At 43.6% G+C, this 72089-nt stretch overlaps 1 protein-coding gene across 4 annotated transcripts; it reads left to right on the top strand.

Annotated features, from left to right (window-relative positions):
* The first annotated feature begins 24284 nt into the window (after nt 1-24284).
* On the top strand, nt 24285-69295 carry LOC147633519 (BRCA1-A complex subunit BRE-like protein). Of its 4 annotated transcripts, none has more exons than XR_015267136.1 (14): nt 24285-24412; nt 24546-24633; nt 24827-25016; nt 25488-25578; nt 25722-25757; nt 25885-25974; nt 26058-26191; nt 26442-26490; nt 26652-26741; nt 44064-44117; nt 59985-60050; nt 60173-60267; nt 68221-68390; nt 69002-69133. XR_015267136.1 is itself a non-coding variant. In XM_086806608.1 (14 exons), the coding sequence occupies exons 1-13, from the start codon at nt 24320-24322 to the stop codon at nt 68288-68290; spliced, it is 1146 nt and encodes a 381-aa protein (XP_086662734.1). In that variant the 5' UTR covers nt 24285-24319; the 3' UTR covers nt 69002-69295. The 4 variants fall into 4 exon arrangements, 3 of the variants coding, with proteins under 3 accessions (XP_086662734.1, XP_086662733.1, XP_086662735.1); XM_086806608.1 differs by having other exon boundaries at nt 68221-68290; nt 69002-69295; XM_086806607.1 differs by having other exon boundaries at nt 68221-68295.
* Nucleotides 69296-72089: the final 2794 nt, after the last annotated feature.

The raw sequence follows: 72089 nt of genomic DNA, 5'->3' as shown, positions 1-72089 counted from the left end.
AGACCAATGATCTCCTCAATGAGCTAATTCCATTCATAAAGATGGATTATGAAGAGGATTAGAATTCATGAATGTGGTTTTGGTAGAAGCAGGGTGGTTTTACTTCAAGAAAAGTGGTTTTATGCATATAAAGGTGGCTTTAAACCTCAATCCTTGATCCGATAGGCCAAAAAATTTCCATAAACCATTGAATCTTTGCCCAAATGTCTCTTTGTTTTTGCCTCCTTTGCCCTTTGGATTTTTGAATGAATCTTGTCTTTGTCCAGAGACAGGATTTTTGAATGCCCTTTGGATTTTTGAATGAATCTTGTCTTTGTCCAAATCCCATGTACCCTTGCAGGCTTTTGGAGATTCTCCTCTTCCCATGCAAGAATTTTTAATTCGTAGAAAAAGCCTTCAAAATTGCTCCAAGCCAATAACCTTTGAGAAAATTTGATTTCTTGATTTTTCTTCAAGTCTCCACGACCCAAATTCAATACTTGAATTTTTCATGCTCTAATACCACTGTTTACAAAACCTTTGGTACATGGAGATTTGAGTATACCACAAATTGATAAATAAAGAAAATAAACCATAGACACCATAGCATAACTCAAGAGAGCATAAAAATCAAAGAACACAAGATTGGGTGCAATCCTCCCCCCCGATGTGTGTGGATCCTCTCCCACACGTGATATTTAAATCATATTTCATAAATCTAGGCCTTAGAGCCATAAATAGCATAGCTTTTCCAAAATTGTGCTTTTTACAAAATTGAACCATAGTCCAATGCTTTTAAAGTATCTTGTCGAAAATAAACCTTACCCAACATATGTGCAATGGGCCAAACCATACAGAATTAATTATTTTGCACACATGTGCATAGCTAGATAATTCCATCCAATGTCCACCTTCGTTGTCCCAAACTTATGATCTATACTCAAAGACAATCCTTAATGTTAGATCACAATTACTTTGGAATCACTCACAAAAATAATACTGACAAGTGGAAATCATTATGTAGATGCACGTACTACCATGCAATACATATAATTAATCAGATTCACTCCCACATTGGATTCACTCACAATGTCTTCACACTATGTGAAACATAATTAATTGGATTCACTCACAATGTCTTCACACGCATCACACGTGTTCACAGAGTTGATCGAATTCACTCACAATCAACTTAGCCCAAGATATTCTTTTCACTAGTTGGGTCACCCAATGATTAATAAATCAATTACCGTAACACTTATAAAGCTAGAGTTGGTCTAGTTGTTGTGCTGATCTGTTGGTACTTTTATTGCAGCGCCATATCTACACATGGATATATCATGGTTCTCCAAGCATCTATAATGTGTAAATAGAGTAGTGGTGTGAGTCACAGATGAGGGCACTCCATGCTCGTGTGGTTTCATCTACATATCGAACACAAGACTAGCTCTCTTCTTAGGTAAAGGTGTGCATTGTTTGGAGATTCCTTACCTCCTTTAACTTGACCTCGAGGATGTCCAAGGTTAATTTGTATTTTTACCTACCTTTCCCTAGTGTCTAGGTCATGCCGACTTTACACCCAAGATGGTGCATCCAAATATGAAGTCTTATTCTCTTCAGGTTGGGGTAATTCTAACATGCTAGCTTCAAATTCCATGGCCATCTTGTAGCATACATCCAATGTAGTTGGTCTTGTTAGCACATAGTCATGCATGCTTAGATCTTGTACTCCCTTTTCAGAAGCATGGTAATTGTTCGTCGAGAGTGAACCTCTTGATCCGTATCTCCATTGCAATTCGAATAACCCTTTGACAATGTTTAAAAGACCACCATCGGATACTGTGGGGGAGCTTGCAACCCTCTCATCAATCATTTGACCTTCCTCAATGGATTCTTTACTATTGGTTTCGCTTGAATTTAAACCTTTCAAGGAAAACACACTTTGGTGTGTACTAAAGGACTAGATCCACTAGTAGTAGATAGTTAGGAAGATCCTTGGTAGTTAGGAAGATCCTTGGTAGTTAGATACACTATCCTCTAGATAAATTTTATCTCCCATAATCTTTATAAATCTCAAGTGCATGTAAGAATGTTTCAAAGCAAGCCAAATCTCAATGTATGGTTCCAAATTTTATTTGCTTATGAGCCTCTGGTTATTTACCCAAGGGCAGAGTTATTCACGGTTTGGTTTTTCATGCCTAAATAGTTCACTCACCCTTGAAATTCAAGGTGATAACATGGACTAGTATTTTCCCACGGTTGATTAGACTAAGCACCATCTATAATTAAGCTAATCCAAAAGATATTCACGGCGTGAATATCTAGAAAATAATCACGCATGAATAACTCAAGATAGTCATGGGACCATGCAAAACTCTGGTTTTTCATGCCATAATTTTTTCAAGATAAGAGGATAAGAATTTCTATTTTTGGCAAAACAATCCCTCAATTCACGATGTGATTTTTGTTGAGACTTTTTTGTAGCATGAATTTCTCTAATTTTTCACAGCATTAAAAACTCTCAGGCATGAAAAACTAGTTTTTATCTTTGATTTGAGCTTTCAAGTTCCAAAACCTATTTTTACCTACTCAAAAAGGTGTAGTTTGGACCTACTTACATTACAACCTTTTTAATCAACACAATCCGGAAAAGGTTACTAGACCTTTTCAATTCCCCTTTGGCCCATAAGAATTTGAGAACTAGTTTAGATAGGGAGAAATGCTTGTTTGTGCAAAGGAGAAGCATGAGAAAAGGAGGCCAAAGGTGGAGGGAAGCCAAACAAGAGGACAAAAGGAATGGGGGAACTTGAGTTGCAAGAAATAGGGAACGAGGAATTCTAGAATGACCACTAAGAAATGCTAGAACGACCATTAGGAAATGAGGTGTGTGGGATCGTGCTACACAAGTAACCTTCTTGAGACTTGTTTTATTAGGGAGAAGAATAATTTAAGACCATGATTCTTAGATCAATCATCAAATTTGAGGTAACACATAAATGAAGTTAAATTTTAGTACCATAATGGTTGTGCAAGAACGACCTCTTGTAAAGTGAGTGGTATAATGATTAAGCAAGAATCACCCCCTTGTAGGGACCCATATGAGTGGTATCTTCATGATCTCTCTCTCTCTCTCTCTCTCTCTCTCTCTCTCTCTCCAAAATATTGCTTTATAAATGGCCACATGGCCACCATGTGATGTACTAGCTTTCCCTCACTAATTACTCCAAACCACAAGTGGAGCTCGCAGTACCCTCATCCAATATATAGCCATGTCATTCTCCACCAAATCAGCTGACCGTAAGGAAGAGACTTGCCACAATAGTAGCCCTTTTATACAACCTATGTGAGAGAACCTATGTGAGATGTAATAACAACTTTTGCATCAAATATGAAGGCATTCCTAGTTAACCAGATATGCCACAAACCTATCCACTAAAAAAATGAAAGAAAAGTGAATGCTCTGGGTTATCTAGCCCATTCGGAATCTTGCCAAAAATCCAATCTTTAACATTTGCGGGCCTATATGTGAACAGAGTCTATATGTGAGAAAGGAAATCCCACACCTTCTTTGCTACTGGACATGAAATGAAAAGATGCAGGCATGTTTCCAAGCATCATAGTACAAAACACACAATTACTAGAAGCAATCCGTCGCTTTCACAAACTGATCTCCCAATGGTAGGCCTCCAACTAGTATACACCATAGGAACACCTTCCCTTAATATGGAATCTTAGACCACCAGCCCTGTGAGATTACTTCCATCCACCAAGCCCTACTCTTCTTTATGTTCCATACCCTATTAGCCTTCTTAGTGATCCAGTGCTTATCTTCCATCATCATATGGTACACTTGATTTATTGTACACTAGATAATGTCTTGAGGCGTTCTAAATGCCCAATCTAACCAAGGTTGCTAGTCCTCCAACTGAGGAATATCACCAAACGGTGTTAGTGCTACCCTCACCTTCTCCCATAACTGTAGATATTCACGTGGAACCCAAAAATATTGACGAATTTTCCGAAAAGATAATAAGCGACCTCTGTGTGGCAACAAAGCATCCAAAATTCTCTCTCTCTCTCTCTCTCTCTCTCTCTCTCTCTCTCTCTCTCTCTCTCTCTCTCTCTCTCTCTCTCTCTCTCTCTCTCTCTCTCTCTCTCTCCCCCCCACAGGACTCCATAGCTAGGGGTTGCATCGGTCACTGCTAGGGGCAAGACTATGTAAGGTTGTGGCATTACCCAGCCCAGTTAGGCCAGAAAACATTGCTCAAGTAGGTCAGAAACTCAAATCTCTACAAGCCATATCTATTCAACAAGAGATGAAGATATGCTAAGGGAAGCTTTGAGCATTCAAATGATTGAAAGACCCATAACCCATGCTATTGTCACCATTTGAGGGGTCTTAAAAGCACGTGGCCAAAAGGCCAAAAGGGCATCTATTCACTGAGAGAAGCTCGTGATAGTCCTTTTTAGCAAGACATGGGAAGCATACTATAATCGTGAAGTTGATCATAGCTATCGTCCCACAACAAGCAAGAAGCCACACTGACATCAAACAAAGTTCATGTGGGGATTATGTACCATGATGTACCAGACACTCTCGGCTAGGGCAACCTTGTCAAGCTCCAATTATTCCATTGGAATGCTTCCAAGAGAAAACAATGAGCTTTTCTACTTGTCCCTTTTTTTTCACTTGGAATCTCATAACTTTTTTAAGTTTTAATGCTTTTACAGATCATATATGCATGGTAATATTAAGCTCACCCAAAAAAATGAAGAATGGTATATGAACTTACACATAAGAACATTTCAAAGTTGCGTTTTGTATAATTAACTTTTTCCTAACCTCATAACTAGGAAAAAAAAGGTATAAAATATATAAGTTTGATATACTATATGGACTAAATATAACCATACTTGGATTAGTTTTGAGAAAGTTAAGTTTATTTTTGGATTTTTCAATATGAAGACTACACGATTTATAATCTAATAGAGTATTTTATGAAATAAATTAAAATTAAAAGTGTAAAAGTTTACAAGTTTAACATGCTAGATAGACTCGTTGGACATATTCCAATCAATTTGAGTATAAGCAGAATCATATTTATGTTTTTTTTGATGTGAGGTAAATGTTTCAATAATAAGAAGAGTAATGATCCAAATACTAAGACTAAAGAGAATACTTCTAAGCGAAGACGACCAAAAGCGGCCAATCAAATGCTTCAAGTGCAATAAGGAAGGCTAAATTTCTTCCAATTAGCCATAGAGGGCATCTTCTATTATCAACACTACTATGGTTGAGTGGTGGTTGAAGGCGAGAGTAATGCTGGTTAGGTGGTGGGGTGGTTTGCTGTGGTCGACACTAGCAACCAAGCTAAGCAAGCTTTGCCAAGCTTACCAAATGTGGCAACAACCTATGTTGAAGTTAAGGCAATTAGACTATGTAGAGTGGCAAGGTGGTAGCATTTGGTGCAGTTCATGATGTAGACAGGTGGGTAATAAGCTGGTCATGTTAGGTGGAGGAGTTGGTGTGAGTAATGCTGAGTAGCAAAGAGGCATCAGCTTTGATACCATGTTGAAGTTCATGGTAAAGCTACAGTTAGGGTTTGCAGGTACAGGGCTCAACATCATGTCATAGGAGTGTGTGTGCAAAAGGATAGAGAGAGAAAAAAGAGGATAAAGCTTTTAGAGAGAGAGTGGAGTACATGAACGTTTGATGTGATAGTTTCTTGACTGATTCAATGAAGTACAAGTACCTTTATAGGCTACAAAGGTTATCTTCTTGACATCATTACTTATATCATATCATACATAAATATCTAGATATTATTGATACTCCTCTAAGAGGTGCTTCACACACAAACACTACCACACTCATAAGAGTGGGTTCACACATAGGTAAGTCGTTGATTCCCTATATGATTAGTGAAGGGAAGAGTTAGTAAATGTGGAGAGTGTATATTTGGCACAGTTAGAAATGCCAAAATTAACAAGTTGGTAAAACATGCATAATTATAATTATTGATGCTTATTTTTAGTATCTTCAAATTCAACAAAAATAATTTTCATGCATGGTAAACACAAATTATGCTTACTTGATGAAAAAGAATTTGAGCATAATTGTGGCCGTGTGACTGAGAAAAAATCCAATAAGAAGCAGAGAGAATCCATCAATGGGAAGTTCAAAATAATAAAGCATTGTTAATTATAGAACTTGGATTATTAGATTAGTTCATTGCATTAACTTCTCCAACCCTACTAACAATTTCAAAGCGCATTTGGACAAAGTATTTGGCACAAAGGTAGTTAATTGAAAATTTATTTTGAAGTACTATTTGTTTGGGTTAAAAATGAAGCCAAGTGATAGCATGAAAACCCTGATATCACTACCTACTAAACTCTTATATATAACAATTGGGCTCTTTGGTTAAGGTGGTCGATGATAAGCAAGCCATAATTTTAATAAGCTTACATGAACTTGAAGACTACTCCTATGTTATAAGTGCATTAAAGACCAGGCTCATGTAAAGCTTTGTAGCCAATGAAATCACATATTTTACGATATGCATTTAAGCCACTGGGCTAAATGTCGCATCATATTCAAGCCTATGAGATTGTGTATAACACTTACTGACCAAACTTGCTTTATATCTTTCCATGGATCCATCTGACTCACCTTTGACCTTGTAAACCCATTTATAACCAATCACATTCTTGCCATTTGGTAGCTCAACCAAATCCCATGTGTCATTATGTACCAATGCATCTATCTCTTCATCCATAGCTTTGTTTCAAGCTTCTTTGCTAATAGCCTCATCAAAACATGTAGGCTCCACATGCTTCTCACCACCATAGATGTAATATATGCATATAGCACATAGCACATAGCATGTCCTCTATATGTCAATCTTTGAATTTGATATCTCACCCTTTGTGACCCCTCCTCAATGGTTGTGGGTCACTATGAGCTCCATGAGCTCTATCATGTGGTGGTACATCCTTAGTATGCTTTACACCTAGAGCCTTCACTAAAACAAAGAAGTTTCAAAAGTATGAGAATTTATAGTTTTGACATGCTAAATAGACTCATTGGGCGTGTTTCGACTGATTTGAGTATAAACACGACCATATTGTCATGAGTTTTAAGCAAGTTATGTCCATTTTAAGTTTGGGCCTAGGCCCAATTAAAAGTTATTTCTAGTTTAAGTTTTGGGCTTGGCTTGCTTGGGGCCCAGACAAGCAAGTGCCACCAAGCCCAGAAAAAAGCTAGTGTCAGCCTTGACACACTAAAATATCAAAATTGATTGGAATAGGCCTAATGAATTAGCATCGCGCAAAACTATAAAATTCTACACTTTTGAGAAAAACAAGTATTTTCTTTATAAGGTTTTTTTATATAAAGTTTCTACTTCATAATGCTATTACATGTGAGTTGATATAGCATTACTACTTTAAGTTTTTAGTGAGCTTAACAAAATTTTACCATACATATATGATGAATATAAGCATTAAAATAGTGAGCTTTCAAACACGTTTCCGTTGGGGGGGTGGGGGGAGGAAAACTAGAGAAGCTCACCATTTTGCCTTGGAAGGGGGAGGAAAACTAGAGAACCTCACCATTTTGCCTTGGAAGCTCGGTTGTAAAAGCTCACAAAAAATTATTCCGCTTTCTGCTCACACTAGCAAGAGCAGTCCACATGATGTCTAGAATCTATCCATGTGCAATGATAATGAAGCCGTAGAGGTGGACAAGAATTGGAGGTGTGCTTTCAGAAAAGGATAGTCAAGGGTAGCTTACATGAAGGGAGGATGGCCATTTCACGAGCGAGAGGGAACGAGCGAGAGCGCGTTTCAAGCGGTGGGGCAATGATTTGTAATGAACATGAAGACACCTGTTGTATTTTTTGTGTGAATATATCACCGTTGAATCGTCCAACCACAAACTTATTTTTTATATAGGGAAAAAAATATCGACCATGACAGGAAACCTCAAACGATGAATCTTAACTTCTATTGAAGAAAAAAATCTTGACAACAACCAGAAATCTTAAACCATGAAACCCAAAAAACATAACTCCAACAGTTAATGCTACACATATTATCCTCCGAAGACAAAAAAACAGGCAACCAATAACCTTTACCATGCGTTTGTAGTTAGCACCCCAAAATTTGTCAATACATATTCGAACATCCCCAAAAATGCCCTGTGGCTCTACAACATTTGCATGGTAGCGACGACCAGACAATGTTTAAAATAGCTCCACTTTTGTCAAAGCCTCCTAGTGCATGCTAACCCAATTCTAGGGTTAACAAGATCTACCACCATTATCTTACATCAAGGAGTCATGATGGATACACTAAAGGGTCGTATATTCAAGATATGAAGCAATAGTGTCCAAAGCTACAACTTAGACGAGCGCGCGTAATGGTGTGACGGAGTATTTATGGTGATTCCCACTTCAAGAGTGTGTGGTAGCAAGTTAGGATGAAGTCCTAAGTGATGTACTTCATGGATATATTATGAGAGTTGTCATTGTAATAGCATTAGGCCTCTTATGAGCCTAAAGTGCTCGGTCGGCCATAGTTTAAGTGAGTGTGAACACTTATGGCCATGTATATAAGTGTATCTCTCATAATACAACACACTCTCCCATTGTGCAATTGAATTTTGCTCTTGCTAATCCTCTTACTAATCTCTTCCTAATGCATGCTAGTGAGTGTGTGTGAGTGAAGTGAGGTGAGAGGAGGGACAAGTACTCGTAGTGCAATGCGGCGGTGTGACAACGCTCGGGAGGAATTACTTCTTAAGGAGTTGTAGAGCTTGGAGACCTTAAGGGTTACGAGCTCGGCCATTGGAAAGATTCTCATGACAGTTGCTGTTCACCAGGTAATCTCTTTTTGGATGTGTTTCAATGAGGATTAGGGTGAGGCATAACATTTTTGGCACAGTTGTCGGGGAGCCATCCCTTGGTTTTTTCCCTTTAATCTACGCATTATCCATTTCCCATTATCTTAATTAATGGTTTCCCATCAAAAAGATGTAGATTTGATGGTGATTTGTGTGTGATTTGGTGTAAAATAGCTCTCTTTTTTGTTTTTGAAAAAAATACTTTTTACTTAATTTTTAGCCTAATTTGTTGGTTTTATTGTTATTATTGTGGTTTTTCATATTCTTAGGGATTGTACATAGTTTATATTAGGCTTAGTTTGTATCCATTACATCAAACAATGCAATAGAATGCAACTTTTAGTGAATGTTAGCTCTCTTTAGTGTTAAACATAGAACTAAAATCATTAATTTTAGCTTAATTGTATGTTATTGTTGAAATTATTTGTATTAGAGTGTTAACAAGCATTAGGAGTAGCTTAATCTTTCAAAAAAATTCTTAAAACCGTAAAAAAACCTTTGAATTTGACTAATTTCTCTTAATGAACTGGTTTTTGACATTAAGGGTGATTAATCTTGTTCAAGAGGCAAAAAAACTTAGAAAATGTGTTAATTGGGGTCTAAATTGATCATATGAGTAGTCGAAATTAGTATTTTTAAGTGTTTTGAAAGCATCTAGATGCATCAAAACACCTAATTACATCATTTCTTCATTAATTGGAAAAATTTGACTCTCTTTGCTTAGTTTTGCCTTAAAAGAGGAGACCACAATTAAGAGTCTAATTAATCTCTTATTTTAGATTAATTTACACATTTGTTGATGTATAAAGATTAGCATTCCCTTGCGCTATCCAATGATGTGCTCAATTGTGTGAATTAATTAGAGATTAGTTAGAGTCCTTGATTAGTGTAAAAAAGGAAAAGATTAGTGAAAATATTAATCTTGGATTAATTCTTAATCATTTTTTTACATAACCCATTAAGGATAATGAGCATTCAATGAGTAGATGCTCATGAGTTGTCAAATTGTCCATTTTGGGGGTCATTTATGAAGGGTGTAAGGGGTGTCATAAAAAGGTTGACTTTTTTGATTCCCACTTACCTTTTTGGAAAAATGCCCATATCTCCTTAATTTGAAATTCAAAAAATATCCCCCCCCCAAAAAAAAAAATTCGTATTTCCTATTAGACTCTTTTAAAAAAATCAAAAAAATGGTTCACGCCGTAAACCATTCTACAACTTCACAGCCTAAGGTTTCACACCCTAGAAGTTTGCGGTGGGAAAAAAAATCAAAAAATGGTTCACGCCGTGAACCATTTCTACTTCACGGCCTAAGGTTTCATGCCCTAGGAGTCCGTGCCAAATAAATTTTGAAAAATGGTTCACGTCGTGAACCATTTCTACAACTTCATGGACTAAGGTTTCACGCCCTAGGAGTCCGCCGTCGTCAAAAAAAAAATCAAAAAATGGTTCACGTCGTGAGCCATTTTTGCAACTTCACGGACTAAGGTTTCACGCCCTAGTAGTGCGCCGAAAAAAAATTAAATTTAACTTTTTCATAAAGTCCGATTCACGACGTGAAACACTAAGGATTTACAGCGTGAATACCTTTGTTCATGCGACCGAAAAAAAAATCAAATTTAACTTTTTCGTGAAGTCCAGTTCATGGCGTGAAATGCTAAGGATTCATTCACGGCATGAAACCCTTCGTTCATGGGGTCAAAAAATAAAAAATAAAAAAATCAAATTTGACTTTTTCGTGAAGTCCAGTTCACAGCATGAAACCCTTCGTTCACGCGGCCAAATTTTTTTTTATAAAATTCATAAAGTCCGCTTCATGCCATGAAATGTACCCTGCTAGTTCACAACGTGAAAGGGGATCTGTCGACCCAAATAAAAAAACTATGAAAAACACCCCTATTTGGCGGCCCGTATCTCCTAAACCATACATCCGATAAAGGCGCTCTAGGATTCATCAAAAATTTGACATCGAGCTCTTCAACTTTGGACTTGGCTGTCCGAAGTCAAATTGATCGTTTTGGCCTCCGACCAGCAGCCTTAAAATTCGACCCGAAAATCAAGGCAAAACACAGTCCAAAAACCACAAAAATCGCCAAAAACAGCACAAAAACAACGACGAATCATATTCGGGCTACTTTTTGAGGATCTAAACAACAAAATCACAGATGACTCAGGGAAACAAAGTTGTAGAACTCCAAAAATACTATCTCTCTCATATCGAGTTTTTCAAAATTCCTTTTGGAACACCCTCAAAAATGTGTTGTGAAACAGGGAAAAAATTCTTGATTTTTTTTCATCTTGGGAACAGTGATGGAAAATGGATTTTAGGACCTCCTCTTTCATCTGGGAAGTTACTAGCATACACTTTTTCTAGAAAATTATCTCTAAGAGGTCGTTCACGTCCGTATAGCATCTAAGCTATTTAGGACAAACGCACACTCTTTTGACCCAACGATGAGTACGCCAAGCCTCTTGAGGCTTGTAATATAAAAAGCAAAAAAAAAACCCTATATTTGCTCATTAAGGAGCATTTAAGCAATCCGACATGGCAACAATAGAGGGATTGCCAAGGATCACACACGGACTAAACCCAATGGCTCACATCTTCGAGCCATTAAGATCTTGGCCCCAAATGCACCTCCCAATACCATTGGCCATGCCTATAACAAGCGTGTCATCAGGTTTTACACCCCCTGTCACTTTGATTCCACCGGGCTTTGGTTCCGTACCTAACATTTCCACCAATCTTATAGGTACCGACCCTTTTTCCCATGGATGCCCACACCTTAGATATGCTGACTAGTCTAGGAAGGGGGGTTGCCCAAGGACTCAATGAGTCTCTCCCAAACAAGAGCACTCACATACGGCCTCAGTGACTCATACAAAAATATGGCCGTACAAATTTCCAAAATCATGGGCAAATACGACAAACAACAGACCATGTTCAATTCATTCAAATGTTTGAACAGAGATGTGAAGCCTTTGGAAATCCCAATTGCCCCACCAAGGTACATGCGTTGAACTTATGCTTAGAGGGCAAGGCTAGTTGATGGTTCATCACATTGATGCTGGCAATCAAGACCAAATTCAGAACCTTGAAAGTAGCCTTCATCCATGGCTTTTCCAGACAAAGTGATCGATGGAGTGCAGTAAAAGAACTCTATATTCAATTGAGCGTAAACCAAATAAATCCATTAGAGACTTTATCCTACGGATAAAACTCTTGGACTCACGATGTGAGTCATGGAAAAAATTAAACGATATTCAATTGAAGAGATGTTTAATGATGGGCTTAAAGAATAACAACTTACACAACTTGATCATTGTATCCAATCCGGAAACATTCGATCAATGTTGTAAAAAAGAAGCAATACGTTTAGATGACAACATGCTGGAAGATGATCATGCTACGTGATGTTCCTCATCTAAAACAAGTGAAGCAATGGCAAAAGAAAGATTGATCTCGGAATTGTCATTCCCTGAATTCTATGCAGGCTTGCTTAAAAGCTTACAACCAACATCTCTCTAAGAGAGGATGAGATCCTTCAAAATCAACTATCCTTACAAGTGAGGAGTGAAATGCCTTGTGTTCAGTGCAATCACTATAACCATCCTAATCCCCATTGTGCATACAAGGCACCTATTTTTCTATACTACATATATTGTAAATCCTTTGATCATGATACTAAAAAGTATCCCAATTCATCAACAATTGACTCAAAACCTCCACCTCCCGTGCACCAAGCACAAACAATCCAAAGGGCAGAAATTCCTCTGAAAGCAATTAATCGAACACTTCAGTGTTTCTATTGTCCTCCTAGACCTCACAAAATGGCAAACTGCATAGTTTGGAATACTTCCATGCCCATAGTCACTGACACCTTGCAACCCATGTGTGAACGATGTAGCATTGATCACATGTTCCAAGATTGCCCAAAACGAGTTGCTTCAATGCAACTTGTCTCACAAAATACAACTCTCAACATCTTAAGTGTACAAAATGGGCAATTGTCCATGGTACCCTTGAAGCCAAGGCATGAGAAACAATAAAAAAGAACGCAAAAGATAATACCTCAACGTGGGTAGAAAAACATGCTTTAAAGCATAACCCAAAAGAAAAAGCAAAACCCTCTAAACCCAAGAAAAACAAGGGACAACAAACTCTCAAAACCCATACTCTCTATAGAAGAGTCATTTGAGACAAATTGCACAAATTATATGCTTAAGAAAGCATGTGAGGAATTTGATAATTCCCATACAAAATTAAAACAGTCTCTCAAAACCTCATTTGGAGGAATGCTCTTATCTCATGGGGTGAAGCCATCATAACATCAGCACTTGCACCTTTAAGGACACAACATGAGTTATACCAAGACATAAAGAACTCCATAGAACAGGACTGTGAGGATTCGTAAGTTTCCAAACAGACCTCGTTAAGAATTGTCAGAGGGCCAAGTGTGCGAGTGTACACATTGGGTACTCTTAAAAAGCTAAGAGCCAGTGTACACATTGGGGGTACTCTTGAAAAAGCTAAAAGCCAAACAGAGGATGAAAGTGAATGAGAATATGAAACTGAAACAAGATTTGAAGCTAAAACAAAGATTGAAACATCCAGGGTTCCTCTTGAAGATTCTATCATGATATGGTTAGATTTCCCTACACAGGCAATGATGTTAAGCGCAAACGCGCATTGAGATTAACCCTCGAGCTAGTCATAACATCATAACAATAGACACTTGAGTGTCATTGGGACAACCCAAAATCATCCCTATAGACAATGTTCTTGCAAAAGGAGCCAATGGATAAAACATTCAAGTCCCTAGTTCTTTTAGCTATGCTACTCAAACAATCGGTGGTGATGTGGAATTTACATTCCATGTTACCCTGAGTATGATGTCATCCTTGGTGGAACTTGGATACGTGACTCTTTGTATTCCATAGATGAATCCATGCAAATAGTCACCTTGAACACTTCTGCATGCAATTTATAATTGCTATTATGGGAGGAAGAAACCTTGGAGGAGCTGTAACTTCCAACATATCTTACTGTGAAAAGATCCCTAGGATTCTGGTGGGATTGAAAATTTCAAATAAAATCACCACAGCTTTATCCAACATGAGAACACAATCTCATGACCCTCGAGTTATGGGATTTATTAGGTCAACCACACTCACGGCACATCCTAGAAAGAATTCCCTTTACAGACTTGAACATGCCATGTTTGGGGTACTTTGAACATAAAATGTATGTTGAAACTAACCCCCTTACTTGCAAGTTTTTTATGGTTGAGTATGTGTTAGAACAGATTTGATCTCGGGGCATAAATGGACTATTGTTGCCCAAGCACCACTATGCTTTGCTATAGCAATAGAGTCATCATGAGACAGTCAATGACAAAAAGTTGACAATACCATATTGCAAAGGAAGAGGATCCAACTTTAATGGATTTCTATGATGCTAGACATAAAAGGTTACAAGACTCTTTCACAGAAGCCCCTCTACACAATGATCTACCATATGTGTCAGCAACCAACTCCGTTAGAGCATCTACTCCTTCAACTCCATCCTCACCTATACGAAGTTCGATGCCAAAACCTCACAATCAACAGCTATTCTTGAAGAAGTTTCCACAGCTCAATCATCTTTCTCTAACAAGGAACTCAAAGAAAAGGCCCCGAAGCGTATGCATCTTCATCGACAAACCTCACCAAAGGAGACAACCACATTCTCGAAGGCCTCTTCATCGACAGCCACATTCTCGAAGGCCTCTTCATCGACAACCACTCCACAACAAGAGACTCTAGCCTCATCATCATCAAAAATGCCCATGCGTCTTAAATCTATAGCCTCAGCGCTAACCAAAGTCAAGGAGGGCCCCAAACCTTTCACATCAACCCAAAAGAAAACTCCACCAAGACAACCACAATCAAGGTATCTTAAAAGTATTAAGATGTGGGTGGAGAAGCATCTACTTTTAGCTCAAGGCTACTATGAAGGTACCAATTAAATTTGGGTGCCTCCATAGTCATAGCCTCTTCCTCAACGCAGCACTCAGAGGCCAAGCAAAAATAAAAGTACTCCACAACACCATCCACAAAAAGCCTATGCGAGTTCCTTATAACGAACTCCACCAAGTCAACAAGTATGGGTGCCAAAAAGATTACTGTAAGCACAAGGGTACTACCAAGATAACACCAAAGCTTGGATTCCCAAGCGCATCACAAAGTCCCCTAAGCTTGCACAAAGAAGAAAGCCTCGGCATCAAAAGCATCAACCACAAACTTATAATGTTCAAAGATGGGTGCCTATGCATATGCTTCAACACAACAAAGATACTATGATGGAAATCCCATCATATAGTTGCCAAAATTGAATAACGTGATGAAAGTCTCACCACCAACTTCAACACCAACAGCTTCACCTAAAGTTCGACAAGCATGGAGGCCCAAACAACACTAAGCAAGTCACTTAACCACTCTCGTGCATTCAGCACCTACACAAGAGCTTGTGTGTTCAAGCAACCAAAATGGTAACCAACCAGCAGTCTTATCTACCGCCTCGACAACAATTAGGCCAAAAATTCAAGAATCAATTCCCACATCTGAAACTGAGACTTATGAGCGCATCAAAGACAAACTCACAATTCTCTTTTCACCCCTCTAGATGTGAAGTGTAAGTGCAAAAGCTACGTGGCAAACATAAGAACCTATTCTCTCAAAAAGGAGAATAGCCACAAGAACCTGTTGCTCGCAAGGTGGTAACAAAAAAAACACACACACACACACACACACAAATACAAGGGAGTCACACATATGGCCTATTGAACAACTCCCAAAAATCTTAAATACCCATTCCATTTTCGTTAAGCTTATAGCTTAATATTCTTTTGGCTATGTTAATGAAGCAGCTGCTCCATGAGTACATATCGATACTCGTGCATAGGAGAACATTTGCACCTAAGCCTCACATCGATAACTTCCAGTTACATCTCTGGATGGGGGGGGCCATGGTGGGCGAAAGCCTGGTCAATGGTATAACCTATCGCCTGGAATTTTCCTTCAAATTACAAACCTCTCCAAACAACTCTACCATCTTCACAAGTCAACGATCTTCAATCCTTAGTGAAATATTAGCCTCGCAAGTCAACATAATTCTTTCAATCCTCATTTACAAGTGGCTACTTCAACACAGAGCAGTTCAATAACAGTCTATATGACTCAATTCTTGTACTTCATGTATATCTGCTTCATAAGAGCACTTAAATATAAATAAAAAGATAAAAAGCACATGGGTAGAAGAATGCAAGAATAGGTCCTACTCAACAACATTTGACAAGAATCCTGCCACACAAAGAAACATCATCAAAGACCAATTTCTTCAAATGATAAATGTCGCTTCAATGATTTAAATGAGGAATTGAGAATCACCATCTTGTTCCGATGATTAAGTCTACCTTCCTCCGGATCCTTTCCTCTCTTCTCTCTCATTATTAACATCTCTTAGAATCCCCACTAGCACAAATCACATGTAACATTGCTTTATGATTGCCAAAAACAAAGTGAGCAAAAAGCCCCCCAAAAAAAAAACATGCTCACACAAATATAAAAATACAATCATTCGCAAAAAACCCCACCTCGTTAGGAATTCCCAATAAACCACTAACCTTTTCATTCACTAACTAGCTTTTCTTATTCCTTTCGGAGGGACAAAGATCATTGAGCGTCAATCAACATCAAAGCCATCGACAAAACTTGTCCATTCTCCCCACACCTTTGGTCTTCAAACGCGATCATGAGGACGCGATCGCCATCAAGAAGGGAGGGATGTCAACTCAATTCTAGGGTTAACAAGATCTACCACCATTATCTTACATCAAGGAGTCATAATGGATACACCAAATGGTCATACATTCAAGATATGAAGCAATAGTGTCCAAAGCTACAACTTGGACATGCACCCGTAATGGTGTGACAGAGTATTTATGGTGATTCCCACTTCAAGAGTGTATGGTAGTAAGTTAGGATGAAGTCCTAAGTGTTGTACTTCATGGGTATATTACGAGAGTAGTCATTATAATAGCATTAGGCCTCTTATGAGCCTAAAATGCCCGACTGGCCATAGTTTAAGTGAGTGAACACTTATGGCCATGTATATAAGATAATATCTCTCATAATACAACACACTCTCCCATTGTGCAATTGAGTCTTGCTCTTGCTAATCTCTCTCCCTAATGTATGCTAGTCAGTGTGTGTGAGTGAAGTGAGGTGAGAGGAGGGATGAGTACCCGTAGTGCAACGCGGCTATCATTCTCTAGCAGCACAACACTTAGAGATGCCAAGATAGGTCTTTTACGTCGCACAGATTTCTGCTCTTGGTCCACTTTTGGGCAATCCAGATTAGCCTCTGCCATTGCATTATGGGTCAAGTCAATTAGTCTTTTGCTCGTTAATGCCCCACCATTCCTTGAAAGAAAGCGCTCCTTGATTTCTTGCAGTCCCGGTCCGAGTCCTAGTATAACCACCCACCAAGTATGCATTACTATGTGCACTCTGTAACACAGCCATTGAAAGGTCAATAGCAGTAGTCTCATACAAAGACCATTTCTTCTTATAACCAACAGCTGCTCTCATGCTAGAGAGCTTGTTTTCAGAAAGTTTTGTGGTTGGCAAGAAAGGACCATCTTTGTCTTGTGTCAAAAACCAAGAAGTCCAATGCATTGCACACACCTCCCACCATGCAAGCCACGTTTCCATCGACGGTAACTCACCCTCCACAACATCCACCACTGTTTTGTAAAGCTTGTTTACAATTTGCCGCTGCAACATCTGACTTGCATTCTTCCACTTTCTACACAAGACCTTGTGCTCCTCTCATGGAAAGGTGGTCTAATACACTTTTTTGTATGATTCACCATGCTCTACTCCCAATGAAAAGCACATGATCGTTCTTTTTTTGGGTTACGCTTCCCACAAAAATAAACATAGTACACTGCAATCCAATTTGCATCAGCCAACCATAAAACCCCTTAAACTCAGGTTTAGCATAACCACATTCTTGCACAACAACATTTAACATTTTTCAAAACTCTTTCTGAGCATATCTATCCTCACCCTTAAATTCATATGTAGCAATGGTTAGAAGTTCCTTGAGGAAAGGATCGTAAAAAAAAGCCCCCATTGTAGACCAACCATGAACACAATGCACGTGATCAAACTGCACCCATATCTCCTGCAAGTTACCACCCGATCTCATTCTGTTTACCAAATCTACTCCACTGCCAGGACTGAGAGTTGACATTTTGAAAACATGTGGTTGCATGTTTGAACACCAAACTACCCTAGGAAAAGAACGCTATGCAAAAATGGATAACCAATCTTGCTTTTCAAAAGAATGGCTTCAAGTCCTTTTGGGCCACACACACTGCTCCCTTTAGCTTCTTGAATACATCTCTGAATTCTCTTCTTATCCGATAGCGGAGTGACAACCTTAAGTATGTCCTACTATGAGGAAGTGAAGATAGAAGCAAGGAGATACATGTTTCCATTGGTGAGAAAGACTGAGGTCCATTCAAGAGACAAACAGATACATGTTTTGAAGAAAGTGGATATGGCAGATGGCTGCACGCGTCTAGTGTTCAGGTACATACAACCTAGCCTCTTCAATTTGGAACCCACTTTCCATGGCTTTGTATATTGCTTGTGTTTTGGTCGAGTTTTGCAAACAACTTGACTGTGCATTGTTTTTTCAACAGATATTTACTCTATTTGAAGGAGAGCCAACTTTTGGGTGGTTTGCCTATCTGGGCAAGGCAATGGATCTCTATGGCTAATGTGGAAACCACCATGTATCCCCAAAATTTCCATTCCCTCAGTCATTGTTGGGAGTTGGATGTCCATGGTGGTTGGAAATGGAGAAAGGCCACATCCTAGAACGAGAGAAAGAGGCATTCAAGACGCATTCTATGATGAGAAAGGATACATCAAAGGATCCCCCATTGTCAGCACAAGGTAAGTTGAGCAATTTGTGAAAACTTAATGTGAAGTATAATATTTGTTCTTTCTAATCTTATTTGTGGCTTGTAGGTGAAACAAAAAAAAAGTGGGGAGAAAGTGTTGTTGAGCCGCATGTGGACCATATTGATGATGACTTGCCCGCCAAAGAGGATGAATTGGCTCGTACTAGTGAGTGGGTAGCTTCCTCCTTTAATAAATCTAGTGAACATTGCATCGTGGTGTTTTTGTGATGGTTTTTCTTTGTTTTGTGCTTTGGTGCAGAGCCTTTGTCATCATCTGTATCTACTTTGAAGCTTCCCATTTCGTTTGTTTTTTTTTACACTATACGCTTTGATGGTGTCTCTCCGTGCATGGTTGTTCATGGGGACTATATTATGATTGGTAGGCTTTTGCTAGTGGTCAGAGAGATCCCTGTGTACACCCGCATCCATGAGTTCTTCACATTAAAGAAGAACCCCATGAGTTGTGTGCACACTAGGAAAGGTAAACAGGTCTCATGGGCAGGTGACTTTATTTTGTTAGACCTCCCATGGAGGGAGTCTCCATGGGGGTGCATAGAGGCGAGGCCTCCATGGGATGTGTTTACAGAGGACCATGTCTATTATGATCTAGCTGCTACTCTTTCTGATAGTGGTTGGTTGGTGGTGGTGTCCGTCATGGCAGGTTAGAGCTTTCTTTGAAATTAATTTTATGTTCGCCGATTATTTGTGAGGATCAACTTAGTCAAGAGGTTTGTGTAGGAGATAACATGGGGTGGATTGAGTGCTACTCACACGAGTATATGACTTGGAGATTTGGCGATGGCGGATTGTGGTCTTCCATTACTCAGCATACACTTACATTGAACAAGAGGGCAGCGTCATGATAGAGGTAATGTGACTTGCTTTTTTAATGCCCCGTGTCAATTGCGTCATCGTTTCTATGGTGTTATGTAACTGGATTCTATTGCGTGGTTGAGTTTATATGTGTTTCTTGTATGAAAATGCAGTTTCGGACTTCTATGATGTAGCTGGTTCGCAAAAGAGGGATGTTTGCACCCACTTTCACTCGTGCAAGTAGACCATTGTTTGAGGCTTTACGAATAGGAGCCATGGACTCTTGTGTTATGCATTACCTGCCAGTGAGTGAGCGCACTATTAGTAGTGGAGGATTGTAGCTTCGAGGTGGGCTAGAGATGAGCCATACATTTGTGTCATGCTTCTTGGAGTTGCTTTGTTGTCCACGGGGTATTGTGTTGGAGTTAGGGTGTGGCAAAGCACCCGCTCTAAAGGCATGCCTTCATTCAGGGAGGTCATGTGTTTCATTGGACGTAGATGATGCCATCATCTCTAGCTACGTAGATCCGTACTTGCGTAGCTACACGGGTGCAGGCTCTTCTTCGAGGATGATAGTGGATGAGCACTTGGAGGATGAGATCGATGCTCGTGTGGGGGTGAACCCCTATGAGGATGGAGCTTTGACAGTCCCTTCTTGACTTCTTTTGCTCCTTTTTGCTACATTTGATATGGAGCTTTTCTACTACACTGACATTCCCATTGTTCCTCTTTGTGTCTTTATCTCTATCATATGGAGTGTTCCTTATTCACTGTATGTGGCAATGGATGACTATTTTATCTTTATGTTTTGGGTATTTGACTTGTCCTTGGCATAAGTAGTTTGGACACCGACACTTAATTTCATATATTGAATTCACCATGTCCTTTTTATCACTCTCTTTTTGGTTGATGAGTTGAAATGGAATTAACAAATATATCCTTAACCTTTTGAGATTCAATGCAGGCTTTATATTATTGACACGTGTGCTTTTGTTGTCATTGTAGGGCATTTCCCTCTTATGTGGAGGCTGCAGCTCTGTTACATTATTGGCCCTCTATGGTCTATTGGGGACGCCCATCTGACCATTGTGCCATGCTTGCAGTTAGTATCGTGAGTGATGTCATATTAAATACTAAATTGTAAGTGCGATTGGCATATACTTTGCGGGTCTATGCTATGTACGCTATGATTGGGTGATGCCATGTGTACGCATGCTAGTGTTGTTGATATTGGTGTTTGATTGCCTCACCTAACATGTTGACTTGTTGAGTATAGGTGATGAGTACGAGGACGCCGAATGAGGCGTCGTACTTGTGCGAGGGTCACTAAACGAGGTGTCGCACAAGCATGAGTGTGCAAGGGTCACTAAACGAGGTGTCGCACACAGGCATGAGTGTGCAAAGGTCATCGAACGAGGTGTCGCGCAGGTTTTGTCATGTGCATGGGCGTTTACATCGCCTCGACATTTATGAGTTATACTTCAATATTTTTGGTTGGCCGCGTGCCATTTATTTGTACTCGAATATTTATGCACCTCGATGTGCATGGGTGTATTGCGTGTGAGCTAGAGCTTCACTATTTTTTTTGGTACACACTAGATGTGTGTGAACATTCTCTAGAAGGATTGATTATTTTTGTAAAAAGAGCTCTATTTTTGGAAAAAGCTTCACGATTGGCTCAAGGGCTATTTTTGGAATACATGATTAAATACTCATGTCGTGCAAGGAGTCAGCATGCATGAGGGGGATATTTAACCCAATCCTTGTTGATGGTGATGTTTATTTTGCGCACAATTTTCAAGTCTATGGTTTATCTTCCATGTTTATGTTTAATATGTTTTTGAACCTCTTATTTGTTTGGAGTTGAATATTTATTCGTGATTATTGTGTGCAATTTTGGTACTTTGATTCTCTTTTTGTGTGGCAAGTTCCTGACAGTGGTATCAGAGCAAACCACACTCAAAGAGAAGACAATCAAACACCAATATCAACAAGACTAGCATGCGTACACATGGCATCACCTAATCATAGCATAGACCCGCAAAGCATATGCCAATCGCACTTACAATTTAGTATTTAATATGACATCACTCACGATACTAATTGCAAGCATGGCACAATGGTCGGATGGGCGTCCCCAATAGACCATAGAGGGCCAATAATGGTCGGATGGGCGTCTCCAATAGACCATAGAGGGCCAATAATGTAACAAGCTCAAAGAATGGTTGCTGACAAGAAGTATAAAAGGATGTCATGAGCATGTCATCAAGCATCGTGCTTTTATGTGGATGATGAGTGTGAGGAGGGTTAGATAGTGTGCTAACAACCATCCTCTCCATCCTCTTGAATGATGCGTTTGCTGTCTTTGATGTCATGACATGTACACTTTGAATTCCATTTGGTTTTTATTTGGTTCATTGCAATGATGAGTGTGAGGAGGGTTAGATAGTGTGCTAACAACCATCCTCTCGAATAATGCGTTTGCTGTCTTTGATGTCATGACATGTACACTTTGAATTCCATTTGGTTTTTATTTGGTTCATTGCAATGATGAGTGTGAGGAGGGTTAGATAGTGTGCTAACAACCATCCTCTCGAATAATGCGTTTGCTGTCTTCGATGTCATGACATGTACACTTTGAATTCCATTTGGTTTTTATTTAGTTCATGGTAATGATGAGTGCAAGGAGGGTTAGATAGTGTGCTAACAAAAATCCTCTCGAATGATGCGTTGGCCGTCTTTGATGTCATGACATGTACACTTTGATTTCCATTTGTTTTTTATTTGGCTAATGGCGATGATGAGTGTGAGGAGGGTTAGATACTGTGCTAACAACCATCCTCTCGAATGATGCATTTGCTGTCTTTGATGTTATGACATGTACACTTTGATTTCCATTTGGTTTTTATTTGGTTTATGGCTCTCGTATGTATTGGTAGATTGTCAATATGAGTTAGTGCTTGAAAAACACATGCTTGTAGGGTGAGAAAGCGTTGATTGCTTCATCTTGCATTGACTCTATTTTTGTGCTTTAAGTATGTTGTGTGATTTGCCATTTAGGGCTACATGTTGAATTGAGAAGACTAAAATGAATTTAATTACGAAGACTTAAATGAACTGGAGCACAATAGGGTTTTTGCTGTCACTCGAGTTTGGGGCTTGCTCGGTTTTACTCGCTTGGTGTATTGCATACCTCCTAATGAAGTATAATATTGACCTAGTAAGCATCAAAGAAGAAGCATGATGACCGAAGAGGGTGGAGGGGTAGGAGCGGGGAGGGGGGAGGTATAATATTGACCTAGTAAGCATCAAAGAAGAAGCATGAATGACCGAAGAGGGCAGAGGGGTAGGAGCGGGGAGGGGGGAGGGTAGGCAAGATGTAAGGAGTGGAGGGGAGAGGGGATGTGAAGGCCTAGGGGAGCCAATGCAAGGGCGAGGGCCCAAGAAAGGTGCATGTGGGGTAACCATGTACTATGGGCTATGGGAAGGTTAGGGAGCAGTCCCATAGAGGGGGGGGGATGGGGCTCATGGGGATGCAGGGATCTTCGAGTTTGCTATGCATATATAATGTCCATTTTAGACTTGTTTCATTGAGAAGAAGAAGTCAAGATCATAATTCCTAAGTGAACTACAAATTCGAGGTAACACGTTAATAGAGATTTGGCTTTGCTATGCATATATAATGTCCATTTTGGACTTGTTTTATTGAGAAGAAGAACACGTCAAGATCATAATTCCTAAATGAACTACAAATTTGAGGTAACACATTGATAAGAGTTAACTTTTACACACACACACACACACACACACACACACACACCCCACCAAAGTAGTTAGGTCAAGCTTCTTCTCCTATTAGCTTGCTTGCATGAGGCTAGTTGAACTTCACAGGATGAGCTTCATCCTTGTCGTTGCCACTATGTCGTATTAGACAACTCATGGAATATTAGCTCTCATTCTCTCAACTTTTTGGACTATGGAACATTTTTGGTCCACACAAGATCTCTCTCTTTCATTGGCTCATCACCTATGTAGTGGGCACATAGCAATTGCAAGCCACCTTGTAGCATGCTGTTGGTGTGGGGGCCTATAGCAGTCATAGTGACATTGCCTTTAGGATTACCTGTGGATCCTCCACCTCTTTATGAAAGACAGCCATGATGTCCACTTCATCACCTAGGGGATAGCTACGCGGGTGATGGAGGCGAGTTTGACATTATGTTGTCTTGAAGGCATTCTACACATATTTTTACTCTAAAAAAGAAAAAGCTTCCAAACCAGCATCCATGCAATACACATGAGAAGGCAAATCCAATTCATATGCAACTGAACCAATGCGTTGTGTAATACGAAATGGTCCACAGTATCTAGGGATAATTTCGGAGATCGACCTGTTCGTAAAGCCTCATAATCTTTCGGAACTCGCAAATACACCATCGTTCCTTCAGAGAACTCTATAGGTGAACGACCAACGCACATGCTATACGCGCCCGCCCAGAATTTGGGCGCTCGAACACCATTTTGAGATGGGCGGCGTAGTTATGTGAAACCTATATTACTGCGTTATAAATTCTTCGCGATCTCCTTACGTCTTATAGCTTCGAACATGGAAGTTGCGAGTTCTATCAGCGAGTTGTCCCCTGCACATGCAACTCAAACAGAGTTCCTTCTCAATCGGTGCGGTCCGTTGCAGCTTCGGGTGCGTAATCAATATGCACAGCATTCTAGTGTACTCTGGGCACAGTATGTGTGCCCGTGCGTGTGGGCGCTAGTGTGTGAGAGAGAGAGAGAGAGAGAGAGAGAGATTTGAGTTGTGGCTTTTTGGAAAACAGGTTGAGAATGTGCGAAAAGGGTTTCCTGGTGCGCGGTATGCAGACCGTTTCTCTCTGCTTGTACCATGCTGCCTTGATCACATCAAGTGTATGTGGCATACTTCCTTGAGACTTAGCATTTCAATTTTAAATTGATAGCTTGTGACTAGTTTAATACAGATAAACAAGTAAAATTGCATGTAGATTGCAGGCGATTTCTGTTTGTCTCCAATTATAAGATGTTTATGGGCTTCCTCACATGAAGCTTACAGAGCATTGTCAATTTTTTGGTCTGAGGGCAGGGGATATTGTCTTCAACTGTGAGTACCCGTGGCATGCTCCCGACATCATCTTTCCTGCCGAGGATGAGAAGTTCCAGGCGGCAATGCTCGCTGATGACAGTCAGATGAATGCACAAGTAGCTTGGAAAATTTTGAGGGATTGGAGTGGCAAAGATTCATCCAGGCTTTTCAGATTGGTCACAGAACTAAGGTAGGATTTTCAGCGTCCACTCGTGTATTTACATAATTGTCAAAGGGAAAAGCATGCTCTAAAAAAATAAACAAGCAACCAAAATGTGGGGAGGAAGGGAGACCTGCACAGATACAAAACTTGTTGACCCCCATTCCCCCCTCTATTGTCTTGCACAAATCTCTTTGCCAACCAATACAATTAGGATGGTGACTTAGAGGAGACCTCTGCCTCTCCCCCCAGATGCTATTGACAAGCTGGATTTGGCCTTCCCTTTCGGAATGGCCCTCCCTCTTCCTAAGATGAGCATGTTGCCTCTACAGGTGGGGGGAATAGATTGTATAGAAACCTCTAGATGAGCAGCATTGGGACATCTTATCAGCCAAGGTGTTGTGTTTTTACATCAAGCTTACACTATCTGGATGCTATGGTAATGCTGAAACTGATCCTGCCATGTTCATTTTTTTTTTCTAATTTTGGGCTATATTTTAGGTCATTATATTTGCAGTATCAACGTCGTCTAGTGGAGGAGGTCGATGACCCAAGAGTGCGGTTTGAGATTGGAACAATAAGTAGTTTACAGGTACTTAGAATGCCATCCCTTCCTGTCTTTTTCCACTGTATATTATCATGTGAAGTACTAGACCTGGTCTTACTGGTCTTCAGATTAGGAACTGTGGGTTGATAGATGATTTGCTGCCATGATGTGGTGCCTTTTCCAAACAGGGCTTGGAAATGTGCTTGGTCAAGATACCTGACAAGGTTAATCACGAAGATGGTAGCTTGTTTCTTTTATTTGATAATGAAGTCCTTGTTAGCGTAGAGTGGAGCTTTATGCAGACTCGGAGCTTGTTTTTGACTATCGAAGCACTCATCTTGTATATGGCAGCAGTCACATGAGGTCAAATTTGCAGTTCCTTTGCTTCAAGTAGAATGCAATCTTGTGGGAGGGAGGCATCAAGCTCTTATTCAATTACAAGTAAGCATTTTGCTACCTGTTTTCTCTCTGCCAAGGGCTTTAGAGTTCATGGCAAGTATTCAAGCTCACTGATAGGCTTGCAGGTCGTCTTTCCAGTGAGAAAAGGGCAATTATCATGGAGTCCCACAGCTCCGCAGTTGAAGCTTTTTGCTCCCCCAACAGTGAAAGAAGTGTTTGATGTAGAGGATGTCAAGCTACCTGTTTGGACAGATGGAATGTAGGTCACACTCTTCTAGTCCTAATATGTGCATTAGGACGAGGTTCTATCATTATCAATCATCATTATTTTTACGTTGGTACTATCTTTAAGAAGAAAGATGAAATCAAGTATGAAAAGTTCGTATTGTTTTTCTGCCCAGTGCCCATAATACAAGCGTTTCTTGAGTGTGGCAAGGAAGGTGCATGAGTCTAGAGGAGGGCAGGTTTTGTTTATCTCATTCTTGTTGTATGGATTCTCAACGGTGCAGGTGCATTGCAGAATATATACCAACACTAAAGGAAACACTGAAAAGACAGGTCACACCCACAACCCCCCCTTCCTCCGCGGTGCCCGGGGGGTGTCTTCTCCTTCCCCCTTCTTCCATGTTTGCATGCACCTTGATGCATCACTACAAATCAAATTCTCAATTGACCAGAGTTACTGTTTCCCCTTCATGAGAATAGCCTGATTTTGACAGGTGCATGATGCGGTTACATCTGTTGGATTTCGAAAAAGCTTTATAGAAGGCATATCCATACCTTTTGGACGCCCCCTCGAGGCAGATACTGTATGTGAAAACTTTCACATGTTTTGGCATTTTATTACATTCATGTGTGTGCGTGTGTGTGAAGTTCTTGGAAGCTCAAATTAAAAAAAACATCAACTGGCAGGTTGGATGCCTTTCATGTTTGTTTGTAGGTGCTGTCTCATTGCTTGCATTGCACAAGTGTTTATAAAGGGTGATGCCATTTGTGGGTAGCTAGTAAAGAGGAAGGTGCCTTTGACGTGCCATTGCAGGGAAGATACAAAGATAAAGAAATGGCTTGGTGAAAGCAGAATCACAGAAGATGAAATGGATAGATGTGGTTGTTCATTCACTTTGAAGGTATTTAGAGGTCATGGTGAAAAGGCATTGGAGGTACAAAGATGTAAATTATCATTGATGTAGGGAGATAGAGCATTGGGTATTGCTATGAGTGAATGGTACTCAGGCTTCAGCCATCCTCCTCTTGTGGGGACCTTGTTACATGCACTGAGGTTGATAGTGATAACGCACAATAGGGCCTTCTAAATACCTTTATGTGGTGAGAATCTTTAGCATCCAAATTCACAAAGTAGAGGGAGAAGAGAATGGAGAGTGAAGTAGACGACACCTCATTGGGTCCCAAATACCCATTGAAGGCCCCCCTGCCCCTGCAAGCAAGAGTATTTGCTTATATTATTCTTCATCGTCCTCACCATCTCCACCACAGTCCGGTTCTTTCGCTCAACCATTCCATTCTCTGAAGGCGAACTTGTATTGGCTAGCTCCCGCTTGATGCCATGTTCCGCACAAAACCGCACAAACACATTAGAAGAGAACTCTTCTCCTTTGTCAGCCCGAAGAGTCTTTATTTGCAATCCAGACTCTTTCTCCACCATAATATGCCACTTCTTGAACCGAGCAAAAGCTTGGTCCTTCTGGGAAAGGAAATAAGTCCATGTGAATTTGCTACAATCATCAACAAATAGCATAAAGTACAAAGAACCTCCCAAGGATGGGGTTTGCATAGGTCCACACAAGTCAGTGTGGACCAACTCCAAAGGTCAGTGTGTACCAACTCCAAAGGTTTCAAAGCCCGCCTAGAAGCGTGCTTCGGAAAAGATTTCCTGTGCTGCTTACCATGGATGCAAGAACTACAACGTCCCTCCCTGCTGCCAACATATGGCAAGCCATCCACCATCTGTTCGTGGAAAGCCCGTTGCAGCGCATCCACATTCAAGTGGCCAAAACAGAAGTGCCACAAGTCATCGATCTGAGTGCCTGTCAGAGAAGAGAGTGTTGAGAGTTTGTAGATACCGTTCTCCACTCCGCCTTCCCATACAACTTGGCCCGTTTCTTTGTCCTGTAGAGCAATAGAATGCTCCTCAAACTCCACCCTGAAGCCAGTCTTGCAAACCTCATGCACTGACAATAGATGAAAATCAAGTGCTGGGACGTAAAGAACACGAGAGGAATGCTTTCCCGCTTTGCCATCGGGAATGATCTCCATCCTACCCTCACTATGAATCGCTATAGTGGAATTGTCGCCAATGAAAATGCGACCTGACTGCCGTTTAAGATCCTATAAAAACTCTTAGGAAGGAGTCATGTCCTTGGAAGCACCACTATCGAGAATCCACTCCCGAGTATCCCTGGCAGTGAAACCAAGTGTCTCCTTGCTCGAAGAAGATGCAGCATCTGTGTCCAAAATCTCCAAGTGTACAAAGGCTGGAGTCTTTGCAGAGCTGAAGCTAAAGAATCAACACTCTTCGAGGTACTCCACTTAGGACATTTTCGCCAATAGTGGGCTTTCTCACCACAATCGTTCCAGGTCCGCCCGGCCTTCAATTTCTCACGGTCTAAGTTGGGCTTCTTCTCAGAAGACTTCTCCGATGAAGACTTCCCTTTGCCCTTATTATTGTTGTTGTTACGGCCTTTCGACAGGCCTCAGAACCTATTTCCTTGCATACCGGCCCACCATACATATTCCCCTGCATACTAGGCTGAAAATTAGCTCCAAAAGGCCCTGGCATACCCATGCCTCCCTGAGGATAACCCCCAGTCATAGATTGAAACACAGAGCCACCACCAAAATAACCTGGATGCATAGTCTGCTGAGGAATAGATGGCTGTCCAAAGAAGGAACTCTGAGAGTTAGCACCATAAGCATGCTGCATGTTCGGAAACTGTCCAAAAGATGGTTCCTGTGGGATGGCACCACTATGACCCTGAGGAAGGTTCTTAGAACGCACCTTCTTCTTCTTCTTTTCGGGCTCTGTACGGGATCTCATAAATTCAACAAACTTCTCACTTTGTGTGAGCTGCATAAACACATCCATAACACTAGCCAAACGATCTTTAAACCGAGCATCATCCTCCTCTTTACCAAGTACATCTTCTGGCTGTGTTACATCCTCATAATGCTCATCATTTGCAGCCTGTTCTCCTGCAAAAATATCCTCAGATGCATTTCTCTCAGGAGAGGTCTCTCGCTTTTCATCTTCATGATAAAAGTACTCATCTTCTGTATCAGACATGTTGCTGAATTTTTTTTTCAGCAACTTTCCTCGAGTCAACGACGAGCTCAGCCCCTTAAGAAAGTTGATGATTGGTCCCGGCAACGGAACCTTGAAACCGGCCTCTGGTAGAAACCAAAGTGCGGTAGGCTAGCAGTCACCCTTCCACTTGTAGTCCAGATATAAAAACAAATTTGATTGGAGCTAGAGTGCCCCAAATTTGAAATAAAACCGACACATGTTGGCCCCAACGCTTGGCGCCCCTTGCGGTATTTCTTTATTCAATTTCAAAAATATGTAAGGCTGAGTACAACAAAACCAGCCAAGAGAATACACTTGTATGTCCAATCTGGCTGCCCACAATACCTCTTAGCGCAGAGGATTCACACACACAGATCTGTGTCTCAAAGCAACACTCTGTGCTCCCCTCTGATCAGCCAAGACCATTTAGCAGGACAGCCTTGAGCATACATCTGGCATATCTCATGCACATGATTCAACAACTCAGCACAAACATACATTCACTGTCCAATCTCTGTTTCCACCCTTTTCAATCTGCCATACCCCTCCTCTCACAAGGGGCCAGATAGCACAACTCTGCAGCAGACATAAGCCAATGGAAAGAAAGAGAGATGAACAAGTTCAGAGCTTACCAAGTCAGCACGTGGTTCTGCACACGTGAAACAGTACCAGTCTGCACTTGACAACGACTGTCTGTACTGTTTCCCCTGCAACCACTTGACTATCGCACCAACCAAGCTCTGGAAAGCTCTGTTTGCAACTGTAGGTGCTGTACTTGCATGTACAAACCAGCAATACAGTACTGTTCTTGTCCGTACAGGTTGTACCAGCAGTCCACGTGGCGACTGTACCTGCCTGCGTTGTTTGAAACCAGCCTCTGTACCCGACTATACCAGCTGGTACAGTTCTGTACCTGTCCAGTCCAGCGCCGCCTGCTCCTGCCGAGTCCGTACACTGTACCAGCAGTCGTACAGGACTGTACTTGCAGTCGTACCAGCCTGCGCTGCCTGAAAACTGCAGCTGCAGCCGCCTGCAACAGCCACCGCCAGTACCTCTCTGCAACAGTACGGTTTCCTGTCAGTGCCAACTGTACCTGCAGTCGTACACTTGTACTTGCAGTCGTACAGCTTTGTACGGCCTGTTTTCTTCACACACAGCAGCGAGACTTCTCTACAGCAGCCGACTTGCTTCACCTCTTCTCCACGCTTCAAACTTGCACGTATGTTACACGCCTCTCCAAAAGTTAGAGAGAGAGAGAAGTGAGAGAGGCATGCAACTCCAAAAGTGGAGTGGCCTCTCTCCAAACTTATCCTAGGGCCCCAACTTTAATAATCATTAAAGTTCCCTAGGGGCCACTAAGGCCTAGGGGCAACCATCAATAAAACATTAAAAACATTAATGTCTTGGTCCCCCCCATAGTTGTTTCTCGTACGCGTGCGAACAGGTTCGTACGGCACGGTTCGTACGGCACGATACCGTACGAATTCGTACGATATCGTACGGTACAAGTCCCCCCCCCCCCCCCCCCCCCCCTCCCCCCTCTGGAAAAAAAAATTCCAAATGCTAAAAAAAATACAGAAACCTTGCTTTACGAAGATCCCAAATGCTCGCAATACTTCGCAACTTTCGTGTCCACTCAGTATTCCATATGGGGTTGTTGAGAGACCTAAAAAATCTGGCGAGGTAGACTGGTAGTGTACACTTGATTGGTAGGATGAGAGAATCTTACTACATCACTTGGGGATCCCTGGTATAGGTAGGCCAGACAATTAGATTCTCAAGTTATGCACGAGAGAGAAGATTTGGACATGGCCATTTTGATCTAGAGAGGAGTCCCTAAACTTATCACCCTAGATGCACTCCTCGTATTTGTGCAAGGACGGTCCCTTAGTCATAAACGCTACACTGGGAGACCTTTGGTATTGCATTACCCATCCAGGTTCTTTTTTGGAGACAATCGGGAGATCCAACCGGGAGAGACACATATCCATGTTCTGGTTCCTCAAGCACTGAAGACTCCTCCCCTCCCAACCTTCCCTCACATTCAACCTTGAAGCTCCATAGGTTGTAAGTGTAAAAAATAAAAACCGTATTTTATCGTACGGTATCCGAAAATTTCATATCGTACCAAAAATTCCCGTACGGTATCATATCGTACGGTATCTGTCACCAGGAGGTGAAACTTTTTGCAGTTGTTTTCTTTATTTACATTTCTTTATAAATATATATTTTTCTTTTCTTTCTCTTTGGTTGCTGTTGTTTTCCCCCGGGATCTCTTGGAAGGGCTTGGGCCATTGCAATGTCAGAGTGGGTCAGCCAGTGGGACTTTGGACCAGTGGTTGGCTAAGCCTGAGAACTGCACTGAAAGATGAATGACAGTGTCCAGGACATGGGCACTGAAAGATGAATGACAGTGTCCAGGACATGGCCACTGAATGAGGGCATAGGCCGGTTTACACTAGTAAGTGGCTGCCACCGAAATGTGAATGTATCTTGAATTCTAAGCAAATCCTGAAGTGACCGTAGTGGTCAAAGATGGTCAGGAGACCAGAAGGAATGCAGATGACATCATCCCTAAAATCTACGGAACTGCTATTTTGGGCAGTGTCGGAATTGAAAAGTGTTCGCGTCAGTTTGTGCAGAATGTCAAGGGGACCAAAAGCTAACAAAGGACTGTTGTGAGAATGTGAACCAGTCAGGAGATTTTTAGCTAGGAAGATTGCATGTGGAAAAGGCTTAAAAATGTGCCAAGTGTCAAATTTATGTGCATTTTCCACACTGGGAAGAGGGAAGCGTGGGATTTTGGGCTGAATGAGGCTCATTTGCAGCATTATGGTGGATTGTTGCAGGTTAAGAGCTATTGTGGTGCACTCCCTTGCCCTGCAACTCATGTATTGAGGGTTGAGCTTGCTCCCCACAGCCTCTCTCTCTCTCTCTCTTTCTCTTGCAAACTATGGTAATGCTCTCATCAGATAAAATCAGGTACAGTTGTGTGAATTTCATGCTTATATGCAAAGGCTAGTTGCCTCCTTGAACAGGAACCGGTGTAGTTAGTTCCTACACCAAAGCAGGGACGGAAGAGGGTAATAACCTCTTCAAAACAACGCTGTTTCAGCACTGTTTAGGTGCTGTTTTTGGGTTGTTATGTTGCCCGGTTGATGCCAGAATGCAGTAGGACTTTGCTAAAGTCTTCCAGGACAGTACAAGGGTTAATTTGGGCTGAAAACAGAGCTGAAAACAGGTCTGTGCAGAAAATTACAGCAAGCTGAATTGTGATGTTTCAGACTCCATTGGGTAGTCTGATGCCTATGGAAGTGAGCCTGTCAGTTGGGACTCATTGTGAGATGTTATGGAACAGTTTTAGTGCAGTTATGTTGGCAAATTTCTCCCATAATTTGGAAAATTCAGCTGGTGCAAGCAGAGTGCTCTGTTGCACTCGTGCTTTGTATTTTCCAACTTTTTAACAATAAAGAAATACCAGAAGGGGCGCCGGACTTCGGGGCCAATGTGTTGTTGAGCGAGGGAGCGAGGATTCTGTGATTGTGTGTCTGAGTAAGTCCAGGTTATTTGTGAATGAATTACCGCTTTATGTGTCCATAGACCGGTTTTATGGTTCCGTTGCCGGGACAGGGTCCTCTTTTCTGTAAGAGCCCGGACACGGATTGCATTGGGTGAACAAGAGACACACACAGAGAGGCACAGCTGATTACAGGTGAGAAAGAGTACGGTCTCTTTCTTCGGATACAGGTTCCTTAAACTTTCAGTTGACAGTATGACATACAAAGGGAAAGGCAAGCTCCCTGCCGAAGAGAGTTCCTCTTCTACTCGCAGACAGCGTATAGAGGTGACAGGTGCCCAGGTGTCAGCCTCTGCTCGGACAGAGCCAGTAGTACAGCCAGCCTTGTTAGAGGAAGAACAGGAACAGGAGGATTTGTTTCAGGCACAGCTTCTTAGCATGCTTGGAACTTTTCAGCAGCTAGTTAAGAATCCCAGAATGAAGAAATTTTTGCAGTCACGTACAGGGGATTCCGAGGTTGAAGCATCCCAGCATGCAGTAGAGAGGGCACAGGAACAAGTGCCAAGGATGCCACAGCATGTAGAGCAAACACCAGCAGTGGCAGCTAATCCAGTGCAGCATGTTACACAGGCACAGGATCAGGCAGTTAATGGTCAGGGCAGTAATGCACAAATGGTTCTGCCGACCATTCCTCCTTTGGTCGTTGCCCAACCCGATTATTTTGGTGGTGGGTCTATTTTCCAGGCCATGGCTAGACCGCCCACAACTTTGCCAGGTTTGATGCCAAGAGGGTCACCAGGACTGATGCCTACAGAATTTGTGAACCCTCTTTATGCCAACATAGGTGTGGAGCCTGGACTTCAGACACATTTTAGTCCAGTTTTGATGCCTGCAGCACCTGTTAATGTGGCTGAATTTTCTCAGCCTAGTGGACAAAGCGCAGTAAGGACTGATGCAGAAAAGGTGCAAAAGGATTACAAAGAAGGAGGTCAAGCAGTAAAGTTTGAGACTTTCAGTGGGATGCAGGACCTTTACAGAGTCTTTAAGGTGCGGAAGGCTGCTACTTTCTTGAAAGGTAATGCATTGCAGTGGTGGACCTCACTGTTGATGCAAGGACAGGCACCTGCTACATGGGTCCAATTCAAGCAGCAGTTCTCTTTTGCATGGTTGACAAACACTTTTGAAGTGGATGCGATGACAGCATGGCACAAACTGAATGAAGCTGAAACTGATTTGTCTGCACTAGACGAAGGTACAAAAGGTTTCATGTTAGACACTACAGTGACATGATCTGCTTTTTGAACCTGAATTTTGAAGATACATGCGATGACACTAATCACCTGGGGAATCTTGTGATCGTCCTGTGTCATCCGTTTGCATGTGGACTTGCAATTGAGGTCGCTTGCTTCTTTCAAGAGGGGGGTATGTCACCAGGAGGTGAAACTTTTTGCAGTTGTTTTCTTTATTTACATTTCTTTATAAATATATATTTTTCTTTTCTTTCTCTTTGGTTGCTGTTGTTTTCCCCCGGGATCTCTTGGAAGGGCTTGGGCCATTGCAATGTCAGAATGGGTCAGCCAGTGGGACTTTGGACCAGTGGTTGGCTAAGCCTGAGAACTGCACTGAAAGATGAATGACAGTGTCCAGGACATGGGCACTGAAAGATGAATGACAGTGTCCAGGACATGGCCACTGAATGAGGGCATAGGCCGGTTTACACTAGTAAGTGGCCGCCACCGAAATGTGAATGTATCTTGAATTCTAAGCAAATTCTGAAGTGACCGTAGTGGTCAAAGATGGTGAGGAGACCAGAAGGAATGCAGATGACATCATCCCTAAAATCTAGGGAACTGCTATTTTGGGCAGTGTCGGAATTGAAGAGTGTTCGCGTCAGTTTGTGCAGAATGTCAGGGGGACCAAAAGCTGACAAAGGACTGTTGTGAGAATGTGAACCAGTGAGGAGATTTTTAGCTAGGAAGATTGCATGTGGGAAAGGCTTAAAAATGTGCCAAGTGTCAAATTTATGTGCCTTTTCCACATTGGGAAGAGGGAAGCGTGGGATTTTGGGCTGAATGAGGCTCATTTGCAGCATTATGGTGGATTGTTGAAGGTTAAGAGCTATTGTGGTGCACTCCCTTGCCCTGCAACTCATGTATTGAGGGTTGAGCTTGCTCCCCACAGCCTCTCTCTCTCTCTCTCTCTCTCTTTCTCTTGCAGACTATGGTAATGCTCTCATCAGATAAAATCAGGTACAGTTGTGTGAATTTCATGCTTATATGCAAAGGCTAGTTGCCTCCTTGAACAGGAACTGGTGTAGTTAGTTCCTACACCAAAGCAGGGACGGAAGAGGGTAATAACCTCTTCAAAACAACGCTGTTTCAGCACTGTTTAGGTGCTGTTTTTGGGTTGTTATGTTGCCCGGTTGATGCCAGAATGCAGTAGGACTTTGCTAAAGTCTTCCAGGACAGTACAAGGGTTAATTTGGGCTGAAAACAGAGCTGAAAACAGGTATGTGCAGAAAATTACAGCAAGCTGAATTGTGATGTTTTGGACTCCATTGGGTAGTCTGATGCCTATGGAAGTGAGCCTGTCAGTTGGGACTCATTGTGAGATGTTATGGAACAGTTTTAGTGCAGTTATGCTGGCAAATTTCTCCCATAATTTGTAAAATTCAGCTGGTGCAAGCAGAGTGCTCTGTTGCACTCGTGCTTTGTATTTTCCAACTTTTTAACAATAAAGAAATACCGGAAGGGGCGCCGGACTTCGGGGCCAATGTGTTGTTGAGCGAGGGAGCGAGGATTCTGTGATTGTGTGTCTGAGTAAGTCCAGGTTATTTGTGAATGAATTACCGCTTTATGTGTCCATAGACCGGTTTTAGTATCGTATTTTCGTACCGTGACAACCATGGTCCCCCCTTTCACATCTGAAGTGTCCACACATCATTTCATTTGTCTGGGCACCCCAAATGTGAATCTTTTAATATTTTTGCTCAGCAACCACCATGCCCACACTTGTGCTGTTCCATTTTCACAGGGCCATGACACTGGGGAGTGTAGGGATCTTCACGCGCTTCTCAACCATCTCAAGCAAGTCTACCATCTCAAGGGTTCACAAGGTCTTGTGAAGGGAGGGTTGGTGTGAAAAAAAATGAAGAAGAGGCTGCAAACAATATGCAAGGTGGTTGTCCAACGGTGATGGCCGCATTCTACTTGATCTCCAACTCCCGAACAGCCCAGGCAATCTCCAATCAGCACCACAAATCAGCAAATACTCAAGTTCCCACTGTCTCCAAGCTTCAAGCCACTTGGGGCTCTGATACCATGTCAGAATGCACAGCGGAAATGAAGACAATTGCTGTAGAGAGAAAAACGCAGATGAAAGAGGGAGAGATAAGATGTATAAACTCGCTATATACACTAGAAAATCCCAGAAATGATACAAGACAAGTGTGGGGGGCCAGGGCTAATATATATGGCCCTAGGTTGTTGGTCGGCTGAAAACCGGCCTGACGGGCGGTGAAACAAACACTCGCACATAAAACACTTCAACGCCATTGAGGACCTAGAAAAGGAAAACAAACAGGGGGAGCTAGAGTGCTCCTGCAAACAGTACACGGACACCGATTGGCCCCAAAACACAGTGGCGTCCCTTGCGGTATTTCTTTAATTGATTATAAGAGCTTTGATTACAATAAGGCTGGAAACTCAGCCATCACAGTAGAACCACTGAAGCCTGCAAAGAACCTGCATCATGGCTTCTTATCCACTCAGCATCCACAAACAAGTCCAGCCATTGTTCACATCGAAAGACTCTCTCACATTGAGTCTGCATACAGAAGCTTTCTCCTATGATCAGGGCTGCCACAACCATCCATAGCCTCTCACACTATAAACAGCATCACACCCTGACACATGCAGTGCTCCTGCATCACAACACAGACTCCCAAACTGTCTCTCAAAAGAGTATCACAGCACAGCATACCATACAGTCGACACACTTGTACCAACCCTCTCTACCTTCCAAGGGTACTATCCATCTCTGTCATGGATTCCCTGTCCCCTGCCCAATCGGTAGCAAGGCTGTACCAAACATGTGTCCATTCCTGTACCTTCTGCCTGCACGTGACCTATCTCCTGGAGAAACCCAAAAACATGTTTCCTCGTCGAGAAACCTACGACCTGTTTTCCCATGAAACCCTTAGGCGTGTTTCCCTTTGAAACTTCTGTCCTGTTTCCATACAGAACCATTCATGGCACCATTCAACAACAGTGCCAACAACAGCATACATCTAGTTACCTGTTCCCTCATGAAACATCTGGCAACATAGAGATGCCCATAACTGTAGGTCCCTCTGTTCCTTTCTAGCAGGAAGAAAACAATCTGCTCCATGAGCACGCAGCCATGCGAGCTTGCATCACTCCCATGCCAAGAAACACATTCAAGTGACCTGTACTTGCAGCCAATAACCCAAGTACATAGCTGAATTTGCAACCAAACAAAAACAGCCCCGAACCCAAAGCAAAGAGAAGCTGAAAGTTCCATCAGTTGAACGCCATCGACATGATGTCTATGTTCATGAAAAACCAGCCCCTCCCTTCTGCAAAAACACGGCGTCCTCCAAAAAGCACACCTGGCTTCCTGTGTGTCTAGAGAAACCAACCTGTAAACTGCAGCCTAACTCTTGTGCAAAAGAGCATGAGTTTCAGCCCTCTGCGCCTGCAGTCCAGCCCACCTTCTGTTCTGCAACCAAACAGTCGCCAGATAAATAGGGCACGTGTGCTACCAATCCAGTGCACCTCCTGTACTGCAGTCGTACACCTGTACCTGCAGTCGTACAGCTGCCTGCGCAGCCTGAATCTGCAACATGCGCCGCCTGTACCTGCAGCAGCCTGACTTGCGCAGCCTATACTTGCAGCAGCAGTAGCCTGTACCTGCAGACAGCAGTCGTACAGATCTGCATTGGCTCTTCTGTGCACAGCCAAAAATCAGCAGCAGCATATGCAGTCGACTTCTCCTCCCTTCCACGTAGCTTCCTTCCACGCCTTCCCAAAAGCAAGAGAGAGGGAGAAGAGAGAGAGACGTGGGCCTCCAAAAGTGGAGTAGTCTCTAAAAATTGCCTTGGGGTCTCTCAAGGCTTTAAAACCTTTATGACTTTAATTTTCCCCCACCAAAGGTTATAAAACCTTTCTAAATTAAAGTCTCTTTGCTTGCCCCCTTTACACTTGGGGTTGTCCACACATGGGTTTACTTTTTGACTCCAACCTGATGCCATTCACACTGTCCACCATGTCCCCGTGCACACCTGCATACTGTCCAGAGAAAAACACAGGGTCGTGACATAACCCCCCTCTTGAAAAATAGCAAGCGTCCTCGATTGCACTCCATGGCACAGTAAGGCATCTTATGAGCAAGGACACCCCATATGGCAAAAACAATGGCCCTCCAATGCATCTGGGTGATAATACAATCATCCTGCACAATAAGCCACACTGTCACGCCAAAGTGACAAACACCTCTTGCTTGTTCCTTCAGAACCTACAGCAAAAGTCTAAAACCAAATGGAAAAAAATAGCTATATTTCATCCATGGATGGATTTGCTCTTGAGGGGGGTGGGGTACGGAATTCTTTAATGATTGCTTGTCCTCCTCTGTATATTGCCCATTTGCCATTCTTTCTTGCTTCTTTAACTTTATTCAGCTCTGCCGATCTGTTCTTGAGTTGTAGTGGGGTGAGTTCATTAGGTATCCATACCTTTGTCCCTTGGAGAGACCTTGTTTGCTTCATCACTGCTATTTTCTCATTGTTGTCCATATAGGAGACTTTTGCCTGTGTACCCTTTACTATAATAGAGATAGGGTCTCCTAAGTCCACGAAGGGGACTACTTTGCTCAGTTGTGCTGTAAGTACATCTGTATCTAATATGTAGTCTTCTCGAAGCTCTTGAGCTATGTCTGCCCTATCCCTCACTAGGAGCCATGGCAAGGTCTTACCTCACTCTCCTGCTTATCATCAAATACCACTGGTGGCACTGAATTCAAAGCGGGCAAAAGCTAAACGGCATTAGAGGCTGATGGCGGAGGTGTGGATAGGGTTGCTACTGTGGAAGTGGATGCCTTAGTAGGCTGATGGCAGAGGTGTGGATAGGGTTGCTACTTTTCAGTGTGCAACTTAGTGCAATCTTTCTTCCCGTGTCCCACAGTGTGACCGAAGAAACAATGGTTCTCTGTCTTGTACTGTGTCTGTTCATCTGGCTGGAGATAACCTCCAGTGATGCTCTCCTTAGCTTTTTCCTCAGGAGTCTTCTTGGGCATAGAATCCTTCTTATTGCCCGATTGACCATGAGAGTTTTTCTTTTGGTCCTTTTGGTCTTTGCTGTTCTGAGCCCCCTTACCCTAGGTAGACGACTGTTGTTGGGGCTTATGAGTAGATTGTACTTGCTTGGGCTTATCTCCGTTCAGCATCAGTTCCTGATTCTGAGCAAGGGTCAGTGCCCGTGCATAAGCCCGAGGCTCAAAATTCCTAAGTGGGTACGTAATGTTAGCGTCTAAACCTTGAATGAACAACTTGAGCTTATCTTCTTCCGATATGCCCAACTACTGGGCCATTGTAATGACCTTGTTGGAATAGGTCAAAAGAGGGGAACCACCTTGAGTGAGACTAAGATCGTGATGCTTTGAAGGCCGAGCGGACCCGTAACCATTGTGGCCAGAAGGGTCATTATTGGAGGAAATGCCCTCAACGGAGCATCGAGAAAGGTGCTGATTCCTCAGCTGCAACCGCGATGACTCCAACTTTTCTGCGCTTGGAGAGTATGGACACCGGAGCTTCATCTTCTTCGATTAGGGAGACGGTTAGTCTCACTGTTGGGGATACTAGGGAGTCGATTTTGGACAGTGGTGCTTCTAGGCATAGGACTCCTTCCCGAGAGTTAGCAGGCTACGAGGCGGGCTTCGAAACCACTAGAGTTAGTTCACACTGACTTGTGTGGGCCTATGCAGACCCCATCCTTGGGAAGAGTCTTGTATTTCATGTTGATTGTGGATGATTGTAGCCAGTTCACATGGGTGTATTTTTTGCCACACAAGCACCAAGCCTTTGCTCAATTCAAGGATTGGTATGCTTTGGTGGAAAAGGAGTCTGGATTGCAGGTGAAGATTGTTCGGGCTGACAAAGGTGGGGAGTCCTCTTCTAATGGTTTTGTGCGGAGCATGGCATTGTGACATGTGAGGGATTGACCGTCGTAAACACAACCTTAGGTTGACTAAACTTCACTTAATGATGCTTAAGAAATAGACAGATAGTGTCAATGCAATGCAATGCAGCTATATTAAATACTAGCCAACCTCAGTCAGTCAGTTGGAGAGGTTGAGCCCGAGGTTGGAGATTTGCCCCAGCAGTAGTAGGAGGCTCTGCGTTTTGTTCGGGTACCGAAGTGGTTGTTGGATACCATTCGAGAGTCTGGTGTGACAGAGTATCCCTCCGAGTGGACCACGGAGGATGGACCTCGAAGATGGCATAGGGTTCGTGACAAATTTTAGCCAGACGAGCATTTATAGGTAAATTATGCCTTGATGTCTCGTATCATTCGAGACAAGGAGCCTACTTTAGTGAAAGAAGCTCTTTCCCAGGAGACTTGGAGGAAAGCCATGTAAGTGGAACTAGAGGCCATAGAGAAGAATGGACTTGGGAGTAGTTCCGTGGCCGTCTAACCGGTTAGTCATTGGTGTCGTACAAAACCAAGTATAAGTCCGATGGGTCTGTGGACAAGCAGAAAGCCAGACTTGTGGCTAAGGGCTATGAGGACACTTTTGCACTGATAGCTAGGATGGCCATGATTCGGATAGTTCTTTTCCTTGCCTCTCATCAGTAGTGGCCGGTGTTTCAGATGGATGTTAAATCTGCGTTCTTGAATGGTGACTTGCAGGAGGAGGTGTATGTTAAGCAACCTCCTAGCTTTGAGGTTTCGGGTTCCAAAGGTATGGTTTACAGGTTGCGGAAGCTTCGCCTTGTATGGTCTCACAAACAGGCTCCCAGGGCTTGGAACCAGAAGATTCATACTTTCTTTTAGAAGCAGGGTTTCCAGAGATCAGTTTGCAGATCCGAACTTGTATCTCTTTCGGGAATGTGGTATGGTCACTTTGATTATCCTTTGATTGTATCTCTTTCGGGAATGCAATTTGGTCACTTTGATTATCCTCTATGTGAATAATCTTGTCCTCACTGGCAGTTATATGAAGCATATAGCGGTGACGAAGGCTGTCTTGTCAGAGAATTTTTAGATGACGGATTTAGGCTTCATTTCTTTTGGGATTGGAGATTTGGCAGACTTAGAGGGGGTTCTTTGTTTCTCAATGTTCATGAGTTGCTGGAGGCCTTTGGGATGGAGAATTGCAAGTCTTTCATCTCCGATGGACCCGAACACCAAACTTACTGTACATGATCCTTGTGAGCAGGTTGATGCCTCTTTGTATCGAAAACTTGTCGGTTCATTGATTTGGTTGCTGAACATCAGATTGGACTTGAGTTTTCCAGTGGAGCTGTTGAGCTCATTTATGCGGACACCTTTGAAGACTCATTGGGACGCAAGATTGTGGATCTTGCAGTATCTGCAGGGTACTAAGGATCTTGGACTCTTTTATGACACTGGAGGGGGGTCAAAGGACGGAGTCAGACTCCGAGGTTGAAGTGACTCTAATTGGGGAGGAGATCCAAACACGAGGAGATCTACTTTAGGATATGGCTTTACCCTTGGCTCAGGAGCGATTTCTTGGAGCAACAAGAAGCAACCAACTATTGCCTTGTCTTTCACTGAGGCAGAGTATCGGGCTACTTGTGGTGCTGCTTGTGAGGTGGTGTGGCTTAGGGCGTTACTTGGCGAGATTGGGTTTCAGCAGAAGAAACCCACGGTCATCCAGTGCGACAACCAGAGCTGTATAGCTATTATAAAAATCAACATTTGGTGACAAAGGCTAGTCCTCCGGAATCATGAGTAGTTGAGCCATGCTGTGTGCTCTCAAGGTCTTCAATCCCTTTGCTCACGATTTCTCTGATACCATGTGAGGGCAAAAGGACCAAATGTGCGAGAGATCAGATCAAATCAACATAGCATGAAATGGATGAATGAGTGTATGTATAATAATGAATGAAATCTTGTACAAGAGGCCCTCTGATGTGAGGTGACGTTGAGTAGTAGACCGACGAAGAAGCAAAGATGAGGTCGATGCTGAAGCACAGTCAGTAACGAAGGCTTGTGTCGAGGACAACAGTGGCACTCTGTGAAGATGTCGATGTCAAAGGAAGGGGCTTGGTCGGTGACGAAGGCTCACGTCGGGGACAGTGGTGGCACTCCGTGAGGTGGTCTGTGTCGAAGGCTTGCATTGGTGGATGTAGTGGCACTCCGAGGTAGTAGATGTCTGTAGTGGGCAGCAGAAACGTAGTGGTGCAGGCTTTGGTGACAAGGGTGCTGCTGCAACTTAGGGGTGCAGACCTTGGTGACGAGGGTGCTGCAGTACCTGGAGGGGTGCAGGGCTGGGCGACTGCCAGAGGACTGCACATGAGTAGAAAACACAGAAGTTGAAGATGATGAAACACAGGAGGTTACTGGGCAAGGGGTAGAGCTGACAGCAGACTGGTGTGTGGGCAGAAATGCTGCTGTTTGCAGGATGCTGGAGCCGACGACAGCTGCTGCAGAGGAACGATGATGATCCCTGCTGTAGAGGTAGCGGCGGCAGCAGAAGATAGTTGATGTTGATTTTATGATGTTACCTTTTGCTGATTTATGAAGTGTTGCTTATATATGTGGAAGGGCTGCTGGTCGGCTCAGAGAAGGGCCGTCGGCCAGCAGCATAAGACCAAAATATCAAATAAAATGCCGTTTTAGGGTTGGTTGTCACACATGACCCTCTACAGTGGATCCCTAGCTTGGCCTTGGTGGCTCTTGGACAAGCCTTGCATGGCTAGCCATGAGACAGACTACTCCTATAGAGCCCATCTCTTGACCTAGCCTGGTGCCCATGCATCCGGTTGGAAGCCTAATAAATGCTAGGTACACCTCTATATCATTACAGAGGGCTATAGACGTGTGGGACAAGCACTCACGTCTTGTGCATGTGTAACTATTTGGCCCTCCTAGCTCTTTTCACATGATGGAACTCATGCCCACACACATGGACAGAATCATGAAAGCATGAGAACAGGGATCTTGCAGTTGGCTCAAGAAAAAGCGCCAATTTTGGTCAAAAAGCAAGAAAAAGCAAAAAGTCAAACTGAGTTGATTGCGAGCCAAGGGCACTGTTAGCAAGAGGAGATTGAGCCGAACCGAAAAGCAAAAGGCTGCTTTTTCAAAAAGTAGATCCAAGGCCAAAAAGCAAGGCCCTGAAGCTAGTAAAGCATAAATCAAGAACTTTGAATAATATTTGATCATTATTAAAATATAAAAGACAAAAGCAAAGTTGGGCCGCTTTTGGAAAAAAGTAGGGCCTCCTTCAAGTATAAAAGAAGCAAGAGCCTTCCTTGTTGATCATCTACAAGGTGTGCAGATTTTCAATATTGTGGAATTCCTCAAGGGCAAGGAGATCATTGTCAATATCTTCTTCATCCTCACCACTCTCTCTCCTCCCGTTAGTTGATTGGCTGCGTTTATATCTTCGCGGGCCTCTTCCATCAGCACCGTCGCCAGCTCTGTCCCCCTTTGCGCCATCTCCGCTTTGCTTAGCCGGTTCTGCCGCTGACCCGCCCTGCGCTGCCCTTCAGCGCCGCCGCTCCGCCGGATCGCCGCCCTGCAGAACCTCTGCTCCGCCTGAATGCGCTGCCATCTGCCGCTTCTTTTAGATGAGGAAATTGACAAGTACAGGATGGTCAAATTAGAGGGGGTGATGTTCTAAAACAACCAGTTGTTATGGGCAAAAGCAGATGTGCAGAGCAACTGCAACTAATTAGCATGCAAAAGACCTGGAGCACTGTTTGTGGGCAGCTATGTTAAAAAGTCATCTGTTCTGCACTTAAATTGAATATAAATGAAAGAGAAACTTCCAAATTATTATTTTCGATTCATAAACTAGTAGTTGACTGCATGTTGAAATGCTTTGAGGGTGGTTCCACTTACCGGCTTGAACAGTCCTTACTTGGTTGGGCCATGTTTGGCTAGACCTCTCTTGTCGCCAGTGATTGCAGGTTGTTCAGGCTGGTGAAGAGTACCTGCCCATAGTTGTTTACATTTTAATTTTGTCGTCTGGAAGTTATTTCGAGTCTACATGTTTGCTGTGGGTTTCAAGCTATGTAGCTCACATGAAAAAGTATTGGCTGTGTGACAGGTCTATGGCAGAAAAGTTTCTGTACTTGCTTGTTTGGGCATCTTTGTATTTCTGGTATCGCTTCTTAACCAAGGCATTATGTAGTTTTTAACATATGTGCTTTGATGGATTGTGTCAAAATAGCACTTAGAAGTGTGATTTTTTCTAACTATTTTGGGGCACAAAACAGCGATAGGAAGAGAGAAAAGAGAATTACAGCGGAAGGCTCGATTCTCTCACTGAACCTACTGTATATTAGAAAGCTGAAATATTTACAATGAATCTCAGCAGTAGATCTACTGAAATCTGAACTTACTAACTTCTGTCCGAATTGAGCAAGAAACCTTTCTCCCAATCTATGGAATTTGAAGCCTTGGATTGATTTGCGTCAGCTGCTGCTGTATGGGCTGAATCTCCTACTCTTCACAACTCGATTTCTCTGTGTGTGTGTGTGTGTGAGTGTGTGTGTGCCCATTCAGGGATGCTGTGGACATGTCCCTACAAGTGCAACGTCTTTCTGCCCAAGATTAAAGGCCGTGTTTGGGCTGAACAGTTGGCCCTGTTACGCCACCACTAGCAGCTGATGAGCCCTTTAGCCGCTATATAAGGGCAGGTTGAGGGTCACTGTAGGGCATCATCTGAGCCTGGAGAGCTAAAGCATCTGGATCATCAGATTTGCAGTCTTCATCTGACTCAGAGGATAGCATGACTTGCATTGCAGGGTAGATATGCCTAGATATGCATGATAGATCTTAGTGTAGATTTAGGAAATCATTGCATATATGCATGTTGTGAGGTGCATCACCCATGTGATTGCCAGGTAGATAGGCAAAGTACAGGGCAGAGTATGGCCTGTTTTGGACGGTTGTGGCATGCCAATAGGTGTGTGCCCATGGCTGGGACAAGTTGGGCACAATATGAACACAATGAGCTTTTTTGATGACTCTTGGGGTCATAAAAGCCCTAGCCGACATGAACCCAAGTTGCTATAACTTCCCGATATAAAGGGAGGTCAAGGGTCATTCTGGGGCAGGTAGATACAACGGTTCCTAAGCCAAGGCCAAGGGCTAGAGAATTAAGACCAAGGGCATCAATAACCAAGGCCTTTAGATCACTAAAGAAGCTATGAAGCAGCAAGACTGACCATTCCTCGTGTGCATTAGAGCATGCACAAGTGGAGGACAACAGGTAGCCTTTGTATGCATCAATAGATAGGTATGCATAAGTAGGATCTAAGTCAAGATTCAATATCGTCATTGTGAATATAGCAAGCATTGCAATGTATAGTAGATTAGGTCTGTCTCTCCTTCTCTATTGTGTCTTGCTAAGTTTTTGTTACGTACCTAGTACTAATCTTTATGATTGTGAGCGAATCCAATCAATCCCATGTGAATGGATGGTTGTGAGTGACTCCAACTCGCTGGCATAATTCATTCTTTGATTGCACACTGAAATATTCTGGATGTTTTGAATCGATGTTGGTATCCAATGCCCTCCAACAAGGTTAGGGATCCGTATACTGGCTATTTATGACCAGACAGTTATTTATAGCAAGAGTAGACACTATATAAGTGAGACTTGGGTTATTATTGTTCTCAGAGAGTTATTCACTCTGTGGTCTGTGATGGACCAAGATTACTATCGGGAACATGATTGGATTCTACAGATCACGGACGGTCATGCCGAAGGCCTCACCAAGCAGGCATTGGTGGTATACTAGTGTCGACTGGCATGGTTCATGGGATTGGAGTCTTGGCCCGTGGCTCGGGGAAGATTGCGGACGCGAACCTACGCTTAGGTGGTGAGCTAGCCTACACCCTCTTAGGAGGTTTGTACTAATTACTCATGTTTTGCGTTTAGGAGATCCGTGGGGTTGTAACACTTGGTATCAAAGCAACCTAAACGCAAAGAATCACACGATGCACGAGTGAAGGTACCAAAGGGGATGCTGTCGGCTGACATTAGCATGGTCAAAGAGCTGTCGGCAGCATACTGGAGTGGTCGGCTGAGCCAGCAGATAAGGGGCAGCAAGCAGGCGCCAAAGTCAGGACCAGTCGGCTGATTTAATAAGCATTTAATGCTTTTAGAACTGGCCGACCAGCAGTCGGCCAGCTCCTACCTTGTCCAAGAGTGCTATAAAAGGCACCAAGTGCTCCATGTTTTACTCATTCCACCCACTAGGGGTGTGGGTCACTTAGAGGTCCCATAGGGGACAGAATTTAGGGTTAACAACCTTTTCAAGGAGGCAGCCAAGGGCTGCAAAGATCTGTACCTTTTTTGTACATAGTATATACTGAAATTCCAGCACTTCACTCTCTCTCTCTACTCTCTCTCTACCTGCGTTCTTGCATCAGATGGTGCGTTTTTGCATCAGAAGGTTTTCAAGAGTGTTTAGGGCTGAAAGAAGACTACCCAGAGCTTCCGCGCGTTACAGAGAGCTTCCAGGTTGGCCTGCCCTGCCCGTACTGCTCCACGTGGCCTGCCGTACTGTTCCGTACATTGCCCTGCGCGAGTATCTGCTCCGCACTCTGTCCGTACTCGTCCCCGCCACCAGCTGCACCAAAGGTACAGGTTTACGCCTGTTTTGTACTGGACACGTCAGCTGCAGGAACAGTCGCTTTGTTTTGCTCCGTACAGGCGCCCAGCCCGTACAGTACCTGCAGGTGACCTAAACTTGCCATGTACCTGCTCGCCCAGCTCCGTACAGCACTAGTCGACTGCTACAGTACCTGTTTTCGTACTGTACTTGCTACGTGTACCTGCAGCTACTTGCTATGTGTACCTGCTGTGTACCTGCTCGCTCTGCTCAGTACAGTGCTCCGTACAGTATCAAGACTGCAACAGTGTACATCCGCCGTACAGCCATCGTACCTGCAGTCGGCTCCGTACAGTCATCTGTACCTGCCCAGTACAGCAGTCCAGTCATCTGTACCTGCACAGTACAGTCGACTTGTACCTGCAAAAATCACAGTTGTGGTAAGCTTTACAAGTTTTGAAATTTGGGCATTTTTCTCAGTGAAAATTTTTTGGCAGATACATGCAGATTTTCTTGCAAAGAAATCTCTACAGGTTTCTTGCAAGGTTCTGGTGCAATAACCTTGGGCATTTTTTGGGCATTTTGGCACTGTGTAAGCCATTTGTGCTGCTCTACTTAGTCAGTGGTGCATTGTATTGCACATTCAGAGGATTGAGAGTGCAGGCATATTTGGGTTAGCTGTATTCAGTGGAGTACAGTTGGGTTAGCTGTATTCAGTGGAGTACAGTTGCTTTCAGGGTCTTTGTTTGGGTTTTTTAATAAACAGGTACAACATTGTGCATTGGCATAATGGCAAATCAACAGCAGAGTGATGTATTGTTAGATATCCGTAACGCCACTACGGGCGTTACCACGAGAGGGGACGGCCTCTGGCTCACCACCCAGCCATAGAGGAAGAATGAGGATTGCCCCTCATCCCCCAGGCTATATAGTGTGTGGCCTACCGTCCACACTAGCCTGGCCGCCCATGACTCCGCATGGGCGTCCTCTCCCACTGAACCACGGACATGGCCATCCGGTCTGCCGTCGGTCACAGGCATTACAGCCTACGTGACATTACCCCCCCCTTAAGAAGAGTTTTCGTCCTCGAAAACAAATTGGGGAAACCTTTTGGAAATTGCACTATTGCGTTCCCAGGTTGCCACCTCCTCATCCCTATCTGTCCATTTAACAAGTACCTCCTGGTACACTTTATGTCGGGTTTGTCTGTCACGATACTGTAGAATCTTTTCAGGTTCATGTGGTATCTTTGGTGGCTCTAACAAGTCCACCAAAATCTCTGGAGAAACTGCGTTCTCTAACCCGTGAACTGATTTCTTCAGTTTACTGACATGGAAGACAGGATGGACTTGAGAACTCTCCGGTAACTCAAGTTTATATGCTACGTCCCCAATCTTCTTAAGGATTTTAAAAGGACCACAATATCTCGGAGAAAGTTTATCACACTTTCCCGTTTTCATGGTTTCTGACTGCGCAGGAACCTTGAGGAATACAAAGTCACCTTCTGCAAAGGTCACCTTTCTTCGTCCTTTATCCGCATAAGTTTTAGCGCGATCCTGAGCGCTACGAATGCTCTCACGTGCGGCTCTGAGCATATCATTCATATCTTCAAGGAAATCCTTGACAGATTGAATCTTCTCCTTTTCTAGGCCTACAGCCATTGGAGATCTCGGCTGGAATCCATACATTAACATGAATGGTGTAAATCCAGTCGCCGAGTGTTTGAAGCTGTTATAGGCAAACTCCAATAAGGGCAAGTACTCTTCCCAATTAGATTGCTTCTTACTAACATAAGAACGCAACATATCCTCTAGAATTTGGTTAACTCTTTCAGTTTGACCATCAGACTCCGGATGATCTGCCGTACTCATACTCAGAGTAGTATCCAACTTTTTGAAGACTTCCCTCCAAAAATGACTGTTGAACTTTCTATCTCTATCCGACACTATATCTGCGGGCAGGCCATATAGCTTGTAGAGATGTTCAATAAAGAGTTTTGCCAACTCTGGCGTTTTTACAGTTTTCTTCGTGGCAATAAACTTTGCCATTTTAGTTAACCTGTCCACTACCACCCACACCGAGTCATTCCCTCGACTCGTCTTGGGTAAACCGGTAATGAAATCCATGGAAATGCTTTCCCATTTCCCTTGAGGAATATCCAGCGGATGGAGTAGTCCTCCAACCTTAAGACGTTCATGTTTATTGACCTGGCACTTATTGCATTTCAGCACATAAGTCTGGACGTCCTTAAACAAACTAGGCCAATAAAACTGTCTTTTTACTAGTGCATAGGTCTTCTAAATCCCAGGATGACCTGCACTTGGACTATCATGACTTTCTTTAAGAATTTGGGCCCGAAAGTCACCAATAGTTGGTACACATATTCTACCCTTGTAGAGTAAGTACCCGTCGTCAATGGAGTAATTAGCATATTTCTCCCCCCGACGAAGTTTATCACTCCCCTTTGAAGCCGTGGCAGTCAAAGGTGATGAAAGGCCTACGTCAGAGCTCTCGGGCTCCAAACTATACCCAGAAGACACGGTTAGTCTCTCCGGACTAACTCTCGCTTCCCTTCCCGTTGCACCTTCGGCCAGTCTCTCCGGACTAGCAATACGTGCCAACGAGGGAGGTGGTCGCGTCTATGAAGAAGTGCGTATGCGTACAGCGCGCCAGACCTCTGTAAAAGATGGATCGTGCTCACATAAACCACGTAGGGACTCTAAGAAATCATTCTTGAAGACTGTGAAACTAAGTTCATTAATCTGTGGCATTCGACTAAGTGCATCTGCCACCACGTTATACTTACCTTTCTGGTAACGTATCTGAAGGTCAAACTCCTGTAGAATCTCCGCCCACCGAGCTTTTCTACCCTTCAGTTCATTTTGACTTGAAAGCCATTTCAGACTTTCATGGTCCGTCCGGACCTCAAAAGTAGCACCATATAAATAGTGTCTCCACTTTTTCAGTGCATGAACTATCGCTAGTAACTCTCGCTCGTAAGCCGAGTAGTTACGCTGCGCACGATCTAACTTTTTACTTTCAAATGCAATTGGGCGTCCCCTTTGCATAAGTACGGCCCCAATGGCCTCATTACTAGCGTTTGTTTCCAAAACAAACGGCTCATTTGGATCCACAATAGTCAAAACAGGTGCAGCTGCTACGGTCACCTTAAGCTTATCAAAGCTTTTTCTGGCTCCATCCGCGTACCATCGGCGGATATAATATGGCCAAGATATTGAATTTCTGTTTCAAAAAATTCACATTTGCTCTTCTTCGCAAATAATTTGTGCTCTCGCAACAACTCGAACACTAGACGCAAATGCTCTATGTGTTCTTTCTGTGTCTTACTGTACACAAGAATATCATCTAGGAAAACTACTACGAATTTTCCCAGATATGGACGTAAAATGCTGTCCATTAGCGTCATAAACGTCGCTGGAGCATTGGTTAGCCCAAATGGCATAACCAAAAACTCAAAATGCCCGAAACGGGTCCTAAATGCTGCCTTCGCAACATCTTCTGCTTTTATTCTAACCTAATGATACCCAGATCTCAGGTCTATTTTTGTAAAGTATCTCGATCCATAGAGTTGATCAAACAACTCATCCATGCGTGGCATCGGATACTTGTTCTTAATCGTTATCTGATTAAGAGTCCTATAGTCTATGCACATCCGCATAGATCCGTCTTTCTTCTTTACCAGAAGAATAGGCGATGCCCACGGACTTAAACTGGCCGAATAAAGCCTTTGTTCAAATATTCCGTCAATTGTTTTTCCACCTCCTGTGCCTCGGAGTGGCTTAATCTATAAGCAGGTTTGCTTATAGGTTTTGATCTTGGCATAACTTCGATGCCATGGTCTACTTCTCTAGATGGTGGTAAACCATCTGGTAAATCATCAGGAAAAACATCCTGAAATTCCTCTAATAAATTCATTAAAGTATCTACGTACTTTTTCTTTAATGTCTCATTCACCTTAGATTTTTTCTTGTTTGAATCACATGCATGCCAAACAGGGTTTTCAAACAGTGGGTCTCGTCCAAGGTTATTTTGTTTTCCTTGTTTGTCTACACAAACATCATTTATCGTTTCATCTACGGAAACAGAATTCAACAGAGGGTAACAAGCATATACCTCTGCTATTTGGTCTCTGCGGACCGTTGTACACAGCTCCATGGAGGAAATAAGTGGCTGTATGGCTTGGGCCCTAGTCTAGCTCGGAATTACTTACATAATACGCTATGTTTTGAGCACGGAGGTAGAGTCATCACCCTGCAGGGCGACCATACTGTCCCTGTGATACCAGTGTTAGATATCCGTAACGCCACTACGGGCGTTACCACGAGAGGGGACGGCCTCTGGCTCACCACCCAGCCATAGAGGAAGAATGAGGATTGCCCCTCATCCCCCAGGCTATATAGTGTGTGGCCTGCCGTCCACACTAGCCTGGCCGCCCATGACTCCGCATGGGCGTCCTCTCCCACTGAACCCCGGACATGGCCATCCGGTCTGCCGTCGCTCACAGGCATTACAGCCTACGTGACATGTATTCACGTATTTGTCTAAGGAAGACAAGTTGGATGGCATGAACTACTCCTTGTGGAGTTTTATGCTGAGAAATGTGCTCGTGGCAAAAGGTCTTTGGGATTTTGTTAGTGGTGATGAACCACGTCCAGGTCCATTGGCTCCAGAGACCCCTCCCCAAGGGGGTGCTCGTGGACGAGGACAACAGGTACAAGCACCAGGTCAGCCATTGCCTGTTCAAAGAACAAATGCTCAGAAGACATGGGATGCCAGAGATGCACAAGCCTTGTCACTCATTGCATTGTCAGTACAGAGGTCTATTATACCTCATATTCGTTCAGCTGGCTCTTCACGGAATGCATGGGTGACTTTGGAGCAGATGTATGCTGCTCGTAATGAGGCTCGAATCTCGTTTTTGAAAAGAGAGCTGGAAAATCAGAAAATGCATGAAGGAGATGATATGTCTAGCCACTTGAACAAGCTGCAGGATTTGAGAGAGCAACTTATCAATGTGGATGAGATTATTCCTGAGACATAGCTTGTGTCCACCATCTTGAACTCTTTGCCAAGATCTTACTTGGCTTTTCATACCTCTTTGAACCTCAGCATGAGGAATGCTGTTGAACCCCTTAAGTATCAGGAACTTGTTGCTCTCTTGCTACAAGAAGAGCAAATCAGCAAGAATATGAATATGAACACAAGTGCTGAACAAGCATTTACTACAGGTCAAAAAGGGAAAGGCAAATCTCAGCCAAAGAGTTCAAATCAGAATTCAGGTGATGGTGGTTCATCTCAGGATACCAAGAAAGGTGATGGACAGCCCAAGAAGAAGGGCAAATGTCATTACTGTAAGAAGCCAGGTCACTACATCACAGAGTGTAGAAAGAGGATTGCCAAAGAGAAGGCAAAGGAATCTGGGATGTCTGTAAATGATGCCTCTAAAGCTCCTCCAGAGACTGCTTCTTTTGTTGAGGACAGGGATTACTGTTTCTATACATGCAGCTATGATGCCTTTTGGTCTTCACAGGCACTCAGTATGATAGAGCATGCATGTACTTGGTATTTTGATAGTGGTGCTGCAAAGCATATCACATCTTGCAGGGATTTGTTTTGTCATGTAGGCCCTGCCCCTGTTGGCAAAACTGTTCAGTGTGCCAATAATGCTTCATATCCAGTTTGTGGCATTGGGGAGATTCAGCTCACAGCCATTGATGGCTCTATTCTTCGCCTTACAGATGCCTTATATGTACCAGGGATAAAGAAGAATTTGTTGTCCATTTCTTCTTTAGCACGCTGTGGTATGCAAGTCCACTTTGATGATGACAAGTGCATGGTCAAAGACAAAGCTAATGCTTTGACCTTGATGCTTACTGGTACATTATGTCATGGACTTTATCAGTTGGATTTATTTCAGCCAGTGGATCAGTTTGCTTATAATGCATTCACTCTTACTCCAGCTATGGTTGATGCGGAGTTATGGCATGCTCGCATGGGGCATGTGAATTTTGGTAGTCTTATGCTTATGCAGCGACATAACATGTTTACAGACCTACCTCTTATGGAGAAGCCTCCAGATCACATATGTGAAGGATGTATTTTGGGAAAAATGCATCGGTTTTCCTTCCCACGTGATCAGGCTCTACGAGCAACTGCAAAGTTGCAGCTTATACACAGTGATCTTTGTGGTCCCATGCAGACGAAGTCATTAGGAGGTTGCTTCTATTTTGCTACATTTATTGATGACTTCTCTCGTATATGCTGGGTCTATCCGTTGACAGAGAAATCACAGGTATATGATGCATTTTTGGCCTTTGTAGCACTTGCTGAAACAGAGTCAGGATGCAAGGTTAAGACTCTCCGTTCTGACCGAGGGGGGAAATATATGTCACACATGTTGAATTCCTTTCTTGAGAGTAGAGGTATCAAACATCAGTATACTACTCCTTATACTCCACAGTAGAATGGGGTTGTAGAAAGGAAGAATCGGTCACTCATGGAGATGGCCAGATGTATGCTAAAGGCAAAGAAGCTACCACATATCTTTTGGGTGGTAGCTGTCATGTGTGCTTGTCATATTTTGAATCGATGTCCAACAAAGGCATTGGTTTCTATTACTCCTTTTGAGGCTTGGCATGGCCGCAAGCCTTCGGTATCACATTTTCGTACTTTTGGGTGTCTAGCATATGCACACATACCCAAAGAGTTGAGGAGGAAGTTGGATGATAAAGCCACAAAATGCATTTTTGTTGGGTATAGCCGTGAGAGCAAGGGCTACCGGTTATATGACCCACTATCCAGGAGGATATTCACTAGTCGGGATGTGATTTTTGATGAAAAATCAGAAATATCCATGGCTGGTTATGATGCAAATCAGGCTGAAAATGATGTGTTTGAAGATCTACTACCTATGGAGTTTCGTTCCACAGTTGGTGATCCAACCCATGAGGGTATAGGACAGCCAGCAAATCATGAAGGTGGTGCAGAAATTCAGCAGCAAATTGAGCCAGAAGCTGAACCAAATATGGGGCAACAGGCACCACAGGTTAGACACATACCTAGATGGTATTTGAGGACATTACAGGACAGCCATTTAGAGGGTCCTCTTGCTGGTCGTACTCGTAGGGAGACACGGACCAATGAGCATGCACACATCATGGATTTGAATATGGTTATGGCAGCCAGTTTACAGGATGATGATGAGCTTGATTCATTTGTGGATGCACGAGACAATGTGCATTTGTGGATGCACGAGACAATGTGCATTGGAATAAAGCCATGCAGGATGAGCTTGATTGTATTAAAAGGTATCAAACATGGGATTTGGTTGATCTGCCCAAGGGCAAGAAAGCCATTGGTACTAAGTGGGTCTATAAGTTGAAAAGACATGCAGATGGATCCATTGATAGGTACAAAGCCCGTCTAGTTGCAAAGGGCTATGCATAGAAGAAGGGCATTGATTATGAGGAGACATTTGCTCCTACATCCCGTATGTCGACACTTAGGTGTGTCATTGCATTGGCTGCACATCGTGGTTAGGTTGTTCACCAGTTGGACATTAAGACTGCTTTCCTACATGGGGACCTCGAGGAGGAAGTTTATGTATATCAGCCCATAGGTTTTCCAGAACATGGTATGAAGGAAAAGTATGGAGGCTGAAAAAGGCCTTGTATGGTTTGAAACAAGCTCCACGAGCTTGGTATGCAAAGATAGATGCTTTCCTACTCACTCAAGGATTTGTGAACAGTCCATCAGAAGCCACTTTGTATGTAAAGAAAGAAGAGAAAGATCTGCTGGTCATCAGTCTTTATGTAGATGATCTTTTGCTCATGGGATTAAATGATGACAAAATTGCAGCTTTTAAAGAGATACTACAACAGACATTTGACATGTCTGATTTGGGGCTCGTACACTACTATTTGGGCATACAGTTTGTGCAGGATAACAGAGGCATTGGGTTGTTGCAATCTCGGTATGTTGCTAAACTTCTAGAGAAGTTTAAATTTCAGGATTGCAAGCCTATTAGCACTCCTATGGAGCCTGGGATGAAATTGTCACTACAAGATGACAATATTCCTTTTGATGCCACTACATATGCTCAGGCTGTTGGGTGTCTTATTTATTTGTGTACTACACGGCCAGATATTCAGTATGCCGTATCTCAGTTGAGCAGATTCATGCACAGCCCGCGATCATCACATTGGCAAGCTGTGAAGCGTGTATTCCCGTATTTGCAGGGTATCTTGTCTCTTGGATTGCTTTATCCTGAGGGGGGTGACATGCAGTTATACGCTTACAGTGATTCAGATTGGGTTGGTGATTTTGATACCAGACATTCCACTAGTGGAAATTGTTTCTTTCTTGGCTCTTCATGCATTTCTTGGCTAAGCAAGAAACAAACCACAGTGGCCACTTTGTCTTGTGATGCAGAGTACAGAGCAGCCTACACTACTACTGTTGAGTGTGTTTGGCTGCGTCGTCTCATGACTGATATGGATATTTCAGTGGAGGAGCCTACACCTATCTATACTGATAGTCAGAGTGCCATTGCTGTGGCGATGAATCCTGTGTTTCATGCTCGCACGAAACACATTGAGATTCACTATCATTTTGTTCGGGAGAGACTCCAGGCAGGTGATATCAGTCTGATCTACTGTCCTACAGATCAGAATGTGGCAGACATCTTCACCAAGGCATTACCACGTCCGAAATTCGAAGCATTCCGCATTGCTTTGAATTTGTTTCCTTTTGGTGGATGATGTACAGTGATCACATATCACTCCAGGGGGGTTTGTTGGGTTTTATGCTGTGTATGCACCCAGAGGAGTGCTAGTGATCATCAGTAGATTACTGGGGCACTTTTTACTTCAGTTAGTGGAGGTTTTTTCCCCCCAGTTTAGCTTATGTTCACTTATAACAGTTTATAAGTGTTTTGGTCCACCTGGCACACTTTATGGCCGGACATGTGAACACATCTTTTAGGTCACTTCATTATGTGGCTATTGTACTTCACTTTATCATAATTGAATACAAGAAGAGTCGTGTTCTCTCTCTCTGCTCTCTACGTTTCTGTTTGCAGTACCTCCAAACCCTAACCCTAACTGCTGAAAGCCTTCAGATGGATCCATTGATGACAGGTACAAAGCCCGTCTAGTTGCAAAGGGCTGTGCACAGAAGAAGGGCATTGATTATGAGGAGACATTTGCTCCTACATCCCGTATGTCGACACTTAGGTGTGTCATTGCATTGGCTGCACATCGTGGTTGGGTTGTTCACCAGTTGGACATCAAGACTGCTTTCCTACATGGGGACCTCGAGGAGGAAGTTTATGTATATCAGCCCATAGGTTTTGTAGAACATGGTCATGAAGGGAAAGTATGTAGGCTGAAAAAGGCCTTGTATGGTTTGAAACAAGCTCCACGAGCTTGGTATGCAAAAATAGATGCTTTCCTGCTCACTCAAGGCTTTGTGAACAGTCCATCAGAAGCCACTTTGTATGTAAAGAAAGAAAAGGAAGATCTGCTGGTTATCAGTCTTTATGTAGATGATCTTTTGCTCATGGGATCAAATGATGACAAAATTGCAGCTTTTAAAGAGATACTGCAACAGATATTTGACATGTCTGATTTGGGGCTCGTACACTACTATTTGGGCATACAGTTTGTGCAGGATAAGAGAGGCATTGGGTTGTTGCAATCTCGGTATGTTGCTAAACTTCTGGAGAAGTTTAAATTTCAGGATTGCAAGCCTATTAGCACTCCTATGGAGCATGGGATGAAACTGTCACTACAAGATGACAGTATTTTATTCGATGCCACTATATATGCTCAGGTTGTTGGGTGCCTTATTTACTTGTGTACTACACGGCCAGATATTCAGTATGCCATATCTCAGTTGAGCAGATTCATGCACAGCCCGCGATTGTCACATTGGCAAGCTGTGAAGCGGTATTTGAGGGTACCTTGTCTCTTGGATTGCTTTATCCTGAGGGGGGTGACATGCAGTTATATGCTTACAGCGATTCAGATTGGGCTGGTGATTTTGATACCAGACATTCCACTAGTGGAAATTGTTTCTTTGTTGGCTCTTCATGTATTTCTTGGCTAAGCAAGAAACAGACCACAGTGGCCACTTCGTCTTGTGAGGCAGAGTACAGAGCAGCCTACACTACTACCGTTGAGTGTATCTGGCTGTGTCGTCTCATGACTGATATGGATATTTCAGTGGAGGAGCCTACACCTATCTATACTGATAGTTAGAGTGCCATTGCTGTGGCCAGGAATCCCGTGTTTCATGCTCGCACGAAACACATTGAGATTCACTATCATTTTGTTCGGGAGAGACTCCAGGCAGGTGATATCAATCTGATCTACTGTCCTACAGATCAGAATGTGGCAGACATCTTCACCAAGGCATTACCACGTCCGAAATTCGACGCATTCCGCACTGCTGTGAATTTGTTTTCTTTTGGTGGATGATGTACAGTGATCACATATCACTCCAGGGGGGTTTGTTGGGTTTTATGCTATGTATGCACCCAGAGGAGTGCTAGTGATCATCAGTAGGTTACTGGGGCACTTTTTACTTCAGTTAGTGTAGGTTTTTTTCCCCAATTTTAGCTTAGTTCCACTTATAATAGTTTATAAGTGATTTGGTCCACCTGGCACACTTTATGGCCAGACCATGTGAACACACCTTTTAGGTCACTTCTTTATATGGCTATTGTACTTCATTCTATCACTACTGAATAGAGGAGAAGTCGTGTTCCTCTCTCTGGCACTCACGTTTCTTGCTGAAGTACCCTCCAAACCCTAACCCTAACAGCTGAGCTCCTTCAAGGATGCCCTCTTAGTCCATTGTTTTTTGCTATTGTCACACACCCCATACTTTCCTTGCTAGATAAGATGGCTAAAGATGGCCAAATTGTGGGTCTGCATCTGTTGAGTGGTCAACGGTTGGTGGGTCAGGCCCTTGCGGATGACTCATGTTCTTGAGGGCCGACAAAAGAAATGTTGCTTGCGCTATGGAGACTTCGGATCTCTTTGCTCACGCTTCGGGTTTGTGCGTTAACATTGAGAAGTCTGCCTTGCTTAGTTGCACAGAATCGGATTTGGCTGCCTTGGGATGGCAAGGAAGTTTGGTCCCTAGAGGTTGCGGCATTTTGGCTACCTTGTGGGTGTTGATGTATTGACCAAGGAATTGCTGAAATGGATGGTCACCCATATTCGTGACAATTTTTGTACTGGAAGTCCCAAGGGTGGCCTCTACATGTCTGCCTTAAAGTGACCCAATCTATTATGATACCAATGGTCTCTTTTTTCCTTCTTTTCATACCATTGAGTAAGAAGTTGTTGGGTGAGCTAATGCAGCCTGTGTGATTTATGCTGTGGAAAAAGCAGGTGATAGGGCTGGATAGACTTGGGTCTCTTGGATGCATATTATCACGCCTAAGAGATTAGGGGGAGGAGCTCTGTTGGATGTGCGCATTCATCTTCTGGCTCGCCATTGGTCCTTGTTTCAAGACTTGTGTCTTTAGACGCAACGTTCCGTATATATGGCCCGCAAACTTATTGCAGACATGGTTATTCATCAGGGTAAGATAAAAATTGCTGCATCATGGTGGGAGATTTTGAATGGGGCACAGACGGTCAGGGTGCCTGCTTTTGAGTTGCTTTCACATTTGCTGATCTCTTGGCAAGAAGTCTTATAGTATACTCGTTGGAATCCATCACAGAGTAGGCTTCATGCAAACTCCTTGTAGAGAGAGCCTTTTGTTACCACATGGCTTGTGACTTGGCGAGGGAGGGATGATTCCCACACAAGCAACTGAACCGTATGGCTAGGTTGCGCTTGGTGTGGGTGGCTGATGCATTGATACCGAGGCGGGACTGGGTTTCCTCTTTCTATCGGATTCGTCAGCATTTCAGGGTTTCCAAGGCTTATAGTTTACTATGAAGTGTGATTAAGGAGAAATTAGAGTCGTTTGGGAATATTCCGGCCCTCGAGGCTGCTACACCATGGGCTGATTGGATGCTTAAAAAGGCTGGGGATCTTATGCTAGTGTCTGCTAACCAAGTCTACCATTTGTTGGTTGAGGATAAGAGGTTGAAGATGCTCATGGTGGAAGCATACATTGATGGGTGTTTGGCGTTCCAAGATCCCTTTTCAAGGGAAAGTCTTTGTTTGGCGGGTGTTGGTGGGAGGTTTGCCTACAGGGGATCAATTGTGTAGGAGGAAGCTTGCAGTAGGCCTTTGTGTTTTCTGCACCACTTGCCCAGAGAATAGGCACCATTTATTTATGCATTGTGCCTGGTTGCTAAACGTGTTTGGGATTTTGTTTCCCGAGCTTGGTGGTCTATTGCACACACATGTTTCGGTTAGGGATTGGGTTTTGGGCAATCTTCCGGGTGCAATAGTGGGGGCTGCACTTGTGGATTTGTTTCATTTCTTTAGGTGGATTAAAACTTGTGGCATATATGGCTCACCCGAAATGCATTCATCTTCAATGGCCAGTCGGGTATACAGGGCCGTATTGGACGAATTCGGGGCTTGTTGTTGTGGCAGCTTTCGGCTATGGCTTCCGCGCATGTGATAGGCCGACAGTAGGCCGCTTCTTGGATTCGGATCGTCCGCACAGTTCCATTGCGTGCATAGTTGATAGAGGGTTTTTTCCCGGCGCCATCGTCACTGCTCGGGAAAATGTATCAGTTGTTTGGACTGTCTACTATTTCTGTCCCCCCTCCCCCCCTTTTTCTGAGTTCGTTTGTGTTCTAGCCCAGCTGTTGGCCATGAGGCTTGTGTACATTACCTGTGCATAATATTACATTCTTACCTTTACGAAAAGAAAAAAGACAAAAGAGAGAGAGAGAGATTGCACTACTCTGATTATTTGGTTGATATGATAACCTTCATCGAGTACATTACTTTTATAGGCATGTAGCCTTATCTTCTGATCCATTGAAATCACACATACACACTAGACAAGTAAAATATCGCACACTTATCCTATCCACACCAAAGGGTGGGTTCTCTCTCTCTCTCTCTCTCTCTCTCTCACACACACACACACACACACACACACACACACACACACACACACACACTCATAGGGAGTGTTCACACATATAGCTCCAAATCCCAACAGTGTGGTCCATTGGCAGCCCCAAAACAGCCTTGGTAAGGCACTCGAGGCTTGAACAAGAAAGGCGAGGGGGTAAAAGAGGGCTTCCTCTTCAGCCACAAATTAAAAGAAATCTTCTATGTCAGTTGAAAGTGGTAACCTGTTAACTTATCTGGTCTGAGGGCTTGCAATATGGATGCAGTGTGTTTCTACGATGGAGTGACATATTCTGAGCATGTTTAAAGAATTCGCTGTGATCATGCAGGTCCACTTCGGGCTCTCGATTCAATTTCCCAAGCAGCAGCCATCCATAACTCTCCAGAGTTGTCTTGTAAATTCTAGTCTCTTCCTTGCTAAATATATGAATTGTCATCCTTTGAAAAGTTTTTTTGAATGACATGGAGTTAGTATGTGCCATGCGAGTATTTCTTATGTCGATTTGTTTTTGGACAGCACTTTGACAACATTGGAAAACCAATAATGCGGTCATACAAGGACTATCCATGGAGCCCGAGATGGGATACGACTGAGATGGTGCAACGCATTTAGTATGCTTTTGGCTAATCTCCTAATATTATTATTTTGTTGCAATAAAGACTGCTGCTGATTATATTTGTGGGGTGTAATGTGACCGCCGTGTGCAGATGAAAGAAGCTGTGGCGGATGTGTGGAGTATGGTTGTGAGTTGTGTTGTGAGGGCGGATAGGGGGACAGCAGGTTCCACATCCTGGAGTTGGCGGTAAAGAGGACCTGAATGTAATGTGAGATGGGGGGGGGGGGTGGTGGACGGACGGGTGGTGTGCAGGTAAGAGTGAAAGAGAGGTAGGCATGGTCAGCTTCAAAAGGGGGTGGCGGAAAGGAGAAGTCGGGGATAAGGTGTGCCAAAGCTGGAGATCCCATAAGGTAGTCCACAGTGCTAGTACCTCCTGAGCGAGGGAAGGAGGTGAGGGCGCCGGAGGAGGGCCATCGGGACATCCCGTTATAGATAACGAGACCATGTGCAGCTCCCAGCTCTAAGAAATATCTCCCGTACACTGTGACCTCCTCATGGTCCTGTGATGTGTCAGTGATGTCCAGCTCCTGTAGTGTGATAGGGTTGTCTAGATTGAGTAGTGGGACTTGCTGACTTCCCGTCCTGGCATTGAAATCCCTGAGCAGGAGGACTTCCCCCAACTGTGAGAACTCCATGATATCCTCATGTAATGGTAAGCACGGTGACTGGCCATGCTGTGCGGCGTAAGGGGAGTGGCGTGGTGCAAAATAACACACAGCAATGTGGATGACTTTGTCACTACTAAGTTGTAACCGCACCCAAAGATATCGTGCATCCTCGTCCTTCCGGACGATGCTGAGAATCTGTCAGAGATGGGATCTAAAAAGGACAGCTCCCCCCCCCCCCCCCAGAGCCACGTACTCCTGATGATGCGCGGGTCTCGCCTCGAAAAGCTGACTCCCACTCATACCCGGCTATGTATGGTAAGCCCCTCTCAGGGTTCTGATGAGTCTCTGTATAAAAAACGACATCCCTGCCTGTGAGAATCTCGCTCAAGCCTCCTGGATTCGACCACAGCATGCCATTGCAGTTCCATACTGCCAACCCTAGGTGTTTGGTCTCATAGACCCCGCATCCCTATTTGGGACGGCGCTTAGTGATAATGACATCTCTGTAGATAGCCCACTTGCCTGCTCTGCAGGCCTTATGAACAGTCACCATCGCCTCACGTCGGTGTGCCACCTGTGTTGGAGTGAGATCATCTCCCATGTACACTGTGTGCCCTTGAGGGCAGCCCGCCTGTCTAAGGAGGCCTGTCTGCTGGTGGCATCAGGGGATCTAATGATGAGGGGTCGCTCTCGTGTCATATCCTTTCCTGCTCTCCATGTATCTGCAAAGGGGGGGGCGATCCCGTCCACTCCTAGCATCTGGCAAAGTGTCATGGCATCCTCCTTTGGGGAAGCCCCCGCCTGTAGCCCCCGTACTCGCACATGGAGGGCCCTATCCTTCGTGCGTTTCTCCTCCTCGAGAGTCTCATGTATGATGCTCTGTGGGGGTTTGTGCTCCTTCACCACCTCCACCCAATCTTTCTTAGTGGTCTGCAGTTCTTCCCGCAGCTTATCACTCGCAGCTTTGAACTGCTCCAAGTCAGTCCTTAAACCCTCCTGAATATTCAGTTCCACTTCCTTCACTGTATGGTCCTTGACTGTAGCCTTTAGGGCTTCCATTTCTGCCCGGAGCTCCCCTATCATTGGGGCAGCTTCTGGCATTCCTGTTTGTTGCAGCTGGGTCTCTTTCAACATCTGAATCACCTCTTCCTGGTGGTTCACTTGGGCTGTCAGTTCTTCAATCCTGTTGTACTGTCCCTGTATCTCCTTGCGGAGGCCTTCCAACTGTTTTTCATGTTTGTTCAGAACCCTGTCCAGCACCTTCTTTTGTTCGCCCAGTAATTTCTTGGTGTTGTCCTCCACTGTCTTGATGTATGCCTCCAGCTCCTGTAGGTTCATTGTGCTATTTCCCCCTAGTTGCTGCCTTGGGGGCCTGAGCAAGGGCGTCTCGGAAAAGCTCAGGCAAACACAGAGTATACGAACAGGCGCAGCCTGACGAGCACAGAGCTGCGCTGGAAACTGGGAGGCGAAAGCGGGGCAACAAAGGCGCAGCGCGGCAGAAAGCAGCAGCCAGGGCCACTAGCGCAGCGCGAACAGAGGAGGGGGGGGGCCTGCTCAGCTTCACGCCATGAGAGAGAGAGAGAGAGAGAGAGAGAGAGAGAGAGAGAGAGACAGACAGAGAGATGCTTGTGGATATGCACCACGGCAGACAGCAGCAACCAGGGCCACCAGTGCGCAGCGCGAACAAAAGGGGGGGGGGGGGGGGCTGCGCAGCTTGACGCCATGAGAGAGAGAGAGAGAGAGTGAGAGTGAGAGTGTCTGCTAAAGACCCAATGTGCCTATCTCTCTCTCTCTCTCCACACACACACACACACACACACACCATGGATATCCTCCATCCACCATAGCCTTTCAGAAAACCCTAATACCATCAAATGGTATCATAGCCTCTGCACCCACTTCTGCCATAGCCCTTGCCCTCCCCTCCCACTCCCACTCCCACTCCCGCCTTTGCTTCCGCAGCCACCATAGCCTGCCGTCACCTTTGCTGTCGTTGCTATCACTGCTGCTGCCCGTCGGTTCTAATGGAGCGCCTTGCTGCGGGATGCCATCTGTCAAGCTACCCATCATCAACTCCCGCCTAAGAAACACCACCAGAATGATAGGGCAATGGCACTCGTTGGGTTCGGATTATCCGACAAACTTACCCATCATATAGACTTTGACAAAACTTAAAAGAGGTATGGGAAAAGCTGGAAAATCTTTTCAGCAACAAAATTATCGATTCCAAAGTCTTTCTCAATCAAAAGTTTTTGGGTATAAAAATGAATGAGTTTGATGCTTTGGGAGAACACTCATGTAATCTTGGTTCTATTCTACACCAACTCTTTCCTTTGGGAGTACATGTGGATGAAGATGAGAAGGCAGTCCTTCTCTACAGCATAGAAAATGTCTCCAAGTACTCTGAGATTATGATGTATCTCCAAGTGGCTCGAGAGATACCTTTTGAAGACATGACTACAATACTTATAGAAGAAGACATGCAGCTTAAGGAGCAAGCCGAAAAAGCATTCAACCCCCAATGCTATGGCTGTCAATTGGAAGGGGAGGATCAGTTGCAGTTAGAGGAGGTGAAAATTAAGAGGAAGCGGAAACATCTATGGCAACAAAATACAAAGCCCTCACAGTAATGACAAATCTTTCTCTTGAGTTTTTCCATTTTGTAGTGCCTTCTGTTATAAAAGGCTTCATTTCCATTTCATATTCTTGCTTAGAGCAAGGGAGGCTTGTTTCTTGGGTAAGCCGATGTAGGATGTCATTTGGTCAAGCTCTTATATAAGGCTTGACATGAGAGTTCAGGTGTTTTGCCATGGTGACTCCAATCTAGACTGCAAACTATTATGACTATTGAAGGATTTCTCAAATACCTCTACCTTTACTCCAGAGGGAGTTTTGTTGGGACTGAGTTCCTTGTGTATGTGAACACTCTCTATGAGTGTCTATCTGTGTGTGAACCCACCCTCAGGACTCGGGAGTGGATAGGATAAGTGTGCTATGTGTCACTTATCTAATTTGTGTGATTTTCATGGGTAAAAAGATAAGGCTACATGCCTATAAAAGAATTGTATTTGGTGAAGGCTATCATATCAATAGAAGTAATCATTGAGTCGTGCAACGAGTACTTGGGTGCTTCTTACTAGAGATATACTGACACAGAGAGCAGTTACTCTAGTGTCAAGAGAGAGGAGAGCCCAGATCGGACAGACTCAGCTCACCGATTTCCTCCATATGACAGCCATGCCAGATCCCACAGTGATGGGCCGAGGGGTCACTTTGAGGAGAGCAGAGGAGATTCGAGCATTGCGGCGTCCACGAGCGTCGGGATACCGACCTTCCCACAGACATCGACATATGATCAGGGACATTCAGGCACGACACCGACTACAGGAGAGAGGACAGCCGGGACCCATTGATCTGGCGGCCATCTTGCATATCATTACAACTGGTGTTGACATGTATGACATATTACCCCCCCCCCCCCCCAACCATAGGATGGAGCTGACTAGGAGCATGCCTGCATCGAGCATCGTTGTATCACCCTGGCATATAGTTGTGCATTTACCCCAGTAGTGCTTCATCCTTATATATGTACATACATCCGGACTTCACAGTAGGAGTTTTCTTCCAGTTGTTGTATTGTGCAATGAGCACCATTTGATACTCAGAGATACCACATACATTGTACATGGTTTTGTCTCATAGGCCAGTTCTCTTTGGCCTGAGAGAGATGTCAATACAATCTCTCTCTCTCTCTCTCTCTCTCTCTCTATCTATCTATCTATCTATCTACACACACACACACCATGGATATCCTCCATCCACCACAGCCTTTCAACCTAGGGGGGTTGTGTTGAGCTCTTGCTTTCTCTACCCTCTCAAGGGAGCTTGAAGCAGGGCCAGGGATATGCTGGTCGGCCAGCCTAGATGATAGTAACTGCTGTCAGTCAACTTCTCATGCTTAGAAGAGCAAAGCGATGACCAAAGTACTCCTCTGTGTGGACTGGTTATAGAAGACTGAGCCATGAAGATGCTTGTGGACATGTTGCTTCTTCCCTTCTTGAGCGTGCTAGTGCCCTAAATCTACCCTAAGGCTGATCCCTAACTAGGGATTAGCTATGCGATTAGCCATGTCCACGTGTGTGCACATGACATTCCCTCTTGCTAAACTTGATGATGGGTTGGAAATTCGTCATCTTTCCTCCCTAGACTACTAACTCTGTTCTTTGACAGAAAACCTGTTATTCTTCTGATTCCACTCCAAGTTTGGTTTGAGAACTGTGCATGTATGCCACTTTGTCCTACAATCCCTTTTCCTTAACATAGATATGGTCTCCTAAATAGAATGATCATGTCTAATGCTCCACCTTTGGAACTGAGCTGAGAGCCAATGATATGCTCCTTTGAGCACACAACTCCCATGAAATGCTTTCGTTTGGCTTTGCTTGCTCCCTTGGCTGTATTCTTCCATGGATTTGTGCACCTTTCTTGGGACAGCTTAGTGCTTAGATGGCTGAGCCTGCATGTTCTCATACCAATGTTGCATGTGCGGAAACCTTGTTGTTTGATCCAACCCTAAACCTACTGATTATGAGCTCTAATGCAAACACAATGAATAGACAGCAGAGAGAAGAGAGAGATGAATTGTATTTCAATATATCGATATATAAGCATGCGCATGTTTCCATCCTCTACCATCTGGTGATTATCAAGCAGTGAAGACTTACGGAGCGTTTCCCTTGAGATTGGGCTGGTCAAGGAGAATCTGTAGCAAGAGTATGGGGCTGAGTGTTGTGGTCAACATTTTCAATCACATGCTATACTTGAGAATTTAGTTGAAATTTTTTTCTTGTAGTTAATACAATACATAAGATTTAGGGCTATTGTGTGTGTTCACAAAAGCTCTACAGTCATATCCGAAACACTACTCATTATTTTGGACTTGCAAAAGACACTTGGAGTTGAATGCGATGCATGCGGTGATAACGTAGGGGATGTCCTAAATCAAGACAATCATGTAGTGGCATATGAGAGCTAAAAATTGCTAACTACGGAGCTCTAATTTGGGGTACATGAAAGAACTATTGGTTGCAATTCATGCCCTTGGAAGCACTTACCTTTTGGGGGCTGAATATACTTTGAAAACAGACCATCAAAGTCTACGGTACTTCTTGTGCAAACGAAGTTGTCCGAGAAGTAAATGACACGAGCAAATTTCCTCTATATGTTTCATTTCAAATTTTACACAGCCCCAGAAAGAAGAATGCAGCAAGGCATGCATTGTCAAGAAGACCTTCTATGGCCGCCATCACTTGCATATCCTCTAAAATGATACGAGGGGGATACCCTATGATGCAAAATCATCTATGCCTCATGAAAAATATTCAACAAAAGGTGATGGGTGAATGCCATGCCCCTCTATATGCAAAACATAGAAGCATACCCTCCATTACACAGATGCTTAAGAGGTATTTCTTTTGACTGGATATGCACAGGGCTTATTCTGTCTTGCGGAGATGATGCAAGGACTATCTGCTCTCTTCCTCAAACCGCTGGTGGGCATCCTGAAGAAGAGGCAGTTCTATATCAGCAGCAGCTGGAAGAGTCTCTCCTCATCCAAGGCCGAGGGGAGCTGCAGCAGGGCTAGCATAAGGTGACCCCAAGCTCTCAACAAATTGGTTGCAAATCTCTCCTCAAAGGTGGTGCTCAGGCCTCGGGATCGAGCCTCCGTGAAGATCCATCGTCACTGGGAGTCCAGGGGCTGCCAAGTGAGGGGGTCCCAGCTGAGATCCGGTCAATCAAAAAGGCCTTCCAAGGCCCACCACCAGGCAGAAGGCCTCTGACGATGAACTTGCCAAGTAGGGCTCTGCTGCTCTGCATAGCTGGGTCAATGATGCCGAATCCTCCACGTGTCTGAGGCTAAGTAATCCCCTCCAGATCACCTTGGCCTGAGCCAGCCAGTCGTTGGGCCTGACCCACGGGAAGTTATGGATAAGTCTTCATACCTGACCCAGGCATGCTTTGGAAAACTCCCAGCAAGAAATGATGTGCCACATGGTGGCCAAGGGCACATGGTTGGCCATGATCACGTGGCTGACGAGGGAGAGGAGGGCGGTGCTCCAATACAAAAGCTTGTGTTGAATGTTCAGAAGAAGGGGAGCTAGCTGCGGCTCGACTGAGATGTCAATCCCAACCCGACACCCGAGGTATCTGGCCGGAGTTCCCTTGAGGATCTCAATTGGGCACCAAGCCAGGTTGGATGAAGATCCTACCCAAAAACCACACTTGTGCCCGTTGGTCTGAGCTCTGGAGGCTAAGCAGAAAGTCTCCATGGCGGCGAGGGCAACACTCTAAAGGTTCCCCTCCTTTCCTGAGAAGTAAGCGGCTATGTCAGCTGCCAACTCCAAGTCAAGTAGCTCCTCCTGGGATCTGATGGGGAGGCAGAGACCTTGGGGTCCTGTCTCCTGTGTTGAGAGAAAGCTGCTTATTGCCTGTGCCACAAAGAGGAAGGGGAAAGGGGCAAGGGGGCATAACATGTTTGTGTGCCCAAAGACACAAGAATGCAAGGGCCAGCAGCAAGACCAGGAGAACAAGACATATCATGATGCTGGTGGTGGATCAGGGTCACAAATTGAAAGCCAGCAGTAGCCAGGATGGGAGTGAAGTGGGGGATGTTGGGAGGAGGATGAGCACCAGGAAGAGAAGGCTGAGGAGGAAGGTCTAAGAAAAACAGAAGAGCTCGAATTCTGGGAGCTGATGACCATATGTGGAGAAGCACGTAGCCAGAGGACTGATTTGTGTGCAGTTGCTAGAAGATCACGCCACTTCCTGTTGTATGCATCTCAGCAAATTTGCCAGGCTCGAGCTTCTGATGAACTCCTGAATTCTAAATGAGGTTTATCACTGACGTAAATCAACATCATGAAACTAGATGATGAAGGTTTCTGGGTTGGTTAGGGTCACTCCTCACTCCGTGTGTTCTTTGTCATTATTGTCGTCCTTACATCATCCATGGTGAGGCTCCTGATATCTTGTTGAGGGCTTTCTCCAGTTGTCTTCTCCCCCCCTTGCAGCGTAGATCATTATCGTAGTCCTTTCAATCCTCCATGGTGAGGCTCCTGATATCTTGTTGAGGGCTTTCTCCAGTTGTCTTCTCTCCCCCTTGCAGTGTAGATATAACTAAGTGGGTGCACATCTTTGCTGAATGATTGTTTTCTTCACTTTTTCTTAAGTTTTTTTTTTTAAAAAAAAAATCTACTTATAAGAAAATAATTCAGTAAATAAAGTAAAATTAACGTATCTATTCCTATTTGGAGTAACTAATATGCTTGATGTTGCAACAGTGACTTTGTTGTGGAGGAGAGTAGCAACTTCAAGAAATACTGCAATGATATCTTGCAACATCATCGATAAGTAAGGTCAACTTCAACAAATACATCACCGATATCTTCCAATATTATATTGCCAATTGGTTGGGTCCTTGGGTAGTTGGAATGCCTATGTTAATGAGGAGGTAGGGTTCTTATGCTGGCATGTAACTTTTAGAGGGTTCCTCCTGCATCTATGCTTATGATACCAAATACCTTTGTGCCTTTGCGGTCGATAGTTACTAAAGCAGGCTCAAGTTTATAACAACTTGATAATATTTTCCATGATATAAAAGGTGTGGCGAATTTGATAGCATGCACGCCACCCCCCCCCCCCCCCCCCCCCCCCCCCCCACACACACACACGATTGCAAAATCTAGATTGGTTTCTATGGTTGTAATTATTGAAGGCTTGAGGCATCTACAGGTTTTGGTATTTGAAATAGCTCTTGAATGTATTTTAGAATCTTTTGAACAGGACACGAAGAGTATGAAAATTAAATGCTAGCTTAGAGGTTTTTGAAATGTGGGACTTTGATGTCTTCCTTGAGCTAAGGAAAGTTTAAACTATTCAGACTGAAATTTTAATGAGACATCTTTGCGTTGTATATCTTGCATCTAAAAAGTGATTTGATGCTCATCGATTCAATGTATTAATGCTTATTTCCAAAGACATTGGAGATCTGGTCTTGGGAAGATGAAACCGAGGTTTCTAGTTATTTACTACACCTCATTTCTTTCTTCCTTGCTTGTGTAGGGCATGCAAAACAAGTGCACTCCTTGTCATGTTCTTAACGGACTAGTACCAGTAGCATGGAGGTCATGGAGGTGTCTATTTAATAAATATGTTGGCAACTTTTGCTTTAGCACATGATTGACATTGTGCCACATTTGGCATTTTGTGCCATTTGCTCTTTGTAGACATAAATGACTATAGTTGTTTTTTGTACTTGTGCTCAACTTTGTGGTACTTTTGTACCCCATGTTGTACAGAGTGTTACATATGTTGTACAAAACTTCTATATAAAATTTGAAGTTTTTGTTTGTATTAGATCTTATTCAATAGCCCTTATGACTCAACGTTTACACACCATATCTTTGTAACTGGCATATATTTTGTGTACACAAATGTTTTCAATATCCCAAATTTGACAGTTGTTAGAAAAAGAATAACGTACTTGACATACCTTATCTTGATCGATGCTTTTTGTGCTCGTATTAAACATGCAGTATATGTATTGTACTACCACTTTGGTTAGTACATTCATTCATTCTCTCTCTCTCTCTCTCTCTCTCTCTCTCTCTCTCTCTCTCTCTCGTGTTTTAGGGTTCTAGGTTGCATTTTAGGGTTCCAGCATCATGCCTACCCTGCATTTTAGGGTTTCTACTTGTGTTTCGCTTGCACTTTAGGGTCAAGCTTTGCAGTTTAGGGTTCTTGAACCATGGTTGCCTTGTGTTGTAAGGTTTCTACTTGCATTTTAGGGTTCTATTGTAGTTTAGGGTTTCTTTTTTTGCTTTTTAGGGTTCAACTCCTCTCTCTCTCTCTCTCTCTCTCTCTCTCTCTCTCTCTCTCTCTCCCCCCTTGTTTTTCTTGATCAAGGTTCTTGGTTTGCTTGATGTTCTTGATCTTGGGACTTGGGTTTTTTCCTTCCATTTTCTCTCTTCATCACTTAAAGAAAATGCCTACAGTTGTAGAGCTTGAAAGATACATCAAGCATATAGAAGATAACAAGAAAAAATACCTCGCACATGGGCCAAGCCTTGAATAACATGAAAAAACAATTGAAGGCAGAGATGCATGGCATGCAGAGGCTGCAACATTGAGGAAAACAATTGAAATCTTGAGGACTGAATTAGATGGAAAGAACATCCAGATTAGATAGCTTTTTTCTCCATTTTCTCTCTTCCCCACTCTAAGAAAGGCCTCATCAATGATAGATTGAGAGTGAAAATGTGGTCTAATGTTGAGAAAGATCTCCTAAATCCGCTCCCCTTGGCTTGTTGCCTTGGTCTCTCTACATGCTTATTGATTTCTAACTCCAGGATTGAACCAAAGACTTTGGCTAAGGTATGCCCAGTGTATCGGATCCTTGCTTGTTCCCTTTAAAGCCATTATGATGCGATGGTTGGTGGTGTAAAAGCAAACTCGGATTTGCTAATCGGAATTATAGTGTTGGTGGCCCAAGATAAGGGAAGACCATCGCATATGGCAATGTTGAATAGTTTAGCTAGGTGGAATGCCAAGGTGTCACATGTATGTATAATGTGCTCAGCTTGAAAATCATCATGGTCTTTGGCCTTCCTGTTTTAAGCTTATGTATGGCCCTATGGTGACATTGGCCACATAGAAGAGAGTGGAAGGGTGCTGAGGTGTCGCATGCATGTTTTTAAGCTTATGTATGGCCCTATAGTGACATTGGTCATAAAGAAGAGAAAGGATCTGGTTGGTGGGGATATCTGAGATGTAAGAGTCTTTTTGCATATACATGCCATGTAGTTGGGTCTAGAGTCTTTTTGCATATACATGCCATGTAGTTGGGTCTATGATGGGAGTGGGAGACCTCTTATCCTCCAGCATCTTCCATGCCTTAGAACTATCTGCACTTGGAAACAATCTATAAACCTCCTCCTTCCATTTCGCAAAGAAAGCCCTCTTCTTGGGCGGTGTAAACTGTTGAGAATTTCCTTGTGCTTGGCATGGTGTCATGATGATTCTCCGTGCTTGATCTTGACAGAGTTGCAAGCAGTAGGCTTGACATTCTTCATCATACCGACTGGTTTGGGGTATGGATCCAATCTAGGCTTGATGTTGTTGGTGGCTAGTGCAAGGGTACATGGCTTGGGTTGACTCATGGAGGATAGATGAGAGTTGAGTGGTGATCACAGTTAGTGGGGTAGTGTGTAGGTTAATACATGAGAGATGGCGCCATATGTGATCCCCATATATGCAGTCTAAGTCATGGTGGAAGTGGACCTTTGCCTAGAAAGAGGTTGGAGTGGGGCAGGGTACTGAATAGGGCAGTCCTGAAGTTGTGAAAGGAAGGTATGTGTGGTCAGCCCCAATGGGGGAGGCCGTATAATAAAGTATTTTATGTGGTGAAGGACGAGGATCCAATGAAGTAGTCCAATGTACTACTACCTCCTCCATGCGGGAAATATGTGAATCCTCTAGAATGGAACCATCTAGACATGACATTGTAAATGATCAAGTTATGTGCTGCACCCATATCTAGTAAGGTTCTAGCCACTGGTGTGAATCTCATGCCCTTTGTCTTGTTGGTCCCCATTTGAATGGAGTCAAGCTCATTCAATGATGGTTGGGTCCTGATTAAAATCATATGGGGCTGAGATTGGAAGCTATGTGTTCGTGCATTGAAGCCTCCCACCAATACGCTATCTCCCTTTGTAGAAAAATCTGCAATGTCATTGTAAAGTGGCATGTACAGGGAAGAGTCTTGTGAGGGGAATCTTGATGTGTTTGGTGGGAAGTAGCATACAGCAATGTATAAGCTCCACGTTTCTAGAAAGCTAAGCTTGACCCACATGAATCTACCTTCCTCATCCCTTTTCACTATTGTAACCATATGGTTGAGATGGTCTCTAAACAGTACTGCCACTCCCCTTGAATGCTCGAACCCCTCTTTATCAGTTCTGGTTTCAGCTCTATATGTAGACTCCCATTGACCACCAAAAGACTTCCATGTGCTCTTTCCCATGTGCTACTTGTAGGGAGGTTAAGTCATATGTACAGATCTTTGTTCCTTGAAAGAGAGGTCTCTTCCTCAAAAAAATGCTTCTAGATTCTCGATCTGCCGCCTCTTGGAATTTCAGAATTAGTGGGCATT

The sequence above is a fragment of the Cibotium barometz genome, chromosome 12 (genome assembly GCF_041138505.1).
Source record: "Cibotium barometz isolate CiBa-2024 chromosome 12, ASM4113850v1, whole genome shotgun sequence".
NCBI classification, from domain to species: domain Eukaryota; kingdom Viridiplantae; phylum Streptophyta; class Polypodiopsida; order Cyatheales; family Cibotiaceae; genus Cibotium; species Cibotium barometz.
This window is presented reverse-complemented; position numbering and strand designations above follow the sequence as displayed.

Bases quoted from the DNA above. Each gene is read 5' to 3' on its own strand.
- LOC147633519 (XM_086806608.1), top strand. From the start codon at position 24,320: ATGGAAGTTGCGAGTTCTATCAGCGAGTTGTCCCCTGCACATGCAACT. The intron at 24,634-24,826 runs GTATGTGGCATA...GTCTGAGGGCAG, and splicing joins CTGCCTTGATCACATCAAGT to GGGATATTGTCTTCAACTGT. The intron at 26,192-26,441 runs GTAGGTCACACT...TCAACGGTGCAG, and splicing joins CCTGTTTGGACAGATGGAAT to GTGCATTGCAGAATATATAC.